This window comes from Nyctereutes procyonoides, unplaced genomic scaffold (assembly GCF_905146905.1).
Source record: "Nyctereutes procyonoides isolate TBG_1078 unplaced genomic scaffold, NYPRO_anot_genome, whole genome shotgun sequence".
Taxonomy (NCBI): Eukaryota; Metazoa; Chordata; class Mammalia; order Carnivora; family Canidae; genus Nyctereutes; species Nyctereutes procyonoides.
The window spans coordinates 4,067,640-4,139,728 of record NW_026575049.1 but is presented as its reverse complement, the minus strand read 5'-3'; the positions used below and the strand labels follow the sequence as shown (position 1 = coordinate 4,139,728).

The following is a 72,089-nucleotide window of genomic DNA, read 5'->3' as shown; positions in this document are numbered from 1 at the left end:
TATGTCTTATAAAATCTTTATCAGCTTAGGAGGAAGACTGCTTGTACCAATAACCTTCTTTCATACTCATTGAAGAGTAGATGACAATTTGCCTTTGAAATATTCATATTTTTCAGAAGAGGCTAGGAAATGCTGCAGTCACAAATTCACCCTCTCGTCTCAGTAGTTTACAGAACAAACAATTGGACTCACGGTACGTGCTCACTGCAAGGACTTTCCATCAGCACCCAGGGATCCAGACTCCTAGTGACTCCACACACGAGTGTAGCTGCAACATCTGAAACAAATTCAAAGTGTTATCCACTCCCAGTTTATTTTAATATTAAATAAGTAGGGATTTATAGATATTCATAGGAATGACTAATTGCGTGAGGGATTAAAATTTTTTTCCAAGTACCTGATGTTCTTAGACTGCTCCTGTATAATTCACTGCAGGCCTGGTCACACACCTGTGAGACTGATCAAAGTACAAACCTGATCCTGTCTTCTTTAAGCTGATAAAATAACTGGCTGGTAAATTTATTTTCAGTTTTTTAAAAGGCATTGTTAGTACATTGGTCTTTTGATAAAAGTCGATACCGATTTTACTGATTCAAAGAATAAACAAGAATGGCTTTTGTCAAAATAGTTAAAAATTGTTATGAAGACTAGAGTTTTTCTCTCTCACCGTAAACTGCGTATTGTGATAACTCTGCCCTAATGACACGAAGTAAAGGTAGAACAATTCACCGAACAGTAATGGGGTCATTAGGCCCTGAACCTGGATATGACAGTTTATAAGTGAATCAATTATAATATCCTATTATGTCAACCCCATATCGCTTGCAGGATTGTTCTGAGAAATGACATTTTGCAAAACAAGGGATGTGATGTTTGCTGACCTTGGAGGAGTTTAAAAAGAGCAACAGTATCTCTATGCTTAAGTCAATTCACTCTCAGCTCTATACCCGGGTTTCAGGTGACTCTATTCAGGAGATATAGTTTATTTATTCAAAGGAGTTTAAATATGTTTATTTCTTGGGTTGTTGGCAGACATAACTATGATTTAGGGGAAATAGCCCAACTATATTTTTCTAATACATGTGTGTATGTTAGGTAAATATATTTAAAAGAAGAACAAACATGCATGCACACACACACAAAGAAACCCAGTATGAACAATTATAATTTCCTTCTCAGGTTAAATACAATTGCACAATAGCACCATTGAAGTAATGTCATGAAAACACAAATTCTTAATTTGAAATGGAAATCTCACACAAATATTTGAGTTGCACACAACTTGAAATATATGTGCTCTATGTTATTAACGTTATGCATTCCTCAGAATCCTTTGTAATTCTTATCCCTTTGTGCATGTGAATACAAACTTATTTCCTGGAAGTCATCCCTCTGTGATCCGTTATCAGTTGTACCTTATCCGAAAAAAGTGAGGGTTCTCTCAACATACTTGGAAATGCCTAAATTCAAAACAATTCCCATCAGCCAAACTTATGTAAGATTGATAAATTATCCAGAATATCAACTTCCTATACTTAAATGAGAAAGAGAACTATCAAAAAGACCCAGATATTCACAATTTTCCTAGACGTTGAGGTAGTAATGGCATATTTTGTTTTTTAGTACTTCCTAGGAATAGGACATTATAATATGTTCGCATTGTAAACTATGTAATTGGCCACTCACATATTTTCCTAAATTCTAGTTGATAAAATATATAGGAGATTTTAATGTCAATTTGGAGATACAATATCATTTTTATTATTCATCAGATTTTTTAAGCACAAAGTAAGCTGAAGGATGTCCATAATAACGAATGCTAAGGGTGCCTGCATGGCTCAGTCAGTTAAGTGCCTGACTCTTACTTTCAGCTCAAGTCATGATTTCAGGGTCTTGGGATCGAGCCCCGAGTGGGGGTCCCTACTGAGCAGGAAGTCTGTCTCCCTCTCCCTATGCCCCTCCTCCCACTCATGTCTGTCCTCTAAAAAATAAATAAATCTTTTTAAAAAAGATTTTATGTATTTATTCATGAGACACAGACAGAGAGAGAGGCAGAGACACAGTAGAGGGAGAAGCAGGATTCAGAACTTGATCTCGGGTCTCTAGGATCACATCCTGAGCCAAAGGCAGACACTCAACCACTTAGCCTCCCACTGCCCAAAATCTTTAAAAAAAAAAAAAAAAAAAAAAAAAGAGGGGCACTTGGGTGGCTCAGTCACTGAAGTGTCTACCTTTAGCTTAGGTCGTGATCTCAGGGTCCAGGGATCGAGCCCCTCATAGGGCTCCCTGCTCAGTGAGGGGGTCTGCTTCCTCATCTCCCCCTGCCACATCCTCTGCTTGTGTTTGCTGTCAAACAAATAAAATCTTAAAAAAAAAAAAAGAAATTCTACTGTATCCATTCACTTAATATCTAGGTATTGGGCATAATTACTGGCATGGGTTACAACTTTGAATAAAACTGCCTCTACTTTCGAGCAGTTTACATTCTACTGGAGAAGACAGACAATAAACTGTCTGATGTGTAATGTTAAGTTCCATTTTCTATATAAAAAAATAAAGTGGGATAAGGACACTAGAAAAAGCCTGATGACTGTAAAAAGAGTGATACTTTTCACACAGGGAGTGATCAAGAAAGGTCTTTCTATTAATGTGATCTTTGGTGGAGACAAGAATGAAGTAAGAAAGTGAGACATGCAACTACCTAGAGGAAAGGCATAAAGAGAATAGTAATGAATGGTCTTCAATGACAGAAGCAGCACAGCCCTATGAATGTATAAGACATTATCTGACAGTTTGTTACATAAAAATATGGGTATTTAACATGCTTCTATTCTCTCAATAAAGAAGAATGTTACAATGATCATCTTTGAAAAACTCATCTATGATTACTTCCTCAAACTAGATTTTGAGAAGTTGATTATGAAAAGTACATGTTACCCCATCAACAGAGAAAAATCAAAGTTAAAAACTAAAGGTTGGTTTTTCTTAACACTTATTTTTAGTGAGAGAGCATGCATGCACATGCACGAGCAGGAGATGAAGACAGGGGGAGAGCATCCCAGTCAGAGTCCTCACAGAGCATGGAGCCTGATCTGGGCTCAATCTCACAACCCTGAGACCATGACCTGAATAAAAATTAAGAGTCTGACACTTAACTGAGCCACCCAAGCACTCCTCACCAAAAAAAAAAAAAAAAAAAAGGTTTTGAAGAAAACTAAAACAAGTTACACTTTCACTACCATTACTTGGCTCTTCATTTCACTGAATTTTATTCAGTTTTGATCATTACTGAATACTATTTTTTTTTGGCTTCAAAAGTTGCTAATATGAAAGGCAGAAAATGGAAAATTCTACATTTTTCTCATTACTAATTCAATTAGCTCTCTTACATTTTTATAATCAAGGATTCATTTTTTTCTTTGGCATAATACATTATATATTTGAGTTTCCTTCCTCATGTATCATTTTGATGCAATTTTTTTACCTTGAATTTATTCTAAGAAAATCTTTCTATATTCCTATGAATAATTATTTCCTGTTTTTTGCTCTTATTTTAATATATATTCATTTAGACTAGAATATTCATAATTTTCCTCAGTGACAATTAGGGTGTTAGTTTCTTATTTTCTTCTATTTAAACATATCCTCTCTTCCTAACACCTCTTGTTGAATTTTCCATTCTCTCCTCATTGTTGTATTTTGCTTTTTGTTTCATATCCTAATTTCCTACATTTACAACAAACATTCTTTCCTTGACCAAACTCTAGCCAGGCTCCTCTGAGACCTTTCTTGAACAGGCCTGAACTTGGGCCTATAAAGATTAAAACAAAAACAAAAACAAACAAACCAAAAAAAAAACACTAACATAGTTTCTAACAGCTTTTCTAACATGCTGCATCTCTAGCATCCCAAATTCTTCTAGCTCTTGGCTGCCTTATGCTTAGAGGGGGACCAGGGGGTCAAGGGTGAAAGTGAGAGCAACTTCCTTTGTGTCTGAAAGTCCCAGGGTTTCTATAATGTCATTCTAGCCAGTACTTGGCTGTTAGCCAATTCATCACATTTTTAGCTCACACATTTTTTTTTCTTTCATGTATTTCAAATATGCTTCTATATTGTCTTTTGACAGAAGAATTCCTGTGTATATGTCTCCTAAGGCAAGGGAAACAACAAAAATTAACTATAGGGACTACACCAAAATAAAAAGCTTTTGCACATCAAAGGAAACCATCAACAAAACAAAAAGGCAACCTACTGAATAGGAGAAGATATTTGCAAATGATATATATGATAATCGGTTAACATGCAAAATACATAAAGGGCTTCTATAACTCAACAACAAAAAACAATGGGATTTTAAAAAAATGAGCAGAGGACTTGAATAGACATTTTTCCAAAGAAGTTGCATAGATGGCCAAAAGGTACATTAGAAGATGCTCAATATCACTAATCTTTGGGGAAATGCAAATCAAACCACAACAAGATATCATCTTACACCTGTCACAAAGGCTAAAATTAAATAGACAAGAAATGATAGGTGTTGGCGAGGATGTAGAGAAAAAGGAATCCTCGGGTGGGAATGTAAATTGGTGCAGCCATTGTGGAAAAGAGTGTGGAGGTTCCTCAAAAAAATTAAAATAGAAATACTATATAATTATATTACTGGGTATTTACCCCCAAAAGCTAAAAATATTAATTCAAAAATATATATGTACCCCTTCATTTATTCCAGCATTATTTATAATAGCCAAAATACAAAAGCAGTCTAAGTGTCCATCAATAGACAAATGCATAAAGAAGAGATATGGTATGTGTTTGTATGTGGGTGTTATATTGCTCAGTTGTAAAAAAGATGAGATCTCACCATTTCTGACAAAATGGATGGACTAGATGGTATTATGCTAAGTGAAGTAAGACTAAGAAAGACAAATACTATATGATTTCACTTTTATGTGAAATCTAAGAAATAAAACATATGAATTAACAAGCAAAAAGCAGAATCAGAGGCATACATACAGAAAAAACTAGTGGTTGCAGGAAAGAAGGAAGGTAGATGGGATCAAAAAATGGGTGCAGGGAAGAGGGAGATACAGGCTTCCAGTGATGGAGTGAATAAGTCATGGGAATAAAAGATACACCATAGGGAATTTTATAATTATCTGCTTACACTTTTAGTAAGACATTGTACTGATTCATATTTTTTATATGATACATTGATACTGTAAAAACATTCTATGGTAACATGGTGAACATAGTACAACCTTGAATCACTATGTTGTACAACTGAAACTAATGTACTATTGTGTAAATATTTATTTATTTGAGTGAGAGAGTGGGGGAGAGAGAGAATCCTAAGCAGACTTCCCACCGAGTGCAGAGCCTGACACGGGGCTCCATCCCATGACGCTGAGATCATGACCCCTGCTGAAATCAAGAGTTGGACACATAATTGTATGCTTACACTTTTGGTAAGTCTTTATGCTGAATCATATTTTTTAATGTGATTCAAGTATGATTCTTCAATTTATTTTTCTGTGAAATTAACTTTTCTGAATCTTGAGTGGTAAGGGTAAATCAGAATTGCTTTTATAGGTTTCTGACTCTAATGCTTCTTTTTCTGATGTCCTAACAAAGTGATAAAAATAACATACTTTCTGAGATGGTGTTTTCCACTGCTATTACCCTAATTTTATCTAGATCTTTGTTTTGCTTTACTCTTATTTTTGCTGCCCTGTTCGATGTGTATTTTTTAGACATTTAGAATGATAGTTATCAGAAAAATACTATGATTTGTTAATTCTGAGTTTACAGGGCTGAATCTGATTCAGTTACTGGAGACTTCTTTAGACCATTTGCACTTGTATGTGCAATGTGTTTTGCAAAAACATCTTCTAGTTTCCACTGCTGTTTGCAAATTGGCCCATGGTCCTTTCCAGTAAACTTTTATTGGAAAATTTAGTATTCTGTTTTCAAGTCTATCAGATGCCTGTTTCTCAGTTCCATTTCTTACTTTTGTCACGTAATTTTCTCCTAGATAACTGTGCATGCTTGGCTTTGCTGTTGGAAAACAAATCAAATTACTGATATACCAAAAAAATAAAAAGATCAAATTGCATAATGTAATAGATCAATCCAGAAAGTCCAATATTTAACAGATGCCTTTTAAAAACAAGAAACATAAACTGTTCAAAACTCCCAAAATGTTCTTGCATACTAATGAAAATAAACTGGAGCATGTTGTCATGAAAGAATAAACTTCCAAAGATATGGAGTTCAGTATCTAGTCTGGTATCTAATTTCTCTGCATCACTACCATATGCTAGAAAACTGAGTGAACAATACCCAGCCAATATCAATCAAGGGTGAGGGTCCAATACATTTATCTTCAGACATACAAAATCTCAAAATATATCTAAGTTCTTTCAAAGAGTATCAAAGAAAATAATTGAGAAATGCACTTCAACAAAATTAAGGTGTAGGCCAAAGATTTTGGAAAGTTAATCCAACTCAGAAAGTCCTTGGACAAGAGCTATGCCACAGGCTTTAATAACAGTTCAGTTTGAGATATAAAATAGAAGAGACCATAAGGCAACTACTGGGGGGAAATATCATACTTGACTATATGGAAATAAATGGTCATAATTTTAAGTATATAGAAAATAGGGAATTATTAACTCATGTAACACCAATGGTCTCAGAAATGACAAAATATTTCTGTAATTATTAAATGAAACACTCACCACTGATTTATCCAAATATTATGCAATAAATCTAGGGAATGAGGGAATGAAGGAGGAAAGGTAATGGTAGTAGTATAGTTAATTTATTACCTATTATAATAAGAATGCAAGAAATGCCTCCAAATCGCAGTGGTAGATGAGGTACATAAGCACATTTTTAGAACCATGTGATGAATTCTAAAGCAAATATCTAATGGGATTGACAACTGCTACTTCTCAGACAAGGATTATGGGTGGGAATGGAAAATACAAGGAATCATTCATTCCTTTTACTGTATGCCTTTTAACACCATTTAACTTTTACATGCATAACCTTTAATTAAAAATAAAGTAATACAAAAATAAAGAATTTATAAGTAAAGAATAGATGTAAAGTAGACTCAAGAAAAAAGTGATACATCACAACATGGAAGAAGACTAGGTGATTCTCTGATTATCGATTTATATCATGACGGTGATGATCTGAATTACATTATTATTACGAAAATGACTTCTATCTGTCTGCTCTAGTCAAGCTTGTGTTGAGCTAAACTTTGGACTTAATACTTAGCAAAAATATTACCTAGGTAAGGAGATTAATTTTAGTCTCCTAGGAACAAGAACAATAATAATAACAATAATATCAACTGATAGATGTGTTAACAGGTTAGTGGGAATGAAATAGTTTTCAAATGATCAATACATGTATTGATGTATATTGATTCATAACATCAACTACCTTGGGTGGTAACAGACACAGCACCCTCTGAGATGTTCATATCTTCCATTTTCTTTTGGTAGCAACTTTAGTATTTACTTTTACCAATAAATTTCCATATCTTAACTCAGATTGTGTTTTTCCATTCAAGAGTTTTAGAACTTGATTTACCTTGTATTCTCTATTAAATCATACCTGGAGGTACTATCAAAAGTTACCTCCGCACTTCTCAAACTGTGTTAAATGCTTTCTGGTTTCCTAGGCATTAGGTTTAATACGATTATTTCAGTTTGATTAGAACACTGTTTGCCTTAGGAATCATCCATATCTTTTTGCTGCTCACAGTAATTAAAATTAATCAGATCCTTCCTTTTCATGGTCTTGAGATTTAATATAAAATATGCTGCAGGCTTGGGATTCTCCAGGAGGGAAACTCATTATTATATTATTTCTCCCCTTGAGAGAATGAAATATATTTTTAGGAACAGCGCAAACTTTTCAATTAATATAAAGTACAATAGTAAACCATATATGATTTTGGTGTCAAACTTGGCTTAAGTTCTGGGATTCCCAAGGAAATATTACAGAAAAAAATTTCTTTACGTGCTTATAATTTATATATCAATGTAACACATATTAAAATTTCCTATTTAAAATGTAATTTCTTATTTATTCACATTAGACTACTTCAGTGCATTTTTGGAATTGGACACCTTTGTTAGTTAATATACAATTTACGATACTGAAACATTTTAAAACTGTGCTAAACTTTTAATGTAACTGAAGAGATTTTGTTCTTATGAACATAATAGAATATTTATTTTAGAAAAATTAAGCCCAAGGCAGCCCAGGGCGCAGCAGTTTAGTGCTGCCTTCATCCCAGGGTGTGATCCTGGAGACCCGAGATCAAGTCCCACATCAGGCTTCCTGCATGGAGCCTGCTTCTCCCTCTGCCTGCATTTCTGCCTCTCTCTCTCTCTCTCTCTCTCTCTCTCTCTCTCTCTCTCTCTCTCCATGTCTCTCATGAATAAATAATAAAATTTTAAAAAAAGAAAAAGAAAAATTAAGCCTATGTTACTAAATGCATAATAGATTTACTAACCATAGGATTTTTGTATATTATTATGTAAAGCAATATAGTAAACCATGCAGAACTCACTTTGGTGTGTCTCTGGCTAGTCATTCCTTATCCCTAGAATACTGAAGAAACCCATACAAATTGGAGACTAAGTCTGTCTTCTATCCCAATCCCCATTAGAGATTCTTTTTATCTTGTTTTAAAACTAAAATTCTTTACTCTCAAACCCAACTTCTCCCATTTTTGCTATTTAGCTTCGCTCCACAGCTGCCTGTAGCATATGAGAAACATTAACAAATCTAGAGAATTAATTTGTTCAACATTTGCCAATGAGAGTAACACTAAAATCTTTCTGAAGTTATTATATTTCTAATTGTTCAAATTGAAGATCATTAGAAAGGGCTTGAATGTGAGAACTTAAAATAGCACTAATAAACTTTATCTCATGGTGAATAAATCTTTTCCTTTTCACAATGTCTGCTACATGAACTGATGAACTCATCTGAGAAATCTTAACAAGGCTAAAAATAATAACTGATATTTACTGAAAGCTTTCCACGGGCTGACCAATGGCATTAGCTTTTCCACTTCTCACCCTCAACTTCTGAGTTAGGTGTTATTGTGTGTGTGTGTGTGTGTGTGTGTGTGTGTGTGTGTTTGTTTGTTTTTTTAAGATTAATTGACTGATTGATTGCTTTTAGAGAAATAGAAAGAGCATGCACAAGCAGGAGGGGCAGAAGAGAATCTCCAGCAGACTCCTTGCTCAGCACATATCCCCACGCAAGGCTCAACCTGAGATCAAGACCTGAGCCGAAATCAAGAGTCTGATGCTTAACCGACCGAGCCACCCAGACCCTCCAGAGTTACATGTGATTTTTTAACTCAATTTTACACATAAAAAAATCAGATACAGAGAGATTAAGTGGCTAACCCATGTCCCTTAGACTTATGTCACTTATATTACAGCCTGCCCACATGGTCATTATACCATGATGGTACCTCTAAATAAAACCTTTCAATTAAGGATGGGAATTGTGAATCAGACTTCCCTCATTGTTTTGGTAGTCACATTTGAAAATTTCATCTCAGTACCCTGATCTCTCCTGCTCCATGGATCCCAACCTCCACTATGCTTCAATATGCATATACTAGAAGTGTTTTTACCCATAACTCCACCATCTTCATTGCAACCATCCCGCTCTCCAACCAGTACTTCTTAATGTTACAGCTTTATTTTGAGTATCCTGTCTCCAAAATTTATGTGACCTTCTAGAACAAAAAAATACATTTTTATACCAAAATTTCACTACTGCTTCACTGTGCCATTTAACAACTTCCTTTCCTTGTGAGTTGAAATCCCATTGTCTAATTTACCCCCTTCACTATATCCTAAACTCCTTTGTCACTGTGTATCTGTATGCCATCTGCCTGGCCAAACCTCAAAACAACTTAAATCCTAACCTCTTCCTGCAAAGCATCTGCACATGTATCACATTGGATAATGTGCCTACACTGAGGTAACAAAATCAAAACCCAACACTACCGAAAACTGTGGCACTCACAAACATGCCCACTCTCCTCACTGTAGATTTATAAACACTTCCAGTTTTCCTAAGTGCTGCCATAGTAATTATTCTGTACTTTCCCAACTACTAATTCACATGCTTCACCTCTCCTCTATTCGAACTTCAAAGTTCTTTTCACATTCGGCTGTCAACCTTGCACTCCACACAGTACCACCTCTGCTCTCCCATTGCATCAATGACAATATTTTATTTCTCCTCTCCTGTTACTGCTCCAAAAAGTATGTGCACTTCTGCAATAAACACCAGCCTTTTCCATTACCGAAGAATCTCTCCAGCCAGTGTGCATGTGTGTGATCTCTCTCATCCTAATTCTTTTCTTTGAACCCAACTCTCATCTACTACATCACTCTTTCTGCACCCCTTCCCATTCCTCTCTTCCTGCTCTCACACCAACTATTTGAATCAGATTCTTACCCCACGACTTCACTGAAATCATTCTTGTCAAGGTTACCAGTGATCTCAACATTGTTATATCTAATTGTCTATTCTCAGTCTTCATCTTACTTGGTCAGCAGCAATTAACACAATTGATTACCTGATTTTTTTTTATTTGACTAAGAGACATTCTACTCTGATTTTATTCCAGCTTCATTAATCATTCTTCTCAGTGCCTTTCACTAGTTCCTTCTTTTCTCCTTGATCTTTAAAGGTTGGAATACCCTAAGGTTCAACTTTTAGACCTCTTAGCTTCTCTGCTTCACTCAATTCAGTCTTTAGTAATAATATCTAGTCTTATGGCTTTAAAAATAATTAATATACAGATGACTCCCAAATGTAGGTTTCCAGCTATACTTCCCCCGTATATTTCAAGTGCATGTATCCAAAGCTTTGAATATCTCCATTTGTATGTTGAATTGGCCTCTTACACCTAACATACCAAAATCCAAACTCTTTTTTTATCCAAACCTACTCTTCTAGTCTTCTTTTTCGGTCAATTGCAACTCTTTCAAAAGAGAATTCTTCACTTGCAGAAAGTTCTGAACTTTTTCTTGCCTCTTTCTGTCTCTCCCAGTCTATTCCAAGCTTTCAGAATAAATCTGCTTTCAAAATAAGCCTATCATAAAACATACTACCTCCATCGCTTCTACCCATGTGTTCCAGCTATCATCATATCCCCAGTACCTATCTTCAATGCTAAAGTCATATTATTTCTTTTAAAATATAAGGATAACCCTGTCAAACTGCTCAATATTCTCAAGAGTTTTCATAAAATACTAAAAATACAGTTAGATATAATTTCCTATGTAAACAGAATAGTAGCTGTCAGATATTAACTACTACCACTCTCTCCCTGGCACATTCTGTCTTATCCAAACTTCCTTAAAATAGTAATATAGTGAAGATGTTCTCACCACAGGGTCTTTGCACTTACAATTCTCTCATACTTAAATGTTCTTTCTTCTTGTAACCGTGACCCATTCACTGCCTTACTTTCTAGATTTCTTCTTACCTGCCAGTATATTAGTGAAGTCTTTAGTGCTACTTATATGCTTCCTTATTTATTTGTTTCTTCACAGGATTCATCACCATGTAACATAATGTACATTTTACTTTTCGTCAGTTTACTATCTATCTTCCTCATGAGGATGTGCACTGTGAAGACAGGACATTTTTAAAGATTTTCACTGGTATATATCCTAGAAAAATGCTGCCAAAGCAGAAAGGCTCAATACATATTTGTTGAACTAATTAATTAAGAACAAAACAGACAGGTGTCTCAAGTATCCAGATGGAGCAATGCAGTATGACAAATCTAGAGAATCATCAGTAAACCAAACCATACTGAACACACAAAAAGACAATGATAAGTTCTGGGAAATCCACATAGATGAAGTGAAATGAAAAAAATAAAATAAAAAGGCTAGTTTGCAGATACCCATCACATCCTCTCCCCTCCACCCACCACACACACTGCTTTCAAAGCTACTTAGGAAAAAAACAAAATTTAAACAAAACAGGTATGTTCTGGACAGCACTGTAGACTCAAACGCCTCACTGAGATCCATGGTTCATTACTACGATAAATAGATACGCAATCATCAGTGTGCACTAACCTGTAGTACAAGTAGCGTGACAGAAGGAAAACAAATTCATATCCACTTATATATAACTCTATATTTCTCTATCTCTGTCTCTGTTTCTACCACCATACCTAGCCTATTCTGAATGATATAAGAGAAAGCCAAGAAGACAGCCATATTTCTTAATTCAGATGTATTTGTGCTTTAAAAAAAAATACAGTAGATGGGAAAAGCAGCAGAGGTCAGTGTATCTGTATCATAGATACTTCAATTCCATTTATTTTTTGATAACCATTCAAAGCATATTTTGAAATCAACCAAAATTTCTATTGTATCTGTTATATATTGTTGCATAACAAACTCTCCAAAATTTAGCAATTTAAAGCCACAAAAATGTATTATCTTAAAGTGTCTATGGTCTGGGAATTCAGGAGTAGATAAATTGTCCTCTGTCTCTGGGCTGTGATCAAGGGCTAAGGTCATCTCAAGATTTGACTTGGGGAAGATCTACCTCTATGATAATTCATGTGGCTGTTTGTAGGCCTCAGGCCCTTGCTGACTGTTGGCAAGAATCATCTGTTCCTTCTCTCATGGGCCCCTCTGTTGGGCAGCTTGCAGCATGGCAGCCGCCTTTCCTTCAGAGCAAGCAAGAAAGACAATGAGAGGTAAGAAAAAAGTCACTCTCTGTAAACTAATCTCAGATGTGACATTTTGTTTTATTTTATTTATTAGATATCAATAGTTAGGTCTAGTCTGCAGTTAAGAGGAGATTAATCAAAGGGATAAAGACCAGCAAGTAGATATCACTGGGGGCTATTTCAGAGTCTGCCTACCATACCATTACCCTCTGACCCACTTTTGGCCAACTGGTGCTTACCTGGTTTTAAGCAGGTGCTTTAAAGTATAATACATTATTTATCATCTGTTTTTTTTTTAAACCCATTGTTTTTTTTAATTAAGTCCAATATTCAAAACTTAAAAGAAAATGTTCTCTCTTGATCTTAAGAAATTTAAAGGATAATGTAAGCTGCATATATCCTGAACATCCCTGATCTATAAGAATTTGCATGGTAGATGGTATTCTTTAGAGACCAATTGCTGCCTGTAATTGCTTATTTTCTTCCTCAAATCAAGTTCTATAACTCACAAAAGTCAAAGCACTTGTCATGGATCCATTGTTATGACCCATGTGAACATTACTTTTGTTAAGCTCTGTTTCTCCATCATAATGTATGAAGTCCCTCCGTGTAAACTGTAATTATTTTGGGAAAACTGAGAAAATCATAAAACCTATACACAGGGACACAGGACGGACAGTGCAGAGAGACTGCTTTATGGCAATTAGAACACTTAGATGTATGGTAATTTTTTAAAAAATTGAAAGGATGAATACACAGATACCTATAGCAACTCTACTGATAAATTTAAAATAAAAATCCATGCCTAATGCAATTGAGAGGTATTTTAACTTCTTGTACTACTCCTTGGGCACCACTCATTGTTCTCAGGACCCCAGATAATAATATCTCTGGCTAAGTTATCCCTTCTGAGCACTTGTCCTCATATCCAGCTTCCTATTAAAATCATTACATGGAAAATTCACAGATGCTTCAAAGTCTAAGCACAAAAAAAAATTTAAATCCTTTAAAAGTTTTAAAATTATAAGAAGACACAAGTCCTTAACCCTGACCATGGCCTAGAAGGCTCTCCCAATCTCTTCATGCACATTTTGTTCCACTACTCTCCCTATTTCTATGATACAGATATGCTGACCTTCGCTTCCTTCCCCCATAGTCACTTAGGTATTCTCACAAGAGAAATTGTAATTTTTGTGAGAAGAGAGAAAATAACTTCTACTGTACACATCCACATGACAGATGGGACTGCCTCATGCTAATGAAACTCAGCCATATAGTATATACTTCAAAATTAAAAGGTTACAAATACATGCATACACATATATATACACACACACATACACACAGAGAGGATACAACGAATCCTCTTTCCCTGGTTAAGATTTTTATTAACCTCATGCACATATACATACATATACACATACACATTGGGGGGGGTATTAATAATGCAAGCTCAATCAGAAAAAGAAGCATTCTTGTATCCTAAACATATAAACCTGTATTTGAACTGAATTCATTTTTTGGAGGTAACTATAGCAAATCTTCTTGGTAATTATAAGATATATTACAATTGTTCTATTATGAAAGTTTTATCTGCTAATTGGCATTGGATATTTCATAAGCCAGCTGTCACCTAATTACAAAACCTGAAAATATCTTAGGAGGTTTTAGTCTGAATTGAAAACTCCACGTAAGAATAAGTTAAATTATTATTTTTTAAATCCTAAAGTCTGCAGTTTCATTTCTTACTTAGTTTCATATACAACAGGGTCTAAATAAAAAGAAAATATGGTGTAAGTGACAAATGAAAATGGGAGAAAAATCAAATCTTTGGGGGGAAAGAAAGAACCCTGAAGATTTGAATGAGTTAACAAAGCTCTTAATGTTACTTTCCCACATAATGCTCACTAGTTTCATGTAACCATGTGTAACTCTTGAAGCTGGCAAAGGAAACAAAATGCTCTAGTTTACCTGAATAGAAAATGAAGCACCTATATTTGTTTGTAAATCAGATATCTCTCAAATAATTTAAGGATATGTCATTAAATTCTCAGAGCTTTGCACTTGTAATTTAATAAAAGTGGATACAGATTTTCCTCCATAATAAAACACAGAAATATTAATAGTAAGTTACACAAAAAGAACATGCACATTGTGCCAAAAGTCAGCTGTGTGCAGTGTTTACAAATGCAAGCCATCATATATAAAAAAGCCATTATATGCCTAAAAATTTAACCTTATAATACTAAGAACTTTAATTTAATATCAGAAAATTTCAATATCCATAAAGCTATCAGAGAACAAAACATTATTTTAGGGGATCGCTGGGTGGCTCAGTGGTTTAGCGCCGCCTGCAGCCCGGGGTGTGATCCTGGAGACCCGGAATCTAGTCCCACGTCGGGCTCCCTGCATGGAGCCTGCTTCTCCCTCTGCCTGAGTCTCTCATGAATAAATAAATAAAATCTTTTTAAAAAATTATTTTTAGTGTTGATACACTAAGTGGAATGGCATTGATTTGTTATAACAGAATTAAAAAACAAAACAAAACTAAAGCCTAATATAGATAAATAGCTCTCAGGTATGACTCCAATATTAGCCATATTTTTGTGTTTAGATTTGGCTAAAAATTTAAGGGAATGGAAGGTGGTTCTTTACAGCACCATGGAACAAATAACTTAACCACCTCTGCTTCTATGCTTCTTTTATCTACTCATACCCTTGCGAATCTCACCTCAGTACTTCTCTGTAGACCTTCTTTATCCTCAACTGTCATTTTACAGAATCACCCATGTTTTTCTCTCTCTCAAGCTCACCATGTTTTTTGTTACATACCAAATTCTGTTCTTTTCATATACAGAACATTTTAGTATTCTCTTTGTTTTACTGCTCTTTTGAAAGCTATGCCCTATGAGCTTCAGATTTTAAAGTCAAACACAATTACCAAGGTATTTTCAAAATCAAATGCCATGTATACTCAAGATAAAGTGTGTGACGAGCACAGGGTGATGTATGGAATTGTACTGCTACATTGTATACCTGAAACTAATACTGTATATTAACTAGAATTAAAATTAAAACTCAAAAAGAAGTGATCATTCCCAACAAAATTATATAACAAATCTCCTTGTATTTGTATATTTTTATGATACATTTTATATTCTAGCACATTTTTAGATTTAAAGAGAGAGAATTCCACATATGCACCTCCTACCTCCATATATTTTTCTCTATTTTCAGCATCTTGCATTAGTGTGGTGTACTTGTTACAACTAAAGAATATTCAAACATTATTATTAAGTGCAATATGTTGTTTATACAGTTTAATCCCTTTGTGTTGTATAGTTCTATGAGTTTTGACAAATCCGTATTGCCGTGTAACCACCAGTGCAGTTTCATGCAGAATGGTTTCACCACCCTAAAGATCCCTATGCTTCACCTATCCATCCCTTCTGAAGAGGAGTAAAATATACCACCCAAAACTATGCCTCTTTGGCATCCTGATTATCTTCAGCTGGTTATTTTTAAGAAATAGTAGATACAGGAGAAGCTCTGAAAACGGAGTAGAAGCTACCTTTTGTAAGAGACATTTATAAGAGAAATCTCCATTTGTAAGGGTGCCTACCTGTCTGTATCAGAAGAGAGTGAATGTGAATCTCTAGAAACTCTTATCAATGGAGAAGACAGACTCAGATCTGCGTAACACCCTGACCCTTGTTCACCCTGCTTTTTCTAGCAACCTCCCACAACTGGCTGGAGATGGTATGTAAGGTAATGGCTTAGGCCTCTTAGGGAGTTACTTGGTTTCCCTGGGTATCTCCCATGTATACAGGAGGTATACGTGCTGTTAAACTTCTGCTTTTTTTTTTCCTGTTAATCTGTCTTATTATTGGGGGAGGAGGGGAGGTCTCAACAAGAACCTAGAGAGGGAGAGGGAATATTATTTTTCCTCCTCTACATTTCTTTCCAGAGAACATCTGGCAATCACTCATCTTTTTACTGTCTCTGTGGTTTTGCCTTTTCCGTAATGTTATATGGTTGGACTCATACATTACGTAGCTTTATCAGACTGACTTCTTTCACTTAGCAATATGTGTTTAACATTCCCCCGTGTTTTTTCATGGCTTGATAGCTCTCTCCTTTTTACTGATGGATGATATCTCATTATGAATATACCATAGTTTACCCTTTTGGCTATTTAAAGACATCTTGTTTCCAGTTGTAGCTACAGATTAGGTGGTTATAAACATTCATGCGCAGAGCACTGTGTGGAATACAAGTTTTCATCTCAATTGAGTAAATATCTTAGGAGGCCTGTTAATGTGGTAGCAAAGTGTAGTGTGTAGGAGAGGGAGCATTCTCTACTTCTGGGCTTAAGCTTTAGTCTTATAGTAGACCTGGGTTATGACTTCACAAGAACTTCTCAGCATTTTTCCTCCCTTGGTTGAGGCAGGAAGTCTAGAAGGGGATGGAATTAGGTCATTTCCTCTCCTGCAAGTCAGACTTTAGTGCCTTTTTTTTTTTTTTTTTTTGTCTGGTAGACATTCATTGTAGGAGTTTCTAGAGGCTTTTTTCACAATACATTTCCTTTAGGTATATGTCAAAATGGTACCTTTTTCCTTCCTCTTGGCCAAGCACAAGGAGATTTTTCTCTGGTCTCCATGAGAACCTGGTGGGGTTCCTGGAGGTAAACCCCACAAAATGGGGGGTGGGGGCCCCCAGCAGTTTTTAACTCACAATCTGGATCCACATTCAGCTTCCAACAGTTACTGAAGTTCTTCTGTAAGTATTCTTTACTGGCTCCAGCACCTCGTGCTTCAGCTAAACTGATCTATATTCTCTGTATTCACCTTCTCTCCAGTTTCCAGGGTAGTGGTTTATACTGTGACCCCAATTCTCTCATGGATCTAAGAAATGTTGTTGATTTTCAGTTTGTTCAGCTTTTTTCCTGTTGTGAAGGTTGAAGTAATAACTTACAAGTTCTTTACATGTTCGAGTGGGATTCGGAAATCTTTCAGATGTAGTTTTAATAACATTTTTTTTCCTTCTCTCTGCTCAGAAAAGCAAGCATGTGGTGATGGGATATACAGATCAATACTGTCTGCAAAATTCATGTTTGGAATATAGGTCTAGTATACTATTAGAAACTTTAGAAAAAAAAATTTAAACTAGTGACTAGTATGTCTTAACATTCCTCTCACCTTAACCAAACTTCTGACAGGCTACTTTCAGACTCTAGTCCCCTGATCTTTCTTTTTTTTTGTTGTTAAGGGGGTTTGTTTTAGTTCATTACAAATTTTTCCTCTTCCTTTAGATACGTAAATCATTTAAAAAAAAAAAAAACCTGTTGCTAGTTATATAACCCAGAAATGTCTTTCTTAAGGAGCTGGGAGTGTCCTTTTGAAATGTAATCTCCAAGGGAGATGGTATCCAGACTCCCAGAGACGTGGGAGGGTAGGAGCCGTCCGTCCTTCAGTAGTGCTTTGTTCCAAGTTGTAAACTACCTTCTTTCACAAAAAGAAATTTGACTTTTCCTTTGTATAAATCCAATCAGCAAACCAAAATGGCCTCGGTTTTCCCTCTCACTTCACTGCTTAAAAGTCTTCCCACCCTTTGTTTCAGCTGAGTCAAGGTCAACTGAAGTCTGGTCTCTCTTTGCTAATGCAATTTTGCATGAATGCATAAGTGTGTGTGTGTGTGTGTGTGTGTGTGTGTGTCCCCGCATATGCAAGAGAATGACAGGGATGAGGAGATGGAGAAAGAGAGGATGAACAACTGACCATAAAACTTGAGAACATGATATAATTTCCATGATCCTCAGTTCATATTAAAGGGAGTTAGTAGGACTGTAAGCAGATCATATAGTATAGATAAAAGCACAGTGAAACTCTACATATCTTTACAGATTCAGTTTTTCTGCAAGAATGATTCAACATCTAAAAATCTAAATGAATATTAACCTATCATGAAAAAATCATGAAATCACCCCATTTGTTTCATTGTCTAACGTAAAAGGCTTAGGTCATTTACCAGATTCGAGACTGCCTCAATTTCCTTTATTAATTATATTGAACCATAAGAAATTTCCTTTTATGTAAGAAAAAAGATTGTTTAATATTGTTGATTTCATTTGGGTCAATCTAAATATATAACTAAAATAATGATCTTTCTTAAAGAGTACTTTTGATAAGCTCTTCATGATCTAATATTTTACATAAAATATAATACTTTTCAATTCATTATTAATTGGGTTCCAATTATATTGGTGTCACAGTTTGGTAAAAGATAATCACCTTAAAAATAATTTCTACTTTTAATCCTCCCCCAAACTATCCTCATAAGTGAAGAGAGGAAATCATCCCAATTAGCATCTAATATTCCAGAAGTAAACAAAACAGGTGCATGTTCTGCTGAACACAGCACATAAATATGCATTTATGCATTTCAATCACTTGTGTCTTACCTACTTTTGCAATTGTAAATTAGGGTCTTTTAAAATTAGAGTACACAACAGATGTGAAGAGTTAAAGTAATGTTTCCTTTAATATAAACTCCTGTGCCAAGTGATCTCACACTACCCCAGTTTATTCATTCACTATACCAGTATATTTACTGCATTAAAATATGTTGGATTAAATGGCCACTTCAGCCACGGTCGTCCTTATCATGAGTCTGACTTTAAACAGAACATCACAGTAGTGTACTCAGCCTATCTAAAAGAAGAAAGAATAATGGATGCTGCAAGCCCAGTAAGAAATCACACTGTGTAAAATGACAAGATTCAGCATAAGATGGGTATGTCATTATGTTTTTAAATTATACACAGACAGACAGACACACACACACACACACACAGGATTATGTATATTCAATGATTTTTGACCAATTGGTGACATTAGATTTAACAAATCATTCAAACTTATACATACATATATGTGAAATATATATACACATATTATTTTGTTTGTGCAAGAATATACATTTCCCAATTCAAAATAATCTGATTATAAAATTACACTAAGAACAAACTCAATAAAATCTCCCCACTTTAAAAATGTTTCAAGTCCAAGACACCTGGGTGGCTCAGTGGTTGAGCATCTGCCTTTGGCTCACGTTGTGATCCTAGGGTCCTGGGATTGAGTTCCACACTGGGCCTCCCACAGGGAGCCTGCTTCTCCCTCTGCCTATGTCTCTGCCTCCCTTTTTGTGTCTCTCATGAATAAATAATAAAATCTTAAAAAAAAATAAATTAAATAAATAAAATTTTAAAAATAAAAAATTTTCAAGTCCATTGATTATGCAAATATATGAAGTATCCAAAATATTTTGACTTGGGATGGTAGTCTTTTTGTGATTATTAGCATAATGAAATCAATTTTATTGGAAAAGAATTAAAACATGTTACAACAGCCATAGTAATTTGATCCATTTATATTTTCATAGATCTACATTTCTACTACATTAAGGTACTGAGGCTAAAAATGTCCTATGTATGCAACTGGGAAGATAATTTAAGTTCCTAGTATTAGTCATATAAGTATAACCATCCTGGATTATCTTCCAAACCATGAAATCTGTCTCAGGTCAATGGAGGTGTGAGGGAGACCACAGAAAGCATCTTACAGAACTATCACTGCAGATATATTTATTTCCATCTGAAAATATTTCTGTGAGTCCTTCAGATCAAGATCTAGTATAATCTTTCTGAGTGGGCTGAATTCAGAGTATGTACAGAAAACAACTACATAAATTGGAACAAGAACATTTTTACCGAGTGGCTCTATTTTTCCATAGTCACATGTGGCCTGGTCTCAGGCTCTCTCTTAGGTCATGTGTGGGTCATTAGTTGGCCCTGGAGGATGACTGTCTGAAAAGTCCAGCTTTCAGACTCTGTGATACACTTCCTGGCTAAACTCTTTCAACCTCCTCGGCTCTTGTCTGTCCCCACCCAATTACACAATCTGCAACCTCTTACTGGTGCAGTTACTCTGTTCCAAGATACCACCTCATCTGGGTCTCCCATCAAGATAACCAATACCCAGCTCCTGTTCTGAGTACATACATTACCTACCAGACAATCATGCTTTCTCGACATAATAAATGCAGGTGGTACAAACTTCTCTAATGTCTGTCTTTACTCCAGCCACCATAGGAAGATAGGATGTCTCAGTTGGCCACTACCCTCAAAATTTTCCAGACTTTTTTTTTTTTTTTTTTTTTTACATAAGACATCCAATTTCAGAGAACAGATGGTGACTTCAAAAAAAAATCACTCACTGATTCTTCTCTCTCTCTGTTACACCGAAGTGCTTATACAACCTTCTACTGCTCATTCAGCAAAGATCTAGCCAGGGAGGAAGACACTAGTTTTCTCTTTGTGAAGGTACCTTCTTTTCCTAGCCAACTTTATTCAAAGTAGAGGAGAAATAGCTCCTGGAGAGAAAAGAAGGGTTATACAGTCATACCCACTGGGTCAACACATCACAAATTCTAGACTTGTCTTTTTCTATTTTCTTTTAGGTAGACTAGACATGGATAATCAGAAAAACAGTATCAGGAACTTTTGTGGTCCATCGTTCCTGAATAGGTCTAGCACTTCTCTTAAGAAAATGGAGAGATTTATCTTAAGAAAATGGAGAGATTTATCATTCCAAGATAACAAAGACAAAATTTAAAACCACCAACTTGTTGCATAGATTTTTGTTGTTAACATTTTGGTTGCTTAGTTTTGCTTTTTCTCTCCAAATATTCAAAATGTGTGAATTTTGAATATATTATTAGGTTAATTTTTAATATAACCAAAATGTGTTTAAAATACTTGATTGATAAAGATTATTTTGTAATTTCTAAAATGTACTTGGCAGAGAAACGTTTTTGGAACTTGAGACAGCAAATCTTTTAAGTTAATTATTCCAAATCTGAAAGATTAAGCATTTATCTTTTAAATGTTGTTCTAATTGATAATGCCAAGACTCTGCCAAAGGGAACCCATTAAGTAGATCACTTTTTTTTTATTTGAATGGAATTTCTGGTAAATGTAGTTCATAACTATTAGGCCATAAGGCATATCTCACACATTAGCATTTAAATTTACCTTCTTAAGACAGATATCATATGATTTTACTCATGTGGAAATGAAAAAGAAAAACAAATGAATAAAGAAAAAGCAGAATTAAGCTTGTAAATACAGAACAAACTGATGGTTGTCAGAGGGGAGAAGCGTAGGGTGATGGGCAAAATGGGTGAAGAGGAGTAGGAAATACATACAATAGGAAGTGGAGTTATGGGTGAATAAGTCACAGAGATGAAAAATACAGCATAAGAAATAGAGTCAATGACACTAATAGTGTTAGCTGGTGACAGATGGGTAGTTACACTTGTGGGGAGTATAGATAGCATCATGTATAAACTTGTCAAATCACTATGCTGTACACCTAAAACTAATGTGACATTATTTGTCAACTATACTCAATAAATAAATAAACAAACAAACCTGGGGTGCCCAGGTGGCACAGTTTTTTTTTTCATTCTATTTTTTTAATAAATTAATTTTTTATTGGTGTTCAATTTACCAACATACAGAATAACACCCATTGCCCATCCCGTCAAGTGCCCCCCTCAGTGCCCGTCACCCATTCACCCCACCCCCCGCCCTCCTCCCCTTCCACCACCCCTAGTTCGTCTCCCAGAGTTAGGAGTCTTTATGTTCTGTCTCCCTTTCTGATATTTCCCACACATTTCTTCTCCCTTCCCTTATATTCCCTTTCACTATTATTCATATTCCCCAAATGAATGAGAACATACACTGTTTGTCTTCTCCGATTGACTTACTTCACTCAGCATAATACCCTCCAGTTCCATCCACGTTGAAGCAAATGGTGGGTATTTGTCATTTCTAATGGCTAAGGAATATTCCATTGTATACATAAACCACATCTTCTTTATCCATTCATCTTTCGATGGGCACCGAGGCTCCTTCCACAGTTTGGCTATTGTGGACATGGCTGCTAGAAACATCGGGGTGCAGGTGTCCCGGCGTTTCATTGCATCTGAATCTTTGGGGTAAATCCCTAACAGTGCAATTGCTGGGTCATAGGGCAGGTCTATTTTTAACTCTTTGAGGAACCTCCACACAGTTTTCCAGAGTGGCTGCACCAGTTCACATTCCCACCAACAGTGTAAGAGTTTTCCCTTTTCTCCACATCCTCTCCAACATTTGTGGTTTCCTGCCTTGTTAATTTTCCCCTCTCACTGGTGTGAGGTGGGATCTCATTGTGGTTTTGATTTGTATTTCCCTGATGGCAAGTGATGCAGAACATTTTCTCATGTGCGTGTTGGCCATGTCTATGTCTTCCTCTGTGAGATTTCTCTTCATGTCTTTTGTGGCGCAGTTAAGCAACCAACTCTTGGTTTCACTCAGGTCATGATCCCAGGATGGTGAGATCAAACCCAGAGTTGGGCTCCACACTCAACAGGTAACCTCAAGACTCTCTCTCCCTCTCCCAATACACCACCCCCCAATGTCTCTCAAATAAATAAATAAAAATATTAATAAAATAAAGCTTTTTTAAAAAAGATTTTATTTATTTGAGAGAAAGAGAGAGAGGTGACTGCACACAAATCGGGGAGGGAGGAGAGGGAGAAGCACACTCCTTGCTCAGCAGAGAGCCCGACAGGAGGCTTGATCCCCGGAGCCAAGATCATGATCTGAGCAGAAGGCAGATGCCTAATGACTGAGCCACCCAGGTACCACATAAACAAAACTTAAAAGTCATGTTTTGTTTTGTTTTTAATGAAGTAAAAAAAATAAGTCATAGTAGAATGTTATGCTTATCATTTTTCCCCACAGAGTTATTTTTAAAGAAAATATATAGTGGAATACTTTGTGTTTTTTAAAAATCATTTGGAAGAGGTTTACATTATCTCTATGACCTAGAAATTCTACGTTCAGGCTACCATAACAAAAGATTGGGTGGCTTAAAAGCAATACTTATTTCTCACAGTTCTGAAGGTGGGAAGTCCAAGACCAAGAAACCAACAAATTCGGTGTCAGGTGAGAACCTGCTTCCTGGTTCATAGCCAACCATCTTTTACACTGTGACCTCATACAGTGCAAAGAGTGAGGGATTTCTCTGGGATCTCTTTTGTTAAGAGTACTAAACCCATTCTTAAGGATTTCATCACCTTCATGACCTAAGCACCTATTAAGGGCTCACTTTCTAATACTATCACCTTGATAGGTAGGATTTCAGCATGAAATGTGTGGGGACACAAACAATTTGGTCTAGAGTTATATTGTTGTTTCACCCCTCTGGTTTACTCCAAGTTTCTTAGTTTCTCTTAGAAAAAAAAAAATTCAACATGAGATATTTGACATGCATATATTCATCAAGGTTTGTGATTCGTGTGAATTACTATATAATATTTATGCAATTGGGGATGTTTGTGTGTATGTGAAAAAATCATTTGCAAAGGGATTATTATGCATATACTGGCTAGAAATTATTGAATATTATGCATTATTTCACCTGTTGATACTGACTGCCACTGAAGTATGACTCCAATGCACAAATCATAGCTATGAAAATTGTCTTGTTTACAGACCTCTTCAAGATCACATTATGTATGATAAAAAGTTCCCACCTACAATGGAATCAAAACAAAGTAGAAAGTTCCAAATTCAGAGTACTTTATCCTAATAAGAATAGACTTTAAATATGTTTGGTTCCCCACAGCCAATTTAAGAAAAAATTTTTGAAACAAAATGCTTTCTAAAAAAAATAAAGAAAAAAGGTTGAATTGAAATGCAAATTCCATAAAAATTATATCTGCAACACAGCAAATTGTTAGTATTATGTTATTAGTAGAAAATGTTTATCATACATTATTAATCAATATTCATTTATGAACAATTTTCAGGCTGACCATTTGTAATTTGCATTTGAAAATATTCTCACAATGTATACAATTTTCCTTCTAATAAAAAAATGCTAGTTTTAATAATTACTTTGAGTGTTGATTTATATCATGGGGTATATAACATAATAGATAATCTGTAACATACTTAATCATATAAGAGTTGACCAAATTTTACTCAGCAGTTAACACTTTAGCAAAAGCTGACATTTTTAAAGGTATATCACTTTCAAAGCCAACAATAAAGAAGTGATACGAAGAAAAACACTAATCTCTAACATGAGATAAGTAGCATTTCTGGTATTATTTCACTATTGCTGAGTGAGCAATCACTCAGCAATAGTGAAATAGGGATCCTTGGGTAGCTCAGCGGGTTAGCGCCTGCCTTTGGCCCAGGGTGTGATCCTGGAGCCCCGGGATCAAGTCCCACATCAGGCTCCCTGCATGGAGCCTGCTTCTCCCTCTGCCTGTGCCTCTGCCTATCTCTGTGTCTCTCATGAATAAACAAAATCTTTAAAATAAGAAAAGATGGTAAATGTCAAGTTAAGTTTTTACAACAATATAATTTTTTAAAAACTACCATTATCACACATAGGAAATTTCACATTAATTCTCGAATAGTACCTATTATCAATCTATATTCAAATTGCTCCAATTTTCCCTTACAAGTCATTTGTGGCTATTTTCTTTTCAGGACCAAGTGCCTGATTACAGATTGCCTTTTGTTATCCTGTTTCTTTAATCTCTTTTAACTGAGAAGAGTGCCCGGACATTTTTGTCTTTTAAGGAATTGACATTGTTCAAGATCCTACACCAGTTTTCTTACGGATTGTTGCATAACCCCAATTTGTCTGATCATTTTTTTTTCATGATTAGAGTCAGTTTAAAATTATTCTTAACAAAACTATATGGGTGGTATTACTTACTTCCTATTGCATCATACTGACAAATACCTAGTATCACTTTGACCCAGTTAAGGTGGTGCCTACCCACTGCAAAATGTTATTTTCTTTAAAAGTTTTTTTTTTTTCTGCAAGTATACATGCACTAGCAACTACATGGCTGTTTGAAATTGAGACTCTACCCTCAATTTGCCTCATTAACAGATATCTGCCCAGAGATAAGGCCTTTTTTCTTTCTTCTTTTTTTTTTTTTTTTTTTTTTTTTTGCATCCTTTGGTTCAGAATGGTTTCTCACACTATTTTGTGGTAACATGTGTGGTCCAAGAAAGTTCACAATACCAACCTGTGAATACTCCTAATTGACTCAGATAAATAAATATTAGCTCTTTTCCTCAGAGAACAAAATTCCACTTTAGAGAACTACAGTTTACTATCAGTTTTTTTTTATAGGTGAATTGATCTGAATCACCCCATTTTGGGACACCTGGGTGGCTCAGCAGTTGGGCATCTGCTTTTGGCTCAGGGCCTGATCCAGGGTCCCGGGATTGAGTCCTGCCATTGGGCTCCCTGCACAGAGCCTGCTTCTCCCTCTGCCCGTGTCTCTGCCTTTCTGTATCTCCCATGAATAAAGAAATAAAATCTGTAAAGAAAATTATTTTTTAAAAATCACCCCTGTTTGAGCTTGACTGCATTTAGTAGTTTTCCCTCAGAGATTTTAATTTACAGATATCTACTAATTTTTTTCTACTAATTTTTTAAAACCTATGCTTCTATTCTTTAATCTGGGGGAAGAGTTCCAAAAGGAAAAAGCAGAAATCACTCTACTTTAAAATCAGAAATGATTTTACAGGGACCTGGCTCCTGTACCTGACAGTCTCACTCCCTACCTATTTAGACCCTATGTAGCTGTACCCGCAGGCACTGCTTGCAGTACGTGCTTACTCTTTATGAGCCCTCCTAGATCCTCTCATGGCTCTCTGTCTGATAGCAAAAAGTCACTTCTGCTCAGATAGACCCTTTTGCTATCATCCTGTTCCCTACATGGTGCTAGCTTACCTCTGTTGTGTACAGTGTTCCCAGAAATGCCCTAAGCACCAAACATATACCATTTCATCCTCATACCACCACATGCCACTTTAATTATCTTCACCTATATATGATCAACTTACAGTACAATGAGTTTTGTTCTAGATCAATGTCACAATTGAGAATTCAAATCAAGGCTTTCTCTTTATTAAGCATTTTCCTTTAATCTCAAGTGGCTAGTGTCTCATAATGTACATCCAGGCTCTATCAAGACTTGAATAAGCAACTCTCTCTTAAATCAAAGCAGAATTAATATGCTTCCCTGAACATAATGATTTGAGCTGAACTGAACTTTTCCCGACTGGTTGCTGCAAACAAAAGCAAAACCACTAATCTCTCTGAGTCTAAATGACTTTTTTTTTTTTTAAGATTTAACAACAATAAAAAATAATAGTATATCACAAAAATTCTTTATTAGTTTAGCTAAGCTGCTGGTTATAATTTATTCACAGCTGGGCATTTGACTGCATTGGCTAACTTGAGCAATTATGTTTCTATCACTGTTACAGGAATACCTCCCACTTGCACCTGACTTCTGGAACTCGGAACTCTTAAGTGTGCAAGCAGGAAAGGAAGTATCAGTCTTATGCTTGGAGGAAAATCTAGAATTCAGATGTCAATCCTAAAACTACCACAGAACACCTGATTCTTTTCTCTTGTTCCTGTTTTTTTCCCCCTTTACCAGGAAATAAAAATTAATTAAACAATTCTGGTGAACTGAGGATTATTTTTCTAAATTGTCATTGTTCATCACATACTTGCTGCACTGACTCCCTAATTACTGACAAATAGACGGGACTAGGGTGTGGGTGTGTGAACATTTGTTAAAGAGGTAAAGTAGACTTTTTCAAGACCATCACAATAGATATAGTGACAGCCGCATCGGGATTTGGCAGTGGTGGAAAGAGACTGGCTCAACTCCACATACGGCCTGGATAAGTAGAAATTTATAGCCATGGAGCAAGGTAGAGGTCATTGGATGGGAACTTACTAAGAGGTAACAAGAGTAAGGGGAGATTTTGGCTAACCCGACCTAATGTGATCAGACGTGGCCTGAGAGAAGGGGGAAGACGAGGAACTTGATTAGATATTAAGGATGATCAGACATTGAGAATGGAGGGTTTTTGCTAAATTGACTTGGCAGGATTCTTGGTAGAACTGGAATTTACAAGAAAGTATAGAGATGAGCTGAGAAGGTTCAGGAATCTGACTAAAAGTGTGACCGAGCAAAGAATTTTTGTCCTCGGTGAAGCCAGGTCTGGAAATAGTTGTGATTAGCTGTTTCTACATTTTTGGCAATGGAAACAGCATTAATGAAGCAATTTTGTTTTAAATCCAAGTAAGCAAAGAAAGTGCTGTAAAACAAGACTAGGTAATAGATGTTATTTATTTATCTAAATAAAAATCTTTTTAAAAACTTTCTATATCCATAATACAAGAAATATAAATTAATTTCCCTAAAATCAGAATAATAATCAAATGTGTTTTTCTGTGGAAGAAGACAGCAAATTTATTTGGTCTGCAATCTGTTTGTCTCATTTTACTGAATATTCTTCCTAGAAAGAAAGTAGATGGCCTGGTCTAATTTCTTTGTAAATATGTTGATAGCTTACTTCCTGATAAAAAGACTAATGACATTTGCTAGAAGAATCCCTATCTGTGAAATACTCTTAGCAAAATGTCTATAGTTTAGTACTAATTTTGCTAAGAAGGAAGGAAGGGGGGAGGGAAGGAGAGAGAGGAAAAGAAATAGAAAAGAAAAAGAAAAAGAAAAAGGAAAAAGAAAAAAGAATCCTAGATTATATTGAATTTGATGCATGGCTTCCGCCAAAGTGTCTTGTTTGCTTTATGTAGAATATGCAATAAAAATTCCTTTTTATGTCTAGAATGTGAAAAGATTTTTTATCATTTATAAATGTTGAAATTTATTAAATGTTTTTATGGAGATGATTACTTTTTCTGTTAATTTAAATAATACCATTAAATGTTAAACTAAATTTGCATTTGGTATGTAAATTTCCTTTATTCGCGGTGCGTTGTCCTTTTGACTTATTTTTGAATTTTATTTGTTCATCTTATTTGGTAATATTGATAATTTTATTTATTAAAGAAATTGACCTTTATTTTTTAATATTTTTATTTTGTTTTGGCTTCAGAAACATTTGATGCCTTCATAAGATGAGTTAGGAAGAGGTTCCTTGTAAGTTTATTTTGACTAAGAGATTCATTTAAAATTGATGCTATTTATTAAATATTTCAAATAATTTATCACTGAATAGACTTTTCTTTGTAGGAAAGTTTTTATTTATATTTCATATTTATTTAATACCTACAGGACACAGAGTTTTATTCCTTTTTGTTTTTATATTTTTTAATAAATATGTCCATTAAAATTTTAATTTTTTTAAGTTGTGCATATTACTTTTCTATTTTAAAATACTGAAGTAAAAAAAAATAAATAAATACTGAAGTAGCAATCTTTTTTCATTCCCAGTATTGACAATTCTTATTCTTCTCTTTTATTTTTTTAACAAATCGTTTTTTTTTTTTTTTTACGATTTATTTATTCATGAGAGACAGAGAGAGAGAGAGAGAGGAGAGAGGCAGACACAGGCATAGGGAGAAGCAGGCTGCATGCTGGGAGCCCGACAGGGGACTCTATCCTGGGTCTCCAAGATCACACCCTAGGCTGACGGCGAGGCTAAACCACTGAGCCACCTGGGCTGCCCTTCTTTTTTATTTTTAATAAGACCTCCTATCAGCCTAGCAATTTCATTTAATTTTCAAAAAGCATAAGTTTTAGTTTGCTGAACTTCTCTTTGCACATCTTCTCTTATTGATTTCTGATTTTCTCTTTATTTCCTTTCTTTTACTTAGGATTATACTTAATGTCCCTTTTCTCTGTTTTTTTTTTTCTGCTTATATTTATTTTATTTAATATCCTTTTTCTAGATTATCAAGAAAAGCTCTATTAGTTATTTTTTTTCTTTAGCTATTCTTCTTTTCTAATGTAAAGAATTAGGCTATAAATTACCCTCTGCAATTGTGGTTTTAACTCCCTCACAATTGTCCTATTTCCATTTTCCAGTTTGAAATATTCAAATTTCTTGTTTTATTTCTCATTTAACCTATGGGTTATTCAGAAATATATTGTTTGCTTGCATAATGGATTTTCAACTTACCTATTATTCAATTTTAGCTTAATCCCACTGTTGTTAAAGAACTTTTTTTTTTATTTGACTTGGTATTTTGAAATTTGTGTCAGCTTGCTCTTATTGAGCAGTATATGATCCATTTTGGCAAGTGCTCCAAATGCATTTGAAAATACTTTCCATTGTGGAGGTATTAGTGGATGTGCTTGTTTGTTTTTCATGTTGTTCATATTTGAATATATATATAGTGAACGTGGCCTATCATTTCCTGAGAGGTTTCTTTAAAGTTTCCAAATACGACTGTGAATTTATTCATTTCTTCTTTATTTCTGTCAATTTTGCCTCATACATTTCAAGCCTTGTTATTACATGTATACAAACTTAGTGTTACTGTATAGATGGATGTTTAACTTAACATTTTATTACCATGAGACATCGTATGAGATGATTTTCTTTTTAAGATCAGCAGTGATTTTTGCCTGAAACTCTTACATGACGTTGACATTACTAAATTGGCTTTATTATTTCTACTATGTGGATTATCTTTTCCTATTCTTTTATTTTTAACATTTCTGTTTCTAATAGCGAAGGCAGAGCCTGGATGGAATGTGACTTTTTCCCTTTGCATGTGTTCCCTAATTCTCAGCCTTCTACATGTATATTTGTCTCATGGTAAATAATACGGAAATATAACATTTACTTCATAATGTATTTGTAGAAGAAGGCAAAGAAATATTATTGACTGTATAACAATAAGAATTTACCCATATCACAGATCACTGCTCAAACTCAAAATTTCATAATATTGTCAGAAATTTAAGCACTCTTTCAAATAACACAAAGCTTAAGCTATACACTTTGCCATTTAGAGAATTTAAAATAGATAAAATGTTTTTTTAAGTCATGCTTGAGAAGGATTGCAAAGATGAACTGAGAAAAAAACATATGATTGAAGTAATATAAATTTGACAGTTCGAGAGAGAAGTAGTGTAACTGAGCAGTTCAGAGAATATAAAAAGCTTCTAAGATGGAATGTTTATAATTTAGATAACTTGAATATGAATGAAGTTGACAAGCACAACCTTTTACTAGTATCTCCTTTGATGCTAAGAACAGAACACTTTGCAGAAGCATGTACTAATTGACCTCACTACCTACAATATGATAATGCAATATTTTATTTGAAAAGCTGAAACGAGTCAGAAGGACTCGTTTACTTTGTGAAAAAGAGTATGAAGAATGTGCCCTTCAACCTTTTTATCAATAAAGTAAAAAGCCTTTTTTGTCATCTCATTATGTCTCCAAATGACTTGACATTTAGCAGCTTAAAACGCAACTGGCACTAAACATTAAGCATTCATCAAAGAAAATTCAGATCAAATATTTATATTTCACACTCTAAAGAAAAAAATGTTAATAGCACTAAACCAGTGATCTCAATTACGAAAGGAAATACCGGATTGTTGGATATGAAATGTGGACAGGCCTACCTTTACAGTCTTGTCCAGAATCCTTTCCTTTATCTGCTCTGTGACCAGATGAGTTTTTGTTCTCCACGATGGAATTCTGACTGCATCCGACTCTTTGTTACTCAACTTCTCACACATGTGGGAAAAGAGACACAAACGTACACCAGAGAAATACTGCTCTGTTCCAAATACACTTTTAAAAATATTTTTGTGTTCTTGGTTTTATGATAAACTGGTTAAAATTTTGAACTTGTGAGCCTACTAGACCTGAATGAAAATCTTAGCTCAGCCATATATAGAAGTTGAGTGAAATTGGAGATCTTATTAAAAATCAGTGATTTTCTGTTTTCCCATGGGTAAATGGGAAAGATAAAAGCTAATTTATGATTTGCTATACTGTGATGGTTATTTTAAAGTGTCAATTTGGTTATGTTATAGTCCCATAAATGTCATCAAACAATAATCTAGGGGTTGCAGTGGAGGTATTTTGCAGATGTGGTTAACATTTACAATCAGGTGACTTTAAATAAAGTAGACTATCCTTAATGATGTTGGTGGACCTCATCTAATCAGTCAAAAAGACTTAAAAGCAAAAACTGAGCTTTCCCAGTGAAGAAGAAATTCTGCCGAAGGCTGTAACAGAAATTCCTGCACAACTTTCCACCCTGCCATCCTCTCTGCAGGTTTTGTATTTGCCAGACTTCACAACTGGGTAAGTCCTTTAAATAAATTTCACAATATATTATATTTTCCTAGTGGATAGGATATATTCCTCCATTTATATGGCTTTGCTCTTGACAGTATTTTATATTTTGCTTTAAAGAGCTATTAATTTGTATGAAGTCTATTCTTAAATATTTGTTATTTTGAGTAATTTTAATAATTGTTCATATATTGATTTCTTATTTCTGGTCAGTTTATTTTCATATTTTGGACCTTCATCTACCAAGCTTATAAAATATTTTATTGAATCATATATTTATTTAGATATTCTAGATAAAAATAACAAATTTTGGTTAGAATGAAAGTTTTACTTCATTTCTAATATTTACATTTTTGTTCATTTTTCTTATTGTGCTGTCTAGTACCCCCTGTACAATAATAAAAGTGACTGTGAGACTACTGTCTAGTTTCTGATCACAAGAAGAAAACTTTCAACATCTCATTTCATCATCTACTATGATTTTTAATATAGTTTGTTATATAAAATTTAATATCTTAATGTAATTTTCTTCTATTTTTAATTTGCTGAGAAATTTTAACAAAAATCGATTTTGTATTTTAACTATCCTTGTATCTTTATTGCTGTAATTATGTATATTTCCTCATTCTGCTAATCTGGTGAGTTATGCTGATTGGTATCTAAGTGTGAAAACAAAATTACATTCCAGGACAAAACCAACCTTGATTGCAATGGTAATTCTTTTCAATTAGTCTTTAATTTGGTTTGTTAATATTTTGTTAATTTTTAATTCTATGTTCATCAGTTAGTCTGGGTTTCTTTTTAATATGTTTGTCTTTTCATTGTTAAAATTAGGTTGGTCTCATAGAGTTTTACCCTAAAAAAAAATATATATGAAAAGGTTTATGTAGGATTGGTCTTGATTTTTTTCCTTACATGCTTAGTAGAATTCATTAATGACGTTTTCTAGGCCTAAATCTTACTTAGTGGGATTGAAAAATATATATTATATATTTAATTCCTTTATTGTTTATAGAACTAGATTTTTAATCTTTATATTTAAGATTATATAACTGCAATTTCCTCAAACTTATCTATTTAATCCATAAATTTATTTACATTCTTTTAAAATGACATTTAATAATGTTCCTTTTCCATTTCTGGTATTAGTTGTTCTCTTACTTCCTTGATGCAATAATTCACCAGAGATTTATCAGTTTTACTAGAATTTCCCCAAATAACTCTTACAATTTGACTTTTATTATATTTTCTTCATGAATTTCTATTTCTTCTCTTACCTCTTACTCCTCTATTTGCATTGAATTTGCTTCCCTTCTAATATTCTCTAGATACAGTCTGTCCCATATGAGTACTTTCTCCCTTTCTCTTTCTTTCTCTCTTTTCATGGTCATTTTCTCCTCCGTTGTAGGAAATAGGCCATTAAATCCATCCATTGAGTTTTTAAGTTTGGTTATTATATATTTCAGCTGTGAAGTTCTTAGTTTTCTGCCACCAGTTTTTAAAAATATATATCTAAAATACTATAGTTGTTTTATATATGAGTCTTTTGACTCATTATCTAGAACTACTATAAATCTATTTTTATATTCTGTAACTTGCTTTTGTTCATGTTGTTCCTTTCCCCTTCTGGGTGGTTATCTTTTTAACAGAGCACCAAATGTCTGTGAAAATTGAAGCAGTAACTTGAGGTACAATACATCATATTAATCTGTGAGGCATTTTGTCTTTGCTTTCACCATGTACTGGGGGGCACATTCAGCCTGCAATCACTTAACCCAATTTCAGGAATTGAGATTTGAGCAAATGGGTTCACCAGGGTTCCCTCTTATGTTCTCAACACCAATTTCTACTGCCTTAGCCAAACAACTAAGTTAAAACTTTAACTCAGCTTCTTAGTCTCCTTACTTTCCTGAAAAATTATGACTTAAAAACAGGTCGAAGGGGCATGAATTGCTAGTCTCATCTCGCTGAACTTCCATCCTGTCCAGATCTGGCCTTTATTTATTTCTCCACTCTCTTATTAGGTATCTGGTATCTTCAAGCTTATGTGTCATACACTTTTTTAGTCAATGGTTGACTCTCATTGGTCTACCATTATCCAAAGACTATATACCCCCTTTGACTCCCTGAAGAGATCTTTAATTACCTGAGAACATGATTTTTGGATAAAAATGGGTGCATAATTTGGTATTCCATTTAACTGTGAATAGTTGATCAGTCTTTGAAACATGTTCTTCACATGGTTATCAAACCATTTAGTTTCTCCCCTGATTATCTACCTATGGCAATGCCTTTTCCTTTGTCTTTGATAGATTCTATTTCCTTAACATTGCAATTCCCCAGAGCTCTGCCTCTTAACTTCTCTTTTTTTTTACCTTTACTGACCACTTACTTGATGAGCTCATTCATATGCCTTTATGTGCTATTTTTATGTATATTTTTGCACATTTCAAATTTATACCTTCAGTCAGAACTCCCCTCTGATTGTTCTGCTCAGAATTACCTACTAGGTATTTCCAAATTTATTCAATTTCCTGAAACTCAACATGCCCTAACTAAACTATTGCTCTTCTCCATATTTCAATCTGCTTTTTCAACAACTCTTCCCTTCTCAGCTATAACAAAACCCCACCAGCATGCTCAAATCCAATCTTCTCTTACAGCTTACACATACTGTTTCAGTATATTCTTCTGCCTCTGTTTTAGAAAAATAAAACATCCAGTCCTTCTCTCACCATTTCTACCACTATTTGTCTGTTGTAAACCACCATCACTCTTAATCTGGATTAATGAATTAGAAAGTTTCAATGCTCAGAGCAACAGTGTAATCCTGTCAAAACATAAATCAGATCACATAACTCCTTAAAATACTCCAAAGAACTTCCTCTGGCACTTTAGGGTCAATGTGAAAGTCTTTTCAATCATTTAACTCCCTGATATCTTTCACATGCTCTTTTCTTCTTTTTCCAAAGTCCAAAGTTCCCTTTAGTGCATCAAACATTTAAATAATTGCTCTGAAAAATAATAACAAATGAATGAAATTCATAAAGATGAGATAAAATGATGCCTACTAAACATGATAAAATTCCTAGCATACAATGGATAATCAATTGTTTTAGTCTTGCTACCTATTTTTTTAAAGATTTTTTAAAAGTTTTTATTTATTTGAAATAGTGAGCAATAGAAAGCACGAGCTGGGGAGGGAAAGGCAGAGGGAGGAGACACAGACTCCCCATAGAGCAGGGAGCCCAACTCAGGGCTTTATCCCAGGACCCTGAGATCATGATCTGAGCCCAAGTCAGACACTTAACCGACTGAGCCACCTAGGTACCCCTTTTTAAGATTTTTAAGTAAACTCTACACCCAATGTGGGGCTCAAACTCACAACCCTAAGATCAAGAGTCACATGCTCCAATGACTGAGCCAGCCAAGCGCTCCTGTTATTTACCTATTTTTAATCATATTTTTAAGAGCATATTTAGGCCATGTAAGTACACTCTATTTTAAGAATATATGTCTCCATATCCTTGAATCTGCCTTACCAAGTGCCTTATCTTGAGTGACTCTACACAATATTAACTTTCTAAAACTGTAAGATTTTTATATTGTCTTTTTTACCTTAGTTTCCAGCAAAGAAAATACTTCCTTGTGATTTATAAAATAACCACTTAAAATTGCTAAGATTCTTCAGTGAGTCTATTCTGTCCTATTTCAACATCCCTATTAAAAACTAGTAGAGAGACTGTTATCATAGAATTTGTGATTTCTATTTAACCACCATTTTATATCTATCTGTAAATATTAAGAGACAGTTATTCATTGATTTGTCCTTATACAAAGTCCATTACCTGATCATGTTTTGACCCTTAAAGAGGTTTTCTCCAAAGATGAACACGAGATGCCCATTACAATTATCTCAGCAATATAACAAATTACTGCCTCTGTGAACTTTCAGTCATTGACAATGGCCTTCCAGATTTTACTGCCCTTACAAGATTTTACAAGATTATCTTGGACACGTGTGTCGAAAGAAATGACTAAAGAGATTTCAGGTTATATTTTATCAAATGTTAGATTATTGTGTCATTGGTAATATAAAAATAGATAAAGTACTTTTTTAAGGTTTATTTATTTATTTTAGAAAGAGAGTGTGTGAAACAGAGAGTCAGAGGGAGAGGGAGTGAAAGTCCCAAATGGGCTCTACACAAGACAGGGATCCTGAGATCAGCACCCTGATATCGGGACCTGAGCCAAAACCAAAAGAACCTATTTCTCTTGTAACTTTGGAAACTTTCAGAGCTTTTCCCAGTTCTGAGCCTTTTAACAAGACAACATTGAGTTATTCCGTATTTTCCCTAACCTCTCGTAGAATATATGGACATGGATGCTACTATTTGTACTGCTTCCAGTTTTTTGACACAAAAGTAATCATATTCTTGAAGATAAGGTGAAAATTGAACCTGACTATATTTCTACTTTTCTTCAAATTGGCATATTCCACAGGAGGGGGTATGAAAGAATCGTAGCCTACCATTTTTTATGTGTTTTAATATTTCTTCGCCCATTCATTTAACCAACCTTTTTAAGGAGCCACTAGATCCTGTATAGACTCCAGGGTAAATCACATTGTTCTTGTCTTTAATGCCCCCTGCAGTCTAATGGAGCAACTGTCACTGCTATTCTATGACTGCTTCTTCCACGAGTTATTCCAGACACAGTTCTAAATTCCTCACATATATAATTGAATGTTTTATCTCATGACATTTATTTGTAACAATTATGTTAGTTACGGAGACTGTCCTATAACAGGTAAAATACAATAAAGTATAGTAAGTGCTACTCTCAAGTAATTGCTGTTTTTCTATTGTTTCCAACATAAAGGAATCACAATGCATTGATAAAATGGATACTCCTACATAAAAATGCCCTATTGCATATATTTTAGGAATCATTTGGTAAAGGAGAAAAGTGAAAAACAAAATATTAGTGTTTTAAAATAATTTATTTCCTACACTAAAGAAAGATGCAAAAAAGCAACTTAGTTCCAAGGGAAATAATACAAGAGCAGCAGAAATTATTTTTGTTTTTTTTCTATTTATTTATCTCCAGTAAAGTTAAACAGCAACCCATCCCTCTACACACCTCATCAAACACATCAATTAATCACCATAACCTTTGAATTACATTGTATTATTATTAAGATAAAACAAGAGACTTGCTCTTTTGGGAGTCTAAAACTGTCAAATGGTGCCTTTTTTTTATATAGATGTAGTGTTTAGAAAATCAGGTTGCCAGCAAATAATTTTTTTTTAATCCTTCCTTTCCAATATGTATTTTTTCTTTCCTTTTCTTTTTTTCCTTTTTTTTTTTAACATATCACACTAAAACCTTCAGTAAAACGTTGAATAGAAATGGTTAGAGTAAATATCCATCCATGCCTCATCCTCTCTTTTTATCTTAAGATTTTTTTTTTTAATTCATGAGAGGCACACAGAGAGAGGCAGAATCACAGGCAGAGGGAGAAGCAGGGTCCCAGAGGGGAGCCCCATGTAGGACTGGATCATGCCCTGAGCCAAAAGGCAGACGCTCAACCGCTGAGCCACCCAAGCATCCCCATGCTTCATTCTCAATGTCAAGAGGGAGACATGCAGTCTTTTACCATTGAGTCTGATGTTTAGCTGTGGGTTTTACAGATATCCTTCATCAGGTTGAGAGTTTTTATCCTGAAAAATGGTTAAGTTTTGCCAAATGCTGCTTATCTTTCTACTAAGGCAATTACAATGTTTTTCTTCTTTAGTCTGTAGCTACAGTGAATTACACTGATTTTTAATGTTGAATTGATTATTGTATTACAGGATAATCCCCACTTGTCATGATGTATTAATCTTTAAATATATTACTGGATTTGATATGCTTTTGGTTAAGAACTTTTGTGTTTAGGTCTATAGGAGATTTTATCCCTACACTGTCTGTCTTGTAATGTCTTCATTTAGTTAGGGTTTCAGAGTAATACTAGTCTCATAAAATGCATTGCACAGTATTCCTTCCTCCTCGGTTTTCTAAAAGTATCTATGTAATATTGTTATTATTTAACAATTACTTGGTATAACCATTCATGAAACCATCTAAGGGTAAAGTTCTTTCTTATAGAAAGTTTTAGTTTTGCTGTGAAAGCAATTTCTTCAATACATACATGGCTACTCATCTATCTCATTTTTTCTTGAGCTTTGATAATTTTTGTCCTTAAAGGAATTTTCCCACTGACTACTCAGTTTATATCTTGATTATAGCAATGGTTTCTTACTTATAAACATATTTAGAAAAAAATCATCAAATTGTACCTTTTATATGCATGTAGTTTATTGTAAATCACCTATACCGCAATAAAGCTATAAAAGAAGAGCCTTGGGCAGCCCGGGTGGCTCAGTGATTTAGCGCCGCCTTTGGCCCAGGGCCTGATCCTGGAGACCCGGGATCGAGTCCTACTCGGGCTCCCTGCATGGAGCCTGCTTCTCCCTCTGCCTGTGTCTCTCCCTCTCTCTGTGTTTCTCATAAATAAATAAAATCTTTAAAAAATAAAAGAATAGCCAACCATAATAATTTCATGCTATTCGACCTATTATCATCTCCATTTCACAGAAAAAGAAACAAAAATACTGGAATATAAAACAATTTCTCTAAAGTCAAAAAGCTAGTAAGTTATAGGGATAGGTTTTGAATGTATAGAATGTCTGCAGAGCCTGAACGCTTACGTACTATTTTATACGGCCTCTTTATGTGTTTGTTTTTTAAATTACATTCCCCAGTCACCCTTCTCCCTTTATGCTTTTTTATATTTTACTTGCTATCATTCAAGATAAACATATTTATATTTAATCAATTATTCAATTTTACTTTCTACTAATGGGTCCTATTGAAACCATACCACAAAAAAAAAAAAAAAGAAAGAAAAAAAAAGAAACCATACCACATTATTTTCATCTACTGAAGGTACACTATAGATCAAATTAATTTTTTAGTTTACTTAAGGACATAAATTCCTAAATAAGCTCACAAATCAACATATGTATCTATGTAGCAAAATTTGATTGTTATTTACAGGTAATGTATCTGAGAGGAAATTGTCCTCAGATTGGGAAGTACCTATTACCACATACATTTTCTCATATATATTGTTTATATATCACAATAGGAGAGAATCCTCACTCCTCTCATGTACTTCTCTAAGGGTTAAGGCCTATTCCCAGAGTAATAATTATCCCACTTTATTATAATTAGTGATGTATTGGACAATTTCTTTTACCGATTAGACAAAAAGTCCTTTAAAAAAAGGGTTGTTATATTGACACTTGTTTAACCAGAGCAAGAACATTAAAAAGGTTTGGTAACAATCTGTACAATTAATTAACGTAAAGATGCATGTTTTGGAGAGAAGCCTTATAGACCAAGAGCAAATGTTACTAAGTCAAGTCAATATCCTGATCCACTTGGATAACAAGAACTATGAAAAACTGAGCTGAACTTGAGTAGATGAAAAGACCACGTTAGGTAGCATGATGCAGTTACATACTGGAAAAACATCTGTCCAGTCTCTCAAGCACAAAAAGAAAAAAAAAAAGAAATCATTTCAAAGAACAATTTTGTGCTGAGTTCACTGTGCCAAACATATATACATTCTACGCAGTGCTCCTAGAAAATGTAACCTTAAAGTACACAGGATTTTCTATTGAAGCAATAATTTGAAGGTTCCCACATATATTAAGAGCACAACTTTTACATATAAATGTCACTTGCGAAATATTGCATACACGACATTTCAATTTTTTCCTTAATATAAAACAATTGATTAGAGAAATGATTAGGGTTTTCTGCTTCGAAATTCCTCAGACTAATAGAGGCCCATATATCATAAGGTTTACAAATCTTAAAGGATAGCATCACATGAAAAGAGAGAATTAAAAATCTTAAAAATTTACTTAGTTTTATTCAAAGCAAAAGTATTATTCCTTGAGGTATAGGAATTCCTGTTATTATTAATAATCTGCAACTATTATCACCATCTTACTTAATTATCCTTTCCTTTAAATCAACTTAATCTTATTTTCCTTTCGTTTTGTCTTTTTTTTTTCTTAATTAATATCCAAATACCTACTGGGATACAAATAGCCCCAAAATACTCTGCTTGTGAAACTCCCAAATTATTAAATGTAATTTTAATTATGATTAACTAGCATGGGTAAAATATTCATCACAATGGGAATATAATAATCCAATTACACCTAAAAAACTGTTTGACTCAGGTATTTGCCTGTCACATGCATTTATTTCTAAAGCATCAAATATTCCTAAGTAATTCTAGCAATTTTCTGTGAACCTGACAGAAATAAGAAACTCCAAATACCATGTCTCTAATCTGCTACTTGTCTTCTATCTTTGGGTGAGTTTTAATCATTTGCAATTAATGTAATTGTGCGTTTACTGTAAGTGTGCATAAAGAACCATGAACACAATGTTATATTTGAAGGTGAGAGGAAAAAAAAATCACCTCTTGGAAATTTTCAAAGAAACTATTTAAGGACTATTTCCACAATTATTAGACTCCTAAGTCTGATGCAGATAGAAAATGGGCTGACTGGGGAGAAAGTTTTATTGATAAGAACTCTTTGATAAGAGCTCTTCCAATCTGTGAGCATTACAGAGAGTAGTAGAGTCTGATGCCTCTTTACTTCAAACTCAGAGGGATGGTTGAAATGATGCATTTTTGGCATTCATCAGGACACGGCTTAGGCCAGCGTTTCATCTAAACCACATTCAGCCACACAACAGTGTGTGTATAGGTCAGAGGTTCTCACCACCCCTTCCCCAGGTTTGGCTAATTTGCAGAGCGACTCACAGAACTCAGAGAAAACATTTTGCTTACTAGATTACCAATTTATTATAAAAGAATATACCTCCAGAATACCCGGATGGAAGAGATTCATAGGACAATGTATGCAATAAGGGGCATAGAGCCTCCCTGCCCTCTGGGAGCACCATCCCCCCAGCATCTCCATGTGTTTACCAATCCAGCGATCTAAACCTCATCATTTCGGATTTTTTTTATAGAGGCCTTGTTACTTAGACATGATCAACCACTGACCACCATCAACTGAAGCAAACTCCAGGCCCTCTACCCCTCAGGGACTGAAAGTTCCAACCCTCTAATCACATGGCTGGGTCCCCTGGCAATCTTAGGGTTCCCCTTTAGTATTAACTCAGTAACATAAACTCAGATGTGGTTGAAAGAGGTTATGAATATTAAGACAGTTTTATTGCTCTTAGCACTTAAGAAATCCCTATGGCTTTAGGAGCCGTATGCTAAAAATGGGAACAAAGACCAAATATATATTTCTTACCATGTAAGTCACATTATCCCAATGTGTGTCCATCAAAGGATGGAGAAATTCCAGCAGAAAGGAACTGACTGGGATGAAGGCAGATATCTATAAAGATTGGGATAAACTGCATCCGCATAGGTCAAAGAAATTGTAGACAAAGGAGTATACGGAGAATCTTTGAGTGTCTGGAGGAAAGACTACTTAATACAGTCAGCTTTAAGTATCAGGTCCAGGGAGTGAGAACTACCTTCCAGGGGGATATTTTTTCCTGCTTTTTTCCTAATTCTCTCCACAAAAACTGGGTAATAAGATTAGACATGGAGGGGTGGGGCACCTGGGTGGCTCAGTTGGTCAAGAGTCTGCCTTTAGCTTAGGTCATGATCTCAGGGTCCTGGGACCCAGCACTGGGCTCCCTGCTCAACGTGGAGCCTGCTTCTCCCTCTTCCTCTGCCCCTTCTCCCACTTGTAGACTCTTGCTCTCTCTCAAATGCATTCTTTAAAATATTTAAAAATTAAACAAAAAATAGAGAACAGAAGGAGGAAAAGGAGACGCACAGTGGGGAGAAAAAGACGATGGAGCCTTGGCCCTCATTCCAAGTAAGGCTTCTATCGACAACAGGCTTGCGCAAGTTGAGAGGAGGTTAAACCCATTAAGATGGGTTCGAGTTCGCACTGATAATTTGTGCTCCAAGTGCCCATTTCTTAACTGAGATGATAGTTGTTAAGTTTTAGGAGAGACATTGTTTGGGTACTCAAGGAAACAGACGCCAGAATTATATATATTGGGGCAAATTTTTTATGAAGGAAAAGAATTAGAGCCAGAGAGGGCTCGGAGAGCCTCCAGACTTGGCAGCAAAGCCACAACCGGGGCGGGGGGGGGGGGGGTCCCAGCCTGCAGAACATCTCTAGGAGGGTGTTCTCCAGGCAGATGGAAAAATCTTTGAGCCCAAGTTGCTCATATGGGGCGTTAGGATAGGATCCCCGCTGGGAGCAGCCCGTGGGGGTCAGCGATGGATTCAAGGGGCCACAGCCGGCGGCTGCCAGAGAATTGAGCCCTTGGCCACAGTCAGAGATCTCAGGGACGCAGACTCACAGCCACCGAAGTCCTGCGCTGGTTGAATCTTCACATGAGCAACAGGCGGTGACTGCGACCGAGCAGGTGTTAAAGGAGCCGAGGGAGGCAGAGAGGGGTTTTGCGGCATCAGGGGCACGCGCCCTGCACGCACCTGCAGCCCCGCCCCGACCCCGGCCGGCAGCAGCTCATTTAGCAGGAGACCCCGCCACGGGGCACCACGTGCTGCCCATCTACCCCCCCTCTCCCCAGCAGGAGGGTCGGCTCCCTCGGTCCACCTGCGAACACCACGGGCCGCGCACGTGCTCCCGGACCCCGGGCCGCAGGGCGCAGTGACCCGGGCTCGGCTCCGGACTGAGTCGCTGCTTGCTGCGTCCCTGCAGCCGCGGCCACGCCCAGGGCTCCCGAAGCGCGGGGCGGGGACACACAGTCCAGCCCCCCGCCCCCGGGACAGCGGGCTCCGCCCCCGCCCCCATCCCCCCACCCCCATCCTCCCATCCCCCATCCTCCCCATCCCCCCATTCCCCCATCCTCCCCGCCCCCCATCCCCCTATCCCCCCATCCTCCCCGCCCCCATCCCCTATCCCCCATCCTCCCCCCCCATCCCCCATCCCCCCATCCTCCCCGCCCCCCATCCTCCCATCCCCCATCCTCCCCGCCCTCCCCATCCCCCTATCCCCCCATCCTCCCCGCCCTCCCCATCCCCCATCCCCCCATCCTCCCCGCCCTCCCCATCCTCTCTCCCTCCTCCTCCACTGACCTGATGTCGCGCCTCGAGCTTCCAGCCTCCTTGTGGTTACGCGTCGGAAAGAACCTTTGAACGACGAAAACGAAAAGGCTTTTTAATTCTAACTCCTGTTTCCAGACTTTTGTTTTGTTTTGTTTAAGTCACGAATGCCACTTTCTCGCGTTTGAATGGATCTTCTGAGCCTAAAGCCGGGGCCCGGGGCCGTGGAGGGAGCGCAAGGCCCCCTGGAGGGCGGCGCGGGCGGCGGGGGCAGCGGCGGGGGAGTTGGGGGGCGGGGGGAGCCCCGGGGGGGAGGGGGGGGCAAGGAGGGAGCCGGGTAGGGGGCGAGGGAGCCCCGGGGGGGCGGGGGGGCGAGGAGGGAGCCGGGTAGGGGGCGAGGGAGTCCCAGTGGGGGGCGGGCGAGGGGGGCGAGGAGGGAGCCGGGTGTGTGGGGGGGAGCCCCGGGGGGGGAGGGGGGCGAGGAGGGAGCCGGGTGGGGGGCGGGGGAGTCCCGGGGGGGGCGGGGGGGCGAGGAGGGAGCCGGGTGGGGGGGCGGGAGAAGCCCCGGGGGGGGGAGGGGCGAGGAGGGAGCCGGGTGGAGGCGGGGGAGTCCGGGGGGAGGGGGGCGAGGAGGGAGCCGGGTGGGGGGCGTGGAGGGGGCGGAGGGAACCGAGTGGGGGGAGGGGGGCAGAGGAAGCCGGGTGGTGAGGTCAGAGGGGCGGGGGAGAGGTCACGGGGCCGGGAGAAGGGCAGGCGACGAGGGAGTGATCACAGGCAGGGGAGGGCAGGGGCTGGCGGGCCGGGCCAGGGGGCCGGGGGCGGGCAGGGGCTTCCGAGGCACCGACCTGGGGGCGCAAGGTGACAGGTGCGCGTGCAAAGCTGCAGCAGCCCCTGCGCCGCCCCAGCTGCCGTCGGCGGAGCCGGGCCCCAGCAGCTGCGAAGGGTCTAGAACGCGCCCCCGGAAGACCGCTAGAGCCTGTTCCTGGAGCCTGTTCCTGGAGGCGCAGCTGCAGGCCCTGATTCCGTTCGGGGCCCAGCGCGTCAGCACCCCGCAGCAGGGCGGGGGTGGTTCCTCCGCCTTTTTCGCTTTTGCCCTTTTTCTTTTTTGCCTTTAAGCTTTGCTCCCTCCAAGACTTGATAGGCCGCGCTCTGCCCTGGGCTGGGGGGCCGCAGCCTCCACTGGCTCTGATCCCCCCTTCCCCGGCAGGACAAAGCAGGGCCCTTCTCCCCAGCAAGGGGCGCCAGTGGGAGGCGGAGGCCCGGCTGCGGGGGCGGCCTTTGGCCTGCACGTGCCCCCTAGGGAGGCAAGATTGGGGTCGCCGTAATGAAGGATTGGAGTCCGCTGGCAGCTTCCCTTCACCCTGCAAGGGGCAGGGAGGCGTCAGAGGAGCCAACCCCGCCGCTCCTGGCTGCGGAGCCTGGGGACAGAGGCCGGGAGGAGCGCGGTGGTCACTGGGCCTCCCAGGTCCTTTGAGGCGGCTGCGCTGGGGCGCGGGCTGGGACAGAGCCCGCCGGCCTGGTGGCAGGCCGAGGTGGGAGTCGGCTACTGTGTTTCTGTTTTAAGGGTTTTCTTTCCCCCCCCCACACACACACGTATATCCATAGGACTTTTTTGTGCAGTTGGGGTTGGGGAAAGGTGGGTGGGGGCAGCCTGGCTTCCCAGCATCACTTGGTATCAAAGTTCTGACTCTGGAGGAAGTTGGCAGCCAAGTTCCAACACCCTCCCCCCCCCCCCCCCCCCCGCAGAAAGTCCTGGATCACCAGGTTCTCCGAGAGGCCCAGGGCCTTCGACCTCCTTACAAATTCTTTCTACTGTGGCTTCGCCTAGACGGAGTTTATGTGCAGCGCCTCCTTCCCCGTCGACCCACCCCACCCTCCACATTTGACATGTCTGCTGGCTCCCCAGGGGTCTCATTCAGCACCTGGATGAGCTGCTCCGGTGGTTGGCTAATTTGCTGCAAAAGCTGAGAGTTTTTGTGGCCCACACTTGGATGAAGAGATGGGCACGGATTTCAACTCCCTACCGCCATTCCACAGCAAAACCAACTTCATGGGGTGAGAGGGTATAAATGAGCAATAAGCATTTCCCAGGCAAGTATTTTGTTTGTTTGTTTGTTTGTTTGCTCACTTACACTGGCAGGCACAGGATGACCTTTAATGGGTGATATTTTACTCATACGTTGTTACCTATGTTCTAACCAAACTTTTATGTGGGAGGCATGGATCTGACCACAGGGGAGGCCGCAGTGAACAAACAAAAACAAACACTCCTGTCTTCCTCTTATGCTTACATATGATTTGGGAAAAAGAAACAAATTTAAATTATGGAAGGACTATTTTTATTTTTATGTATGAATTATATATACAAAAATTATATAATTTATACATATACATATATACACATACATTAACACGTTAAATACACTTTGGACTTTTGGAAACAGGCTTTAATGTCATTGGTTAGATCAATATTAAAAAAATACACAGGCAGCCGGGGTGGCTCAGCAGTTTAGCACCCCCTTCTGCCCAGGGCGTGATCCTGGAGACCCAGGATCGAGTCCCACGTGGGGCTCCCTGCGTGGAGCCTGCTTCTCCCTCTGCCTGTGTCTCTGCCTCTCTCTCTCTCTCTCTCTCTCTCTGTCTCATAAATAAAATCTTTAAAAAAATACACATTTACGCAATAATTAACTAGGAAACTAGGTTTTACTATAACACAAGATAAGGGCATTTTAAAACTTTTGTTTGAAAACACTGCATGCTTTTCTGCCATGGAAAAAGCTTATTAAAGCAAAACTAATTTTTAGTAACAACATATTGTTTGAAATAAAATGCAGGGGCTCCTTAAGGTTGTTGAACAAGGACACAAGCAGTAGTCCGAGTTAAGGTCAGAGGATCTCTTGATTAATGAATTTAATGAATATTATGTAAGTGAGTTTATAGCTTAAGGTTTTAGTGCACAGAAGGCTCTTCACTCTATTTTTAAAATTAAGTCCTTTTCAGTTCAGTTCTCAGAAACTGAGGGTAGATAAAGAACTGACTTCTTCATAGGTCAGGGATAATGCCTAGTGTATAACTTGCACATTTTATTTGTAGTCTTCATCAGTTCTTAATTTGCAACTATAAATATTGACCCTTTACTCAACAGAAAATTGTGTTCAAATATATCTTAGGGCATGAAATAATGTTTCTAATATAAATATGAGATGAATTTTAGTCATCTTTGCCTCTCTCTCTTTTTTTTTTTTTTTTTTTTTTTTTTTTGGCCTTCTCTTTAAGTGTGTTCAAATTTAAATTAGGATACCTCAGGATTAAGTGAATAACAAGGTTAAAAAAATACAGTTTTCCTTTTCTTTCAGACCCTCAAAGGGTCTCAGTGGCTGCCCACAGACCACGGAAGGACTTTGATTATCCACAGACCTTTGCCAAATAAGGCCAGTATCCAAGGCGCTAGCTCCTCCTCTCACTGGGGCTTGTACTAAAGATATAAAATCTCGTGCAGATTCCCGACTCTTAATGCCTCAGAGCATATACCTCTTATGCCATGCTTTAGCCATATTATGGGCCTAAGGGAAAAACAGCCATTATTGAACAGAGCTGTGGTCCCAAAATAACAAAACATGGTGTGACTATGGCAAAATCCATTGACTTAAAGGATGAATACAAAAATATTGGTGCTGAACTTGTTCGAGATGTTGCCAATAACACAGATGAAGAATCTGAGGATGGGACCACGACTGCTACTATTGCTGGCACACTCTATTGCTAAGGAAAGATTTGGGAAGATTAGCAAAGATGCCAATCCGGTGGAAATCAGAAGAGGTGTGATGTTATCTCTTGATGTTGTAATTGCTGAACTTAAGAAGCAGTCTAAACTTGTGACAACCCCTGAAGAAACTGCTCAGGTTGCAATGATTCCTGCAAATGGAGATAAAGGAATTGGCAACATCCGTTCTGTTGCAATGAAGAAGGCCAGAACAAAGGGTGTTACCAGAGCAAAGGCTATAAAAATACTAAATGAGGAATTAGACATTATTGAAGACATGAAATTTGATTTATATTTCTCCATACTTTATTAATACATCAGAAGGTTAGAAATGTGATTTTGGGGCACCTGGGTGGCTCAGTTAAGCGTTGGCCTTCAGCCCACATCGGGCTCCCTGCTCTGTGGGGAGCCTGCTTCTCACTCCCCCTCTGCCTCCTGCTCCCCCTGCTTGGGCTCTCTTTCTGTCCAATAAATAAAATCTTTTAAAAAGTATGAATTCCAAGACGCCTATTTTCTATTGAATGAAAAGAAAATTTCTAGTGGCGAGTACAGTGTATCTGCTTCTGAAATTGTCAATGCTTACCTTAAGCCTTTGGTCATAATCACTGAAGATGTTGTGGGGAAGGTCTAAGTACATTAGTTTTGAATAGGTTAAAAGTTGGTCTTTAGATCGTAGTGGTCAAAGCGTTTGGTTTTGGTGACAATAGAACCAGATTAAAGACATGGCTATTGCTACTAGTAGTACCATGCCTGGAGAAGAAAGATTAAATCTTGAAGATGTTCAGCCTCATGACTGAGAAAAAATTGGAGAAGTCATTGTGACCAAAGATGATGCTATGCTCTTGAAAAGGTGAGAAGGCTCAAGTTGAAAACTGTATTCAGTAAATCATCACTGTGCTCGCTTCAGCAGCACATATATCAATAAATCATCACTTAGATATCACAACTATTAAATATGAAAAAAAACCTAAAGGATCAACTGGAAAAACTCTCAGAAGGAGTAGGTATGGCTAATTTGGTGGGACAAATGGTGTTGAAATGAAAAGAAAGAGATGTTCTCAATGCTATGAGCTGCTCTTGAAGAAAGCATACTTCTGGGAGGGATTTGTGCTCTGCACCAGTGCATTGCAGCCTTGGACTTAATAACCCCCACTAATGAAGATCAAAAATCTACATAGAAATTATTAAAAGATCCCTCGAAATACCTGCAATACCCATTCCTAAGAATGTAGGTACTGAAGGATCATTGATAATTGAGAAAGTTATGCAAAGTTCCTCAGAAATTAGTTATGACACTCTATTTGGAGATTATGTGAATATGATGGAAAAAGGAAGCGTGGATCCAACTACGGTTGGAAGAACTATTTTATTGGATGCTGTTGGAGTGGCCACTCTATAGCAGGAACTGTAGTCACAGAAATTCTCAAAAAAGAGAAAAACCCTGGAATAGGTGGAATAGGAGGAACAGCAGATGGCATGTTGTAATTCCTAGAATAATACTTTACCATTATTAATGAACTATGAAGGGAAGCTCAAGGCCGTGTTCCTCACCAATAACTTCAGAGAGGTTAATTGAAGGAAATGACTAAAGAAAAGACTCGCTGATGTTTAAGAAAATCACTGTAATGTTAAATTACTGGTTTCAATTGACAGTAAATAATGATTTGCTGCTGTCATTGTCCATGCAGACAAATTATTTTGCATTTTTAATTAAAAAAATCCGTACATTCCTATTAACTAAGTACAAGAGCCATGTTCCAATGTACTGCTTTGAACTTAAATCACTGAGTTATTTTTACTACTTTTAACTGTTCTGTTAAAATCAGGATTTTAATACCTGCCATCACCAGATGAGAAGTTAAGAAATGGCTTTTCTGTGAAGACTAGCAATAATTGTGTACAAAGCAGAGAAATATTCAATTATGTGACAAGACTCTGGTAATAAAAATTTGTTTCGAGTTTAAAATAAATTTCATTTGATTTGTGAAAAAAATTGTATTCAATTTTTGGCATAACCATAAATATTTCCGCAATAAATGTGAATTTTATTAGTAAATGGAATAATATTTCTGCTGATCAAAATGTGGATAACATGGAAATGCAATATATTTTGGTAGGTTAAAAAACTGGGAAATTACTTCTGTGTATGGTAACTGATTCTAGCAATTAATATGCCTCTCAGATTGATTACTAATGTAAAAAGATGAAAACCTTTTCATTATATTTAGAAAAAAATTTCATGCAGAAATAGAGAAGGCACATATGTACAATGTACAACCCTCAATACAATCAACCTGCATATACCAAAAATGTTAGACTCTAAAATTTTAATACTTGTAACACTTTAAGACTGTTTAATTTCTATTATGCCAGTGGAAAAATTAAAACAGCATATCAGTGTTAGAAAAATTCAACTATTGAAGCATCAGAAGTCCTGCCACAATTCTTTTTATTCATTTTCATTCATTTTTACTATATTAACAATTTTTCTACCATAACTATTTAGAAAGCATAATATCAAGGAAAACAGTGCTCCAGAACTGAAGAAGGCATAATTCTTACCTTCCAGTTTGAAAATGTAGAAAAGGCAAACAAAAAAGTTTAATAATAGTTTCCTAAATGTCATATCTGAGAATATAAGGAAGGGAAAGATTGAACCTTACTGAAGGTGAGGACATAGATTACTCTGGTCCCTCTTGGTCAAAGTGTCAGAAGTCCAACTCAAATAATTTTAAGAAAAAAAAAAAAGAACTTTTGGCTCATATAACTGCAAAGATAAAATATCAGACTAAATAGATTTTAGATAAGGATGGATCTAGAAACATAAAAGAAACAAGACTATCTCAGATCAGATTCCTTCTCTGTTTTCTTGTCAAACAGCCTATTGCAATGTAATTGAAAATGAATTTTGAGGCTTCCTATCTCAAAAAAAAAATAGATACAATTGAAAAATCTGCATTATAAAGCATATATACATACATATATATTTGGAGAATACTTAAGCAGTAGTTGCATAGTAAAGAATTGGTATGTAGATAGTCATATGGGCAGTATGACAGTGCTTTAATTGAATTCTATAATTAGAAGATGCTGGTTTAAATTTTACACTTGTGTTCCTAGCTGGATGATCTGGGGTGAATCACTTAGCTGGTCAAAACTGGATTCTCCACGTGTCCAAATCGTGGTAGCAGTTCTTAACAGGGTGCAAGTCCTGCCAAGTAGTAAGGCTAGAATACTGGATATAAATGTTGTTGTCATTTTTACTTATTATAGAGACATTGCTTGGGAAAATCTGAAGTGTTGTAGAGATGGAGATTAGAAGTCAGGAGGAAATTATTGTATTCTTATATGGATATTTCTATGATCTAAAATATTTCCATAGAATTTCTATTGATATTCACCATCACATCCATTTATTACCAGCATTTGAATCTCATACATGTCAACTAGATCATTCCACTTAGCATATAAACATGAAGTTATTTCCCCAATCTAAAAGATATTTTGAATAAACTCTTTTTTTGCAAATCAAAAGATTTGTTCACACTCAATATTTCCATGTAGTCTACTTCCACTGTTTTAATACCATTCTGATATTACTGTTATTCTTCCTATATTCATATATAAACTATAATATTGTAAGCTCTTGGTAGTGGAACTGTGAGAGTATAAGCATATTCAATTTATTAAATATTGCCAAATAGTTATTCAAGTGGTTATAACAATTTGCATTTCTAATATTAGTGGATAAGGGATTCTGATATTCCATATTCGTGCTAGAACTTGATACTGCTAAGGTTTTTGTTTGTTTTGTTTGCTTGTTTGTACATGTTTAGTTTTGATCATAATATTATAATTCATAATTTTAAGCTTCTGCTGATTACTAGTATAATTGGAATTAATTTTATATAATTCTATGTATTAATTTTTAACATATATTCATTGATTTACTGAATACCTTCGTATATTTTGGATATTAATTGCTTGCATACATTCAAAATGTTTTCTTTTTGAGTGGCATGCCTTTTTCTGTCATATTTTGATACAAAGAAGGCTTTAATATAAATAAATCAAATGTATTAGTTTTTCATGATTGCTTATGCTTTTCATCTTCTTGTTTCAGAAAACCTCCCTCCCCTAAGATCATAAAGTTATTCTTATATGAATACTTTTGAAACTTTAGAAGTTTTTCCTTTCACATTAAAAACCTTAATCTACCTAGGTTGATTTTAATGTTTAATTTAATTTAAATTCCCTTTGTCTAATTTTTGCATTTGTACTAGCTCATCCTTACTCTATTAATTAGGAGTGTAATATCTGTTATATATCCCATGCCAATATATTTGTATTCTATTTATTCTATTGACTTATTTTTCTGTATTTGGACTAACTTCTGATATCTAATAACTTAAACTATCAATAAATAATCCAATAATATGAAAAAAATTAAGATTAAAGAATGGAGTCTCAGAACTTTTGGAAAATATCAAATACAAAAATATGTGTAATGGAAAACTGGAAAAAAGAAAAATATTGATTAAAAATGTTTTTAAACTCCCTAATTTGATAAAAAAACATCGGTGTACATGTCAGAGAAACTCAATCAACCCCAAATAGGATAAATACAAAAATCATACATAGAAACTTATACTTACATAGTTTAAAGTGAAAAGTGAAAGTCTCGAATGCAGAAAGAGAAATATGATTCATCATATATAGTGAAACATTAGTACTATTGAAACCTATTTCACATTAGAGATATTGACAGTCCAAAGGCAGTGAAAGAATATATTAAAAGTTTAGAAAGGAAATACAACCTCTTCCTAACTTTTTGAGGTGATGGATATGTTTATTACTTTGATTGTGATGATGCTTTCATAGGTTTATATATGTCAAAACTCCGAAAATTATATACTTAAATTATGTGCAGTTTTTTGCATATCAATTATACCTCAATAAAACTGTTAAAAGTTTTATCTCCAGAAAAATAATACTTCAAATATGAAAATGAAATAAAGAACTTCCCAGATAAGCAAGGACTGATAATTTCTTTTTAATAGGTATATGCTCCTATAAACACTGGGTGCATGTATCTCTTTGAATCAGTATTTTTGTATCCTTTGGGTAAATACCTAGTAGTGCAACAATTGCTGGATTATAGGGTTGTTCTATTTTTAACCTTTTGAGGAACCTCCATAATATTCTCCAGAGTGGCTGCACCAGTTGCATTCCCACCAATAACACAAGAAGGTTCCCTTTTCCCTGCATCCTCACCAACATCTGTTGATTTCTATGCTGTTAATTTTAACCATTCTGATAGGTGTGTATTTCCATTTGCAAAGATGTGGATGGAGCTCGTGAGCATTATACTAAACAAAAAAAAATAGTCAAAGAAAGACAATTAGCATATGATTTCATTTATATGTGGAATTTAAGAAACAAAAACAATGAACATAGAGGGGGGAAAAGAGAGAGAAAGAGAGAGAGAGGAAACCAGAAAACATACTCTTTAAGTATAGAGGACAAACTGAGGGTTACTAGAGAGGAGGTCAGCAGGGGAATGGGTTAAATGGATGATAGGTAGTATGAGGGTACTTGTGATGAGCACCAAGTGTTGTATTCAAGTGATGAATCACTACATTCTACAGCTGAAACTAATGTTACACTGTATGTTAACCAACTGAAATTTAAATAAGAAATTGAAGCAATATTTATATTGTAAGAAACACTAAAGGAAGTTCTTCAAGTTGAAATGAAATAACACCATGCCATTTATAGGAAAATATGAAGAACACCACAAATGTTAAATGTATGAATTACTTAAGGCTAGAGAAGGTTGCCTAGGGCTGAAAATGGAAAAAGAAAATAAGTTTGAATGAATGTTAAAGCAACCCTTCGGGGTGATGGTAATATTCTGAAACCAGATTGTAGTGATTGTTGTACACATGTGTACATTTTCCAAAAGCACTGAATTATAGACTTAAGTAGACAAAGGGTCTTACGGTAACTAAATTATATATAAATAAAGCTATTTTTAAAAATCAACATAATTTATCATATTTACAGAATAAAGAAGCAAAACCAAATGATCATATTAATATATGCTTAAAGGCATTAGACAATTTGATATGCATTAATGATAAAAGTCTCTCAGCAATTTAAGAATAGAAGAAAATATCCTTACTCTGGCAAACAGCATCAACAAAACCTCCACCTAACCTCATAGTTAAAAAAAGACTAAACAACTTCCTCCTTGTAATTTGAAATAAGTCATGGACATCTGATTTCATTATTCCTATTTAAGATTTCATTATAAGTCCTAGCCAATGCCATAAGTAAAATAAATGAATAAAAGAAAATGCATACAGATTTAAAAGGAAAAATCAAAACTTTTATATTCATACACAAAAAAGTGCTTGTTTACATAGAAAGTACCAAGAAATGTATCCCACAGTTCCTAGGCATAAAAAATTGTCAAGTTAACAGAATACAAGATCAATATACAAAATTGGCTATATTTCCTCTGTTTATTAGCAAAGACCAATTAAAAGCAGAAATAAAAAGTTATCTTTAAATTGCTCTAAAGTTAGATATTTTAGTCAAAAACCTAACATGTGTAGGATTAGCACATGGAAAATTATACAAAATGGATAAAAGAAATAAAATAAATAAATGGAGAGATATCTCATGGTCTTGGATTTGAAAATCTCCACATAATTACTGTGTTAATTTTCTCAAATTGTTCATAGATTAAAGACATCCCAATCAAGTCCTAGCAGGACCTTGTGTAGATATCTACAATCTGGATCAAAATTGTTTATGGAACACAAAGTTACTGTTATAGCTAAAATGATGTTGAAAAGAGCAAAACTGGGTCTCAATACTCAATTTTAAGCATAACTATATTAAGCTACAGTAATCACACTATTAAGGGCGAGAGAGTTGCTGTGTGAATGGGAATCTCCTTCCTTGGATTCCTCACCGGAAGATTTAGGTGAGGATCCATGCTCAGAATAAAAACAGCCAGAGGGAAAGTAGCAGCACAAAGCAGCTTATTAAAGCAAAAGTATGTGTCAAGGTGGGAGAACCAGTGGGTTCTGTGAGGCAGATCTGCCCCAAGGTTGTTGGTTTTTTTGTTTTGTTTTTTTGGATTTTCTTTTCTTTTCTTTTCTTTTCTTTTCTTTTCTTTTCTTTTCTTTTCTTTTTTTTTTTTTTGGTATATTTTTTATTGGATTTCGATTTGCCAACACCCAGTGCTCATCCTGTCAAGTGCCCCCCTCAGTGACCCTCACCCAGTTACCCCAATCCCCCGCCAGCCTCCCCTTCCACTACCCCTGGTTCACTTCCCAGAGTTAGGAGTCTCTCATGGTTTGTCACCCTCTCTGATTTTTCCCACTCATTTTCTCTCCTTTCCCAAAGTTGTTTTGGAATAGATTTAATAGGGTCTCTCCGGGCTGGGAGGAGCTATAACTACTGGGCCGAGGTCTCTACTGGAGGCTGCTTCCAGTCCTTTGGGAAACTCCTCCCACAGGTTGGGAGAGGGCATTGTTGGTTTCTTTCCTTTTTTTCTTTTCTTTCTTTTCTTTTCCTTTCCTTTCTTCTTTTCTTTTCTTTTCTTTTTTCTTTTCCTTTCCTTTCTTTTCTTTTTTGTCTTTTTTCTTTTCTTTTCCCTTTCCTTTTCCTTTTCCCTTTCCTTTCTCTCCTCTTAAGTTTATTTGAGAGAGAGAGCTCAAGAGAGAGTAAGAATGCAAGGTGGGGAGGGCAAAGACAGAGAGAGAGAATCCTCAAGCCAATTCCCTGTTGAGCACAGAGCCCAACTTGGGGCTCAATTCCAGGACTCTGAGAATCATGACCTGAGCTGAAATCAAGAGTCACCCCTCCTAGTCTCGTATGACATTTTCCAGGAATTCTCTAGTTTTTCATTTTACCTTTAGATCTATAATCCAATGTGAGTTAATTTTTTAAAAAGATTTTATTTATTTATCCATGAGAGACAAAGAGACACAGGCAGAGGGAGAAGCAGGTTCCATGCAGGAAGCCCAATGTGGGACTCGATCCCAGGTCTCCAGGCAGGCCCTGGGCTGAAGGAGGCTCTAAACCGCTGAGCCACCTGGGCTGCCCAAGTTAACTTTTTAGAAAGGTGTAAGGTCTGTGACTAGATGGTGATGATGGTGGTGGTGGTGGTGGTGATGATGATGATGATGATGATGATGATTTTGCGTGTGGATGTCCAGTTGCTCCTACAGCCATTTGGTGAAAAGGCTATCCCTTCTCAGTTGAATTGCTTTTGCCGTTTTGTCCAAGCTCAGTTAACTATATTCATATGGATCTATTTCTACGTTCTCTATTCTGTTCCGTTCATCTGTTTGTCCATTCTTTCACCAGTACCATACTGTCTTAATTCCTGTAGCTTTGTAATAAATCTTGAAATTGGGTAGTGTTAGTCCTATACTTTGTTCTTCAATATTGTATTTGTGATTCTGAGTCTTTTGCCACTCCATATACACTGCAGAATTTATTAATATCCGCAAAATAACTTGCTAGGATTTCGACTGGTATTGCATTGAATCTACAGGTAACATTGGAAAGAACTGACACCTTGATAATGTTGAGTCTTCTTTCCTTGTATACGCAATATTTATTTATTTCAAAAAGTTGAACATGATCTCTGCCTTTGTAGAGGAGAAAAATCTTTTCATTTTCCCATGTTAGGTCATCCAGCTGGAGCCCTGTACATGAGACTGGCTAAAGACAGATTAATAACAGGAAAACACAGAAATTTAATACCATGTGCATAGCACTTACAAGTGGGAGTACCTAGAGATGCATAACTCAAAGTCTGGTTAGAACTTTTAGTTTGGTTTATAGACCATCTTAGCTGAAACAAACAAAAAAAGAGATTTGGGGCATTCTTGGCAGAGAAGACAAGTTATAGGGACGTGACAAGGAAAATAATGATAAACAAGGGTTTTTAAGTAAGGTGTGTTTAGCAGTTTTAAGTCAGTGTTTTCTCCATTGATGAGAGTTTTTAAGAATCTTCCTTCTCCTGGTAAGTATCTCTATAAATGGAAATTTCCTTCATACTTTAAATATTTTTAAAAAGGAAAATTTGTGCCCTGTTTTCAGAGCTCTTCTTGAGTGGCCTTTAGCTCAAAATAATCTATATGCCAAAGAGGAGTATTTTGGGATGGCATATTCTGGTATCTCTTAACTTATACTTCATACTACATTTAATTCAAAATGAATAATAAATGTAAATGTAAAACGATAATATTTTTTAAAAGAATTATGAGAAAATCTTCATGACCTCAGATTAACCCAACTGTTCTGTTAAAACATCAGAAGCATGATTTAAAAACATTTGATAATTGGGCTTCATCAAAATTAACAATTTTTGCTCTGGGAAAGATACTGTTAATAGAATACAGAGATAAGCTAAAGACTGATGAAAATACTTTCTCCATATCTGTTGAAGGACAATGTGGAAAATATTTGAATTAATTTGAATATTTGAATAATAATTCACCAATGAAGATATACTGATGGCAAATATGCACAATAAAACATATTCAACATCATTAGTCATGGAAAAGTACAAATTAAAAACTCTAAGCAATTACCACGGCACAACCAAAATTTTTAAAAATAACAATAGTGAGCACTGAGGATCTGAGCAAATGTGACTCACGTATTGTTGGGAGGGAATGCAAAATAATATAGTTTTTATAAACTTAAATATACTCTTACCATATATCCAGCAACTCCATTCCCAGGTGTTTACCCAGAGAAATAAAAATGTTAATTGCAAAATAACCTGCATATGAATGTTTGTAGCAGCATAATTTATAATTGTCAAAACCTACAAACAGATGTCCTTACGGGTATGTACTTATACAGCACTGTGTGCCACTCAGCAGTAAAAAGGAAATGCTGTTACATGCAGCAATGTAGATAAGTCTCAAATGCATCATGCTTCCTGAAAGAAGCCAAAATCAAAAGGTTACATTCTATATCACACTGTGTGATTTCATGTATATGACATTCTGGAAAAGTCACAGCTATCAGGAAGGAAAATAATTAGTGGTGTAATGAGATGGGGAGAGGAATTGGGGAAAATAGAATTTTTTTGTGGTAAGGGAACTCTTCTGTATCCCAGTCATGGGTGTGATTACCGATCTCTATGAATTTCTCAAAATTCACTCACTGAGTGAATATATGTATATATGTATATATGTATATAAATTATATAAATGAATATATATTCATTTCAATTCAAAATTCATATATATATATATATATATACGTGCATATATTCCAGTCAGTGAATTTTATGAGAATGTATATACATACATGTATTATGAATTTTACTGTATATAATTCAGATGAATTTAAATTCTAATTGGACATGATGTCTATTTCTTTTCTCAATGCTTCCATCATATTCCTCATCCATTTGTCTATCTTTGCTTCTTCTGAATTTCTTCGGAGCTCTTTAATTTTATAATTTCTCTTTTTAGCTGCATGTCTTGTAAAATTTAATCTATCCACTGAGTTTTAATTACAACTATTTTATTTTTCTTAGAAGTTCTACTAGTTTTTTTCCCTGTTTTGCATTTTTAATAGTATCTTCTTTCTTTGCCATTATCTTATACTATCTTTTATTTATTAAAATATTTTATATATCTATTTAACAATCTATACAAAATAATGTTATTATTATTTTTTTTGATAAGCAATATTCCAGTAAGTGACATGTAGCAGGCATGTCTGCCTTTCTCTGAATCTCTCTCTCTCTCTCTCTTTTTTTTTTTTTCCTGATCCTATTTGCCTGGGCTTTCTCTTTGGAAATTTGTCAATATTGTGCTCCTCCAGGAATATTCATTTTTGCTTTTACCAGCACCTTGATGAACTAACAATAAGGACTAATCTAATTAAATTCTCAGCTTGGAGTTTCTTGAGTCAGGTAGTTGGTTTAAATAAAATCCCCAGTCATTCTAAGAGGAAGTCTGTAGTTTAAAAGTCTCAGGGATACTCTTTCTTTTTATCCTTCCAACTTGAGAAAGAAAAGTTTCCTTGCCAACTACTTTTGATGGTGAGCATATTGTTTCTAGACCTTTTACTGAGTTTATAAACTTTCAAAGGTCTGAGATTTGGGCAGAAATTTATTTAAAGATTTCAAGGACCTGAAACATGTCTTCTATACTCTGTGTAGTTGTTATATACTGAGTATCTTGATTAAGAAGATTGATAAATGTTCACTGGAGAGGCATTTTCCATGGATTACTATCTTTACCACTGTTGAATCTTATATTATCATTAAGTTTTTCCATATTTCCTTGAAAACCTAACTATGCTTTTTTGGGTGTGGAGGGGAGTGGGAGTGGAGAAAGAGAATCTTTAGGAGGTTCCATGCCCAGTGGGGGCCCAAAAGGGGTCCCCACACCTCAGATCTCCAGACTCTGAGATCCGACTGAGATCATGACCTGAGCGGAAATCAAGAGTAGGATGCTAAACCTACTGAGCCACCCAGAAGCCCCCTAACTATGCTTTTGAAATGTTGTCAATTCTAATTAGCATTTTTAGCTGTTTTTAATAGGACTTTTTTTTTCAGATAGTGTAGGAAATACAGCCTGCTATATTGCCATAAACAAAAGTGGTTATTATTAATTATGTAATTACCTTTACTTAATTCCAAATTAAGAACCATCCTCATAGTTTACTTGAATTTTTTTTTTTTTTTTTTTTTTTTTTTTTTTACTTTTTGAAGCCAGAATATTCCACTCCAAATTATGCCTCTTTGGCAGAGGATTTTTTTTGAGAAACAATAGACACAGGAGGATCTTTGAAAACAGAGTAGAAGTTATCTGTTTATAAGGGAAATATGCATTTTACATAAAGGAAATTTCCATTTATAATAGTGTCTCCATCTTTGTACCAGAAACAAATGGATTACTCTAAATCATAAGAGAACCTTATGAAGAATACAGACTTATATACAAAACAGAGCTCAGTCTAGTTTTCCCCATTTTTCCTGGTCACCTCCTCATAACTGGCCTCCTCCACACCCTTCCCTTTTTTCTTTTGTCTTTAGCTGAAGATGGTATTTAAGTTTAGATTCCTTTTTTTAAGATTTTATTTATTTATTCATTTTAACAACAACAACAAAAAAGAGCAAGTATGAGCAGGGAAAGGGGCAGAGGGAGAGGGAGAGAACCCCAAGCAGACTCAGTGCTGAGCCCAGACCCCATGCATGGGCTCAATCTCAGGACCCAGAGATTATGACCAGAGCCAAAACCAGAGTTGGACATGAACCAACTGAGCCACCTAGGGACCCCTTAAGCTTCAACCCTAAGCCATCTCTGAGAATTACTCACTTTTCCTTGGTTATCTCTGATGTACGTATAAATTATACAAGTTTATAAATTTCTGTTTTTTTTTATTCCTCTTATTAATTTGTCTTTTGGCACAGGGACCCTACATGAGAACTTAGAAGGAAGGGTAAAATGAAAATTGTTTTTCCTCTCCTCTGATAGCAAATATTTTTCTATTTATACTGGAAAGATCATATAAGAAATATACTTTACAGGTGGGTGATTTAACTAAATTTATTCCTATTTATTCCAAGAAATGATAATTATGCTGATCAGAACCCCAGCCAATGAGCCATATTGGATATGTAGATAAGAAATACATGACCTGGAAGCATGTCCACAGGGTGAGAAGATATGCTCCAAGTAGGTCTTGGCAACCATGAGGCATAAGTTCATCATCCTGGAATTATCTAACTAATGTGAATCAATCCAAAATGGGTAAACACATGGCCTTGAATTAAATGTGAACACAGGTGACTAAAGTGTTTCAAATTCAGGAAGGCACAGAGGAGATTCCAAGAATAAAGAAGTGGAGATGGAAAAATGGGTAAGAAAAAGGAATACACAGAAAAAGAGAGGAAAGATTATATTCATACAAGGTTCTTGAGTATGTCATTACAGCAATGATCGCATCCCAGTTGCTTCACCTGTGAAGCCTGAAGATCCTCATCAAACCTCAATTACTCATTATTTCTGTGCCTTCCTTGCCTGGAATGTGTTCGCAGAGTGGCACAAAGAGTTCTATGCTTACTCCAGGAGCGATCTTAATCCTGTCCCTATACCTGCAAATAAAACTTCAAGGGGCACCAGTGTGGCTCAGTCAGTGAGCATCTGACTCTTGATTTCTGTGCAGGTCATGATCTCAGAGTCCTGAGATGGAGCCCTGCCTGCATCTGGCTCCATCTCATCATCTGTGCCTAAGTGGGAGTCTGCTTGAGATTCCCTCTCTCTTTCTCTCAGCCCCTCCCCCCACATGTGCATGCTCTCTCTCAAATAAATAAATAAATAAATAATACAATATTTAAAATATAAAAATTTCAAAACATGTCACTATATATTGCAGTTTGCTAGGAAAGCGTGTCTTTGCAGATTTCTAATTATTTTGTTTTGATTTTATTCTTTAGGAATAAGTAAAAAGATTACAAAAGAACATCTTGAGTGTTTTTAAATAGAATAAACATTTTAAATCAGATAGTGACTTGAATTTTCTTATTTGTATATCCATTTTCTACTTACTTTCTGAAGTATTAAATAATTCTTTCAGCTTATATGATGATTTCTTAAATATATTTAAGAATCAAACCTGATTACTGGAGTTTTTAAAAATTGTACAATGACAATTATGACAGCATGTCATAGGACAATCAGGGTTTATAAAAGCATTAAAATGAAAAATATGAGTACTAAAATTTAATAAGATGTTATTTGAAATTGATTTAGCATATTTCTAATATTCAATCCAATCATTTTTAAATCACATTTAGGGTTAAAGGAAACCATCATTAAACATGAGCACATGTGAATATACCATAGTTGATTAAGAAAAAATATTTAAATATTTACATAAATGATTATTTTAAAATATTAAATTATAGACTTGCAATTGTCCCATTGGGTCACAAGCCATATCTGGTCTTAATTTCTATCTGCTTTTATCACTTACTACAATTGGTCATAATAATTTTGATTTAATTAAACAGACCATTTCATAATCTTATGTGTATAGTTATAATTCCTCTAATTTAGTCATAAGCATATGCCCAAATAGTTCATACTTATAAAATGGTTTTTGAATCTTATAATAATTATAAAACATCTAGAATCCATCACTGAAAGAATTAATATTTTTCTGAAGCAATTGCAACTTACCCAGGAGCACAAAGCCAGGTCTTTACTAATTGGAACAATATTCAAATGAGAGTAAATAAAATAAACTCAACATGATTATTTCAGGATATACAATAGCTAAGTAATCATTTACAATAGAGATGTAATGCTTCTGAAGCTGTTGGATCATTATTCTGTCAAGGAATGAAAGGATAATGGTGTTGAAAATTCCTTGTACATGTCATTATACTGTAACTTCAAATATTTCAAACCCTTTTCAAACTATTGAATCCATTGTTTCATTCACTAAATTTTCTGGCTTTCAAGTTCTCAGAAGGAATTCTTTTGCACATGCCCATGCAAATTTTCAAGTCTTTTAATTTGTTGTTCTCTTATGTTGTTTATTGGCACTGACCCTTCACCCTTCTAAATACAGCCTCAAAATACATTGCTAGAGTAGGTAAAAAATTATTAAAGAGCAAGAATAGTGAACACTTTGTGGACCGTTAGAGTAGAAAAGCAAGTGTCTAAAATAAAAGAAAGGTACAAAAGGGTGGGATTGAAAACAGAAGCATCAATGTTGTGAGGAAACTGAAACTTCTACTAGTTAGATTTTGCTGGTCTATAGACCACCATAGTTTTAAAGCAAAATATTTATTGAATAAACACACTTTGAGCCTACCTGTGTAAACCAAACTAATTGTCTGAAAGCATGCTTTCCTGTAGCCATGTTCCAATAAAAATGAAAAGTAAATACCTCTCTGGAACATGACACCTTTGTTGGTAGAACTCCACTGCTGTCTATAATCTGACATCCTTCCATTTCACACATTTTTTGTTAGTGCCTGCTTTCTTTAAAAATAGGAGTTTGAAATCCCTGCAAACCATACCAACTGATTGAAAAGAAACAAGGTCTGTCTGGGAAATGAGAAAAATCACTTGGTTCATTTATAATCTTGAAGCTTACTGGTAGTTACATTGACAACTTTAGTTACCTTGTATTTACTATTGACCAGCTACAGGTGTTTTTACTTAATTCGCTCATTTATTTTTCATAACAGTATTGTATACAGTGTTACAAGTGGTCCTTGTCCAAATTTGGGAGCAAAGGATCAGAGAAATTATATGACACTGCCAAGGTCACCCAGCTATAGTTCAGGACTCTGGCTTTCTCAGACCAAATAATAGAATGCAAAACCCATGATAAAATGATAAACACTAGATAAAATATAATCTCTCTACAGCTGTGTTAAAAAGTATTATTTTCTATGAATAGTTCTATAATTCATCTCTTATGGAACAGTTTCAGTGACTATCAAGACAATGTCTTGGTGGCTAGGCTCGCTCACAAGTTTAACTAGATAAGAACTGTTAGGCTTCTGATCAAGGCAGCAATTTAAGTTTACACTCTAAACATGTAAACATGGACTATCAAGTATTTTTTTAAAAAAAACATTCAAAATGATATAAATGAGATTAAAAGTTGATACATTTGTCTATGGACAAAAAACAAATCAGGAAGGCACATTTGTGAGTAGAGTTTAAAACATAGGTTCTGAGGGGCCTGGGTGGCTCAGTCGGTTAAGCCTCTGACTCTTGATATTGGCTCAGGTTATGATCTCAGGGTTGTGAGATTGAGCCCCAAGTCAAGCTCCACACTCTGCAGAGAGTCTGCCTCTCTGTTTTCCTCTCTTTCCCTTTGCCCTTCCTTCGGTTTGCTCTCTCTCACTCTCCCTTCCCCCCTCTGAAAATAAATAAATCTTAAACAGCAACAACAACAGCAACAACACATGTTCTAGTTCCAGGATGAATCAGTGCTGACCAGGCGTTTGTATTTACATGAAGGCAAATCTAAAGTTCTGTGATCTCTCTCTCTCTTTCTCTCATACACACATGCACGCACACACACACACAAACACACACATATACATGCATACTATCATATATCTAGATCTAGATCTATCTTATATTAGGAGCAGAGTAATAGTTAAAGCCAGGTGGACTGATGAGAGGATAATCTGTTCAACATCTATTTGTATAAACTAAAAATGTTTATCAGAAGTTGGATGTTTCTGGAGCCATGGATATCTATGTCTCCAGACACCCCAGGAAAAAAAAATACACTGATAAGACAAACCTAGGATCAACTAATTTTGAAGGTGATGAGGCCTAAACCCAGAGTGCTTGAGTTTCATATCAGAAACAATAAAATTTTCTATGTGGGAAGCATTAGAAAAGGATCCACTGAAGTTATATATGTATAATTTCATTATATCATCTATAAATAATCAGTTTCCTTTTTATTTTTATCATAATTTTCGTCTATTATCAATAAATATTTTATCTGATTTATTTTTCCATTAATCATAAATTAATAAGGTAAAATAATATGTCCATACATTTCAACATAGTTATTTCATTCTTATGTAATACAACCAGTGAACTGATTTTCAAATACTGCCTAATGATGATTACAGTGATGATAATAATGGTGATAATCATTCAGGAAACAACACAAAATATAATAAAAGGAAAAGTATTTTAAAGACGATGTGAGCATAAATAAATTTGGTATATATGTTTCTTTGATAGAAACATATACACTTAGTTTTCCAAAAAGTTGTAATGCATTACAACTAAACACATTACAAATATATTCTGTGGTCCTTAGAGTGCATGAACAACCTTTTTTTCATTTTTTCATAACATATGTAAAGTATTTTTATATAAATAAAAAAGACATATTCATGACTTTCTTTACATTCTCTTTCATAAGTGAAAGCATTATTTTCCTAGTAGAGATTTAGTCAAATCACAATTATCTACCTGAACAGAAGACAGAAGTAGCACAGCCCCTAAACAAAAGAAATATAAAAGCCATGTATGCTGACTTTTCAATGTGTTATGAGTTATGTTTACAGCATTTATAGCTTGCTGTTAATGCTACATTTAAGGGGGTGTTAAAATCAGTTTATATTCCTGAAGCGCACACTAAATGATGCAGAGGAAATATGAAAAATAAACTGGTTTGTGGTGACTGAAGCCTTCCTGACATTAAACATATGACACAAATCATGTCTTTATAAGATAATCAATGAGAAAAACTGGCTGATTATCATACTGCAGTTTAGTAATTAAACAGTGCAGGGACTTGGAGCCAAGTATTTGGTCCCTAGTTTATTTTTAAATATTCATAATTTTGGAATTACAATACAATAACAGCTATAGAATTATAAATACCTTTCCCACTTATCACAAGGGAGTGGTAAATATGGTGGAAAGTGCTAATTTTTTCAATGTGTTTTTGAGACCAACTCTTTACCCTATCAAATTCCCATTTTTTTTATGACAACTGATTTCATCCAGGCATTAAATTAACAAGATTTTCATTCAACAAATTCATTATAATGCCTAAATGATTAAGTTTTACTATGTCCTCAGTGCTCTTGGATATTTGCATTTATAAGAGGAAATAAAATAATGTGTACATTTTATATTTAGTAGAATTTTAATCATAGAACAAAAGCAAAGTGAAGAATTTACCCTGTGGGTAGTGTTCAGAGTCTTTTGTGGGTAGGATATCCTAACATTATCTTTTTTTTGTTTTATTTCAAGTATTTATTTAAATTCTAGTTAGTTAACATATAGTGTAATATTAGTTTTAGGAGTAGAATTTAGTGATTCATCACTTACATATAATACCCAGTGCTCATCACAGTAAGTGCCCTCCTTAATACCCACCACCCATTTAGCCCACCTCCCCACCCACCTCCCCTCCAGCAATCCTCATTTTGTTCTTTATAGCTAAGAGTCTGTTGTATGTTTCTCTTAAATCTGTTATTATATGAAGGCAAATTATCTGCACGTAAAGCAAGAGTTGAAATCATCATATTTCATTTCTCTGTTTCACTAAAACTGTAGTATACTAGGCTATTTCTATTTTCTTTCTTACTTTCTACTCCCCCTTTAAAAAAATTCTCCTAGTTCAAATGCTGTTTATGAAATCAAAACCGTATAATTGCATAGCTTTAGTACTTAGGGTCTAGTATGAATTCTATTCACTACACAGTCTGAAGTACTTGAAGGAATGCCAGTTGCAACCACTTCATGATAAAGCAGAATTGTTATAAGAAAAGCAGACCTAAGGTTTTATTTCATCCACAAGGTTTTTGAAATTTTTATTGATTTGTTTCTGAACAAGGCTAATAAGATTGCATTACTTATCTGGCAGTATGTTAGCATTCCAGATAAGCAAGAGGCCTATCCATTTTTAACTTTTATGATAAATTCACCTTGGACTTGAATACGTTAAACAGCCACTAAGCCACTACTAATGTTACATCACTGTACATGTAATAAAATGTTACTGAGAGAGGAAGAACATATGCAGTTGGTGTGTGAAGCATTATGGAAGAGAAATAAAAAGCTCTCAGGTATTTTTAAACATTGTAGAATCTACCACTTGTCATTTAAATGTCAAGAAAGGAAACATACGCAAACCTTCACACAGAGGGAAACATTTCTGTAAAGGTATCTCCACAAAGTTTAAGTTCTCTCACTCTAATTAAAGTCCACAAAATGCCATCCCATCATAGCATTGAAGAAGGAGTGTCACTAATAGAAGGAGAAAGTGATTTCTTGAGATCACCTCCCATGTGAATAATGATTTCAGATTGGTTATTCAATGTGATCTTTGTCAACCATGCTTCTAGGTGACTTCTACTCGGAGTATTTTCTTGGCAGAAGCAAAAAAATAGAAATTTTGAAAAGAAAGAAATGTAAGAAAGAAAAAGAAAGAAAGAAAAGAAAAGAAAGAAGAAAGAAAGAAAGAAAAAAGTTTAGAGCAATGATTTCTAGTAGATGAGATTTAACAAAGGTAAAGCATACTAAACCCTTTATTTCATAGAAAATGAAATAGATAGAAAAGTGATCTTCTCCAAATTTGGACATAGATGTTTTCTATCAGAGCTTGAAGGAGAACCAGTTCTCTGTCTGCTGATGAGGTTTCAAATCTACACTGTGATTAAAACTAAAAAATGAGAGAGGTGTGTAGAACCAGTGATTTGGCAAGAACAACAAAATTTCCTTCCAGGCACCACAGTGAGTACCATTATTTTATAGAATGAGGCTACACCTTCACTTTAAGTTCCAAACCTCCTCTAAGTGATAGTACCAAGGAATAGAAGGATTAACTAGATCCAAAATTTAAACATTGATACTATGAAACAGAACCTTTCTCTGTATTTTTTCTTTAAAATATTATATTTCCTAGATACCATTTTGCCCTTTGTTTCACTTTCTTTCTATATTCTACTCTTGATTGCTACTGGAAAACAAGAAATGTCACTTCGCTCAAGAAATTCACAGTTTAGGTGGGAGCAAATGAGTAAACAGACAAATAAATATCCAAAGCAATTTTTTAAAAAAATCCAAAGCGATAAAGAGCTCTTAGTGTAGTAAGAAAATTTTCTTTTAGAGTATAGACAAAAGCAACTCAGCTCTTAACAGAATTGAGAAGTCTTCACAAAGGAAATGATTCGTGAGCTGGGACTTGACCATTGAATAGAATTTTGCCAGAAATGGAGAGCAAAGTGGGCAATATGAGTTATGCTGTTGATAGAGATCAATGCTTGAACTGAATAAACCCACTTGGCATGCTAAGTGGCTATTCTTTGTTCATTGGGGCTTTTGCTGTCATTAAATCATAAAGCACATTAAATCCTAAGTCAGAGTGTGACTTCCAAAGATCTCCATGCATATTCCCTTTCCTTCAAGAATAGGTAAGAAGCAAGGAAAGATCCTTGAAGTAGAACAGAGGAAACTGTATTCTCTTTTATGCATGACGAGGAATGTTTCTTTCTTTGATGGGCAGAACTTACCTCAGCAACAGAGATCCCAAGAGGAAATGACTTTCATTCTCCACACTGACAAGGAACCTGTCTTTATTGCCCTCTGCAGCACTTAGCACACTGTGGATGTTTAATTAATGAAGCCTCTCTTACTACAGTGAGTAATGTGGAATTCTAACATCCAGGCTTATGTTTCACTGGTCCTACAATGGAAATTTAGAGCTTCTTCTCAAGTGCAGAGTCAAATGACAAGTTAGTAATTCTCTTCCTCCAAAAGCAGGGTCAATAATACTTAACAAAAGATTCTTTCTTTTAAATCATCTCGTTCAGTGGCTCCTAACCTGGTGATTGTTTCTCATGGCTATAAATTAAAATCTGATTCATTTATACTAGGCTGACTACAATCGATGGGTAACCGTGGATTTTAAGAATATTAAATATAAGACTCCCTTAATATGTTTGTCACAAGAACATTCATGATTTGGCATTTAATCTTAGTCAACAGTGGAACATTTTCTACATTTAATAGACTTCCAAAGTTTTATCCTTGAAAGAAAACAAAACAGTGATTAACACCTTTACAAGAATGTCTAGTATTAAATGAAGTTAGTTCTACCTTAATATTGACCCGTATTAGTGTTCAGAATTTAAATAAGAATCAATGAAATAAATTTCTTCTATACTAGAGTATTTTTCTTATACTGTTGGTGTACATTTACAAGAGGTAAATCCTAAGTAGCAAGTCATGGCTTTCCTGGACTACAAAAAGGCCCATACATTCCCATAAAGATTTGGAAGACTCACATATCTGACCTAGAATTAGATTACATTAAATTTTTGTGGCCAGTAAAAAATGCATTATGAGGCAGTTATAATTAATAACAGTACATAGTAAAATGTGTATAAACACATACACATGTACACTAATTAACAAACACTATATTCTTCTTAGAAATGGCATGCATCATTAACTAATTATAAAGTGTTTAAACATGTTTCATTGTTGAATTGTGATTGTGGGATATATTTTCCCAGAAAGAGAAAAAGGGAATTAAAAAATCAACAAAGAAAACAAAAATAGACATTTCCAAGTAATATTGATATTGACCCCACATTTCTTAATGTTTTCTTAGCAATATGTAGGCTAATTATAATAATTGAACACAATAAAGCCCAGGTATTAATTACATTTGGATATTTTTTCAGAAATTGTGGCTGTATATAAGAGTCTCCAAGAGAAATGTGGTTTTTCTTTTAAACCTTAATCTGATCAGTTCACTTAGAATTTCATGTTCTTCTACCATTCCTCATATAATGTCAACACTTTTGTTTCCCTGAATTTCCTGACTAAAAGAAGTGTGATTATGGTATGTTTATTCAATAGATTTTTAAAACATTTTTTTTATTTAAAAATGATTGTAGATTGGGGCACCTGGGTGACTCAGTTGGTTAAATGTCTGCCTTCAGCTCAGGTCATAAACTCAGGGTCCTGGGATGGATTCTCTCTCTACCTCTGCACTTCCCCCTGCTTCTGCTCTCTCTCTCTTGCTCACTCTCTCTTTCAAATAAAAAAAAAAAAAGTAAGAAGATTTACAGAAGAGCTGCAAATATAGTACAGAGAAAATCCATCTACCTTTCACCAAATTTTAATAAGATTAGCAATTTCTGTAACTATGGTACAATGATAAAAATTAAGAATTTAGCATTGCTATAATACTGTTAACTGAACTACAGACTCTCTTCAGATTTCAGCAATTTTCAATCGTAATTTTTTTCAACTCCAGGATTTAACCCAGGATCTCACATTGCAATTATATATTCATGTCTTATCTCCTTAAATAGCTAAATGTAATGACTGAATCACATCATAGGTATATGTTTCACTCTTTAAGAATTGAAAAGAATGGGACGGTTGGGTGGCTCAGCAGTTGAGTGTCTGCCTTAGCTCCGGGTGTGTTATGCAGAGATGAGTCCTGCATCAGGCTCCCTGCAGTGAGCCTGCTTCTCCCTCTGCCTCTCAATGTCGCTCATGAATAAATAAATAAAATCGTAAAAAAGGATTGAAAAGAATGTTTTCCAAAGTGATTGTGCAATTTACATTCCCAACAATAATATGCAAGTATTCCATTTCTTCTAAATCTTTGCCAACACTTGGTGCAGCTAGTCTTCTTAATTTTAGTGATTCTAATTTATGTCTAGAGGTATCTCACTGTGTTTTTAATTTGCATTTCTCTAATGCCTAATAATGTTGATCATCTTTTCATGTGCTTATTTGCTATACTTAAATCTTCTTGGGTCAAGTGTCTGTTCACTCTAATTTTCCGATTGTTTGCTGTTGGTATACATCAATATGCATTCCTGTCTGAATCAATCAAAATTTCAGAAAAAGATATATGAAACAGTAGATTTCAAGACGCTGGATATTAGGCAACAAAGGATCATGATCTCTGAAAGATGCAAAAGAAACAAATCACAGGAACTAAGATTTCTCCCTCCCTTAACAGAGTCTCTTTTCTGCTGCAAATAGGGATGAGGGGACTCCCTGAGTTGAGAAAATAGAGTTAAGAGTTTGGAGAATACAAGGCTAGAGTTTCCAAGATGGTATGCTGGAGAGGAGAAAGATATACAAAGGGAGGTTTCAGAAATCTGAAGAGGATGTTTCTGGAACATTCACCAGAGTGCTAGAAGCATATGAATGTGAGGAAACCATGAATGGGAAGAAATATGTTTGAAAACATTTATAGAATACTTTTAAGCATTCACACCAGCCATACTGGGGAAAAAATACAATTCATGGGCATTATTTGCCTTATCAGATTTTAATTCAGCTTTCTTCATCATTTTGATTTTGTTTCTTGATTTTTGGGTGGATGGGGGGAATTGGCTGCTCTAAGATTTAGATTATACATTTTTAATTACTCAATCTACTTTCAAATAATCTTGTCTCACTTTGCATGTACTATACGGTCCTTAAAACAGTATATTCCCAACTGCCTCCCTCTCATCATTTGTATCACTGTTGTCATACTTGTCACTTTTACATATGTGATAAACACAGATTATTAATGTTTTTTCAGACACTGTTAATGATCTTTCAGATCAATCAAAATATGTTAAAAATAATTTTGTTTAATGTTCATTTATTCCATTTCCAATGTTCCTTATTTCTTTGTGTAGATCCAAGATGCAGTTTGATATCACGTGTCTTCTTAAAGAACTTCCTAAATATTTATTCCTGCACGTTCTGTGTATCTGAAAAACTGTTTATTTCATTCTTGTTTTTGAAAAATATGATTTCCGGTCATAAAATCCTGATTTGATTTCTTTTCTTTCAGTGCTTTATAGACAGCATTCCAGTTTTCTAATTTGGATGATTTCTGAACTCAGAGTATCTTAACACTCTTCTGGCATTTGAAGTTTCTTCCCTTCTAACTGTAAAGAGTTTGTTGACATTCCTTCCCAAATTGAGTTTTGTTCTAGAGAGAAAATAAGAGAAGGGTGCTTGGAATTGTTTAAAACTGTTCCTTTGTAGCTGCTTTTCTTCTCTTCCTCTAATTCTATACTACGGCAGAGACTTGCTCTGTTTTCTCAATTTTTTTTCAGTGAGGATTGTAAAGAAACTTGTGAACTTGCTTTTTACCAGGTCTTTTCCATTGCAAGGTTGGAGGTGATGCATGGGGTGAATCCAGAAGACTGTTTTTAGTCTCACGAAGATCCTTATATCCTGACCGTAAGTCTTTCCGAAACATGAACCTCCATCTCTCCACCTTCATTGAACATTCAAGGCTGGAAGGCACCAGAGAATCAGTTGTGAATGGGTCATGGTAACAGTTCAAGTACCTTTCAATAAGGCCTGTGTTGATAGATGACTCAATGATCAGACTTCCCATCACCATACCCTGTCCTCTCAGTCTCTCAATATATTAACATTGAAAAACGTCCACTTTAGAAGAGGAAATTAAACTTCACAGCCTAGAAAAATGTGAACTAAAAATTGAATTTTATTTAAAAGAAAAAATCATTTAAGAGAAAGAAAGAATGAGACAGAGATGGGAGAGAGAGAGAGATTGATTTAATAAATATCTAAGTCAGAATCCTGAAAATCTTCCTTACTGCACAAGTAAGGTATCTGCTTTGGAAAGAATGATGATGCCCAGATACTAAACATAGGGCACAAAATCAATGCCCAGAGGAATGCAGACTCAATCTTAGAATGCTATACTAGAATTTCTTAAATTCTTCCCCACAGTGATCAGGATTTGGGGGGAGAGTTTTGCAGAATATACTCTTTGGAAGAAGAAAATATTTGTAACTGTGGGGAAAATAGGTACACAAAGATGAAAAAGTTAACAAAGGGTCCCAATACTTATATTTTGTCATTTACTTCACTAGTGGTGACTAGAGAGTATAAAGTATAGGAGTAATTTTCAACATACTTCTTGAATCACTGATTATGAGAAATGGTTATAGAACTTTATCTATTGTTATTACAATATAGTATTCAATATTGAAATATTGTAGAGAAAATAACTTTAGTGTTCTGTTAAAGAGTAGATTTCTTAAGGGGACAAATGTGTCTGGAATTTCCTATATCCATTTAAATTTCCAGTAGAAATAGGCAGCTCTTTGCTCCTGCAGTGATAATTACTTGTTGAATAAAGAATGAATACATGAGCGAATGACTGACATGGAGGGAGAGAAGTCAACAGATAGCTACAAATGTTATTTATTTGCTTGCTTTATTTTCCCTTTGCAGCATACCTTTAGAAAAATATAATTTCACACTCACAATTCTGTAGGTAAGTTCTGTTCTATCCTGCTCTGCTTGACTTTATCGAGTTCAGCTCTGCTCCTTAAGTCATCCCACTCCATGACCCAGGAATGGCTTTGAACTGGAGCAAGTTGTTCTCATGGAAGAAGAGGGGAGAAAGAAGACTAAATGAACTGTTCAAATGCAAGTAAATCTTTTATTCATACACAATATACCTCATCCGGCCTCCCATTCTCTTGGTCAAAGCAAGTCACCTGGCTAAGCCTGAAAAGTGGCAAAAGTCTATACTGCACTTACAAGACCTGGCAAGAATGATGATATATGATGCTCCTACAGGAAAGAGTGGAGGA

General features: G+C 35.8%; 1 pseudogene; it reads left to right on the top strand.

Annotated features, from left to right (window-relative positions):
* The first annotated feature begins 45,149 nt into the window (after positions 1-45,149).
* LOC129511578 (60 kDa heat shock protein, mitochondrial-like) lies at positions 45,150-48,406 on the top strand (annotated as a pseudogene).
* Positions 48,407-72,089: the final 23,683 nt, after the last annotated feature.